Source organism: Chanodichthys erythropterus, chromosome 19 (assembly GCF_024489055.1).
Source record: "Chanodichthys erythropterus isolate Z2021 chromosome 19, ASM2448905v1, whole genome shotgun sequence".
NCBI classification, from domain to species: domain Eukaryota; kingdom Metazoa; phylum Chordata; class Actinopteri; order Cypriniformes; family Xenocyprididae; genus Chanodichthys; species Chanodichthys erythropterus.
In genome coordinates this window covers 19,600,313-19,672,401 of record NC_090239.1, presented here as the reverse complement: position 1 = coordinate 19,672,401, position 72,089 = coordinate 19,600,313, and the positions used below count along the sequence as shown (strand labels likewise).

The following is a 72,089-nucleotide window of genomic DNA, read 5'->3' as shown; positions in this document are numbered from 1 at the left end:
AAAGGCCAGAACAATTAGCAAAATACATATAAATGGCACACAGGAGCTCTTCAGGAACAGGCTGGACTTCATGAAGGCATGTACATTGTGATCAGCTTTTAATAAACATCTTTGCATTTCCTATATGCAAGTACTCAAGATTGCAATGGAACTGAATCTTTAGCATCATTTTGTATACTGAACACCGAGTATCTTTTGCATGTTCCCGAGTGTTTTTGAGACTGGCACAGGGCAGCAGGCTGGTTTTGTTTGGAATGAAGTCAATTCGGCTCATTATGAAGAACAGTGCAGTCCTCATAGTCCTCTTAGAATTGGAAAGTGTGAATCTAAACTTCCAAATCTCTTGGAATGATCTGCTTTTTTTTTTTACAGCTGCTGCTTTTCCACAAAATATGCACGTCAGAACAACAAAACTGCATCTTAGTCAAAGGCTGCTTTGTCAATTTCAGCTTGTTGGCTCAAATAAATCGCAGTTGTTTTGCTGCATCTTTTGATTCCCTGAGTAAGGACAACTGCTGTGGTGTTAGCAGTCAAATGACAGATCTTGGATGGTCTCTAAACTCTTTCGCTAAAGCTGTGGTGGTTCTGTCTTCTTTTATACACAATGTCCTTTCAGTTTGGCTTGTGAAGCTAATATCTGGCATGATTTCAGACCGTGGCTTTCTGTTTCAGTGGCCGGTCTTACCTGGTCAGGGAGAGTGACGTGTAGCTGTCCTATGTGAAAACTGTGATTGGAAAGTACAGGACCCACAGGACTGTCACTCCTGTTCACCTCATGATATTTGATACCACTACTATCATTAGACTGGCCCAATGCATGTAATTGTCTTTCCTCCTTACCCATCCTTCTATCCCCTGTCCTCTAATTATGCATCTGTGCAACAAACCTGTAAAACCCACAGAGACATCTCAGCATCATAAGCCCCTTCAGCCAATGATAGAATATATTTATAGTGAAAACACTCTCACGTCAAGCAATAAACTTTTTTTTTCTTTTTTTTTTTTTTTCTTTTTTTGCCATGTACTTAAAATTCATTGAACTGATTAAATTCACATTCACTATTGGTACCTCCAATCTTAAAAATGAAAATTTACCCAAGCAAAATTATGTAAGTTAAAACTTAAAAAATAAGAGTATAGATATAATGAAAAATGTTGGCAACTAAACTTTTTGTTGCCCATTGACTTCCACTGTATGAACCAAAAGGTTAGGACAACATAAGGGTGAGTAAATGATGATAACCTTATTTTTGGATGAACCCCTTTAAAAGAAAATGTCTTACGAAAACTTAAAGGGTTAGTTCAAACAAAAATGAAAATTATGTCGGTCTTCACCCGTAAAACCTTCGTTCATCTTTGGAACACAAAATAAGATATTTTTGATGAAATCCGATGGCTCAGTGAGACCTCTATTGACAGCAATGTCACTCAACCTCTCAAGATCCAGAAAGGTACTAAAGACATATTTAAAACAGGTCACGTGAGTACAGTGGTTCAACCTTAATATTATAAAGCGACGAGAATACTTTTTGTGCACCAAAAATAACAAAATAACGACTTTATTCAACAATATCTAGTGATGGTCGCTTTTAAAACACTGCTTCATGAAGCTTTAGAAATCTTTTGTTTTGAATCAGCGGTTCGGATCGCGTAAACAAAGCCTCGTTTACTGAATTCACGAGCCACTGATTCAAAACAAAAGATTCATAAAGCTTTGAAGCAGTGTTTTGAAATCACACATCACTAGATATTGTTGAATAAAGTCGTTATTTTGGGGTTTTTAGTGCACAAAAAGTATTCTCGTCGCTTTATAATATTAACATAGAACCACTGTACTCGCGTGACCTGTTTTAAATATTTCTTTAGTAGCTTTCTGGGCATTGAAAGTGTTAATTATCTTGCTGGCCATGCAGGCCTCACTGAGCCATCGAATTTTATCAAAAAAATGTGACCAAAAATTTGTGTCCCGAAGATGAACGAAGGTCTTATGGGTGTAGAACGACATGAGGGTGAGTAATAAAAGACATTATTTTAATTTTTGGGTGAACTAACCCTTTAATTTGTCACTTATGTTAGATGTATGTATATAGTAATAACCATAAATCATCATAATTACAAGCATCTGACCTTAAACCCAACACTAACCTTAACCTTGTAGTATGAAGTTAATTAATATTACTCAATATTTATTTGTGTAATTACATTGTAACAACTTCACCTTAAAATAAAGTGTGATCTATTCTACAAAACAAGTCTTATATTTTACAATTTTACTATTATCTAAAGCTGCTTATATATCCTTACTGTATAACAAGAACATTTCTGTAATGTAAATATTTGTACATTGTTCATATGTTTATATGAGACTGTCCTCCTCCAAAAAATGACCCTATAGGTCAGTTGCGCCCCTATCGACAACAGGACTATCGACAACAGGCTCTTTCATTTTAATGAATGAAATACGACCCATAGGAGCGTTTACTAAAGTTGTGCCCCTATCATCAACAGGACACTTTCATTTTAATGACCCTATAGGTAATTTTTTCCAAGCACCTTATTACGACCTATATTTACGTTTTAAAGTCATGCGCCCTCTAGCTGGCGTAAAAATAATGAACTAAGAAATAATGAGCACATGCCTGGAATCGAACCTACGATTGCATGATCACATGATTGCATATTGTTGTATATTGCAATGCTCTACCAATTGAGTTACGCAAAACCCGAAATTTGACGCAGATAAGAGTACAACGCATTACATTGAAAGTGTCCTGTTGTCAATAGGGGCGCAACTTTAGTAAACGCTCCTATGGGTTGTATTTCAGAGAAGTGACAAACAACCTATATGGGCATAGCCTATTGGTTGGAGGACATGTTGGAGAATATTTGTTTCAAATCATTCTCTCTTGCGCTGCAAAAAATCATATTCTTAATTTCTTTGTCTCCATAAAAAAACACCCTTAAAACAAGATATCTAATAATATTTAGTTATGTTTTAAGAGAATGTACACTAATTTTTTCACCTTTTCTTTAACGCTTATATTAGTATATACATTTAGGCTAGTATGTTTCAAGTATGTTTCAATATTGCATTAGCCTATCTATCAGGTGAGTGTATAATGTTTTAAGGATACTTAGATACAAACAAAGAAACTAGTTTAAAGTATTATTTATTTGGCCTTTAATATATCGCATAGTATAGAACAAACATGAAAGTGTAGAGGGAATGGGACAAGACCCAGAGCAGGCTTTCCTTGAAATATGGGCATCCATGAGCCAATAATTCCTTGTACATACTGTATGTGCTACCATGTGTGCCAAATGCAATATAATTCCTTTTTATTTAGCAGACATTGTTAAGCCAAGCAACCTTCAGGGCATACATTTTATCAGTGTGTGTGTTCCCTGGGAATCGAACCCTTCATGCTCTACCAGCCAAGCTACTAGAAAACACATACATCACAATAAACAAAATACAAGCTGGCATTGTGGTAAGTTAACATTTTAACCTGGTGTTTGTTTCCTCTCAAATGACTATGCAGTAACTTTTTGTTTCTTGTCAGTGTGATGTGTTGTCAAACAACATGTATTTAATTATAAACAGTGCAGTACTTAACACACGGGTAAACACAAATCACATATATTTCCTTGCTTCAGGTTCCCCATCTTTCTCCCCCTTTACTTCTCGTCTCCGTCCCACAGGAGAACTATTATCCACCTCAGTCCTCCTGGGCCCAATTACAAGGCTCTGAGTCGTCAGAGGTGTTCACTTCTACCCTACTGTACGTTTGACTGTTTATGACTGTATATGTACATTTGTATGTGAATTCATGCGTATCTGTATGTGTGTTTAGAGCTTGTAATGTTAAAGGGAAAATTCTGTCATTTATTCACCTTCAAGTTGTTCCGAACCTATGACTTTCTTACTTCTGTGGAACACAAAAGAAGACATTTTGAATGTCAGTGAGGCCCATTGGACATCACGGATTTTCATTAAATGGACACTGATCTTCTTTTGTTTTCCACATAGGAATGAAAGTCTACAGGTTTGGAACAAGATGAGGGTAGTAAATGATGACACAATTTTCATTTTTGAGTGAGCTGTCTCTTTAAGGCTTGTTCACACTGACGCAACTAACCAACAATGTTAACGCACAGATCCAAATAAACTGCATTTGTTGGTTCTTGTTGTGAACTAGCATTTAGTAAAAAAAAAAAAAACTGTCACTGTAAAACCTTAAGTTATGTTAGCTCAAACCATTTGAGGAAACCTTATTGGTTTTAAGTTTTAAAGCCAATAAGTATGAGTACTGTAAACTCATATACATTAAGTTATAATCACTTATATATTAGTGTTGGGTTACACTTTATTTTAAGGTTATGTAGTTACATTGTACTACTCAAATAAGGGGTAATATTAAATAACTACATGTACTTACTGTAGAGTTATGGTTAGGGTTTGGGTTAGGGTTAGTTACTTGTAATTATGCATAATTTACTGTTATTACTATAGTAAGTACATGTAGTAACGTGTAACTACATCACCTTAAGTTACCTAGTGTTGTTTTAGTCAATCATTAGAGTAAACGCAACTGAAAGATTTTAAGTTTATTCCACTCATTCAGTTTGAATTCAGGTAACAAATCTAAGTCTTAACAACTATATACAGTGCTCAGCGTAAATGACTACACCCTCTTTGAAAAGTAACATTTTAAACAATATCTCAATGAATATAAAAGCAATTTCCAAAATGTTGACAAGACTGAGTTTAATATAACATCTGTTTAACTTATAACATGAAAGTAAGGTTAATAATATAACTTAGATTACACATTTTTCAGTTTTACTCCAATTAGTGTGATGCAAAAAATGAGTACACCCTACAACAAAAACTACTACATCTAGTACTTTGTATGGCCTCCATGATTTTTAATGACAGCACCAAGTCTTCTAGGCATGGAATGAATGAGTTGGCAAAATTTTGGAAAATCTAACTTTCTCCATTCTTCAAGAATGACCTTTTTTAGAGACTGGATGCTGGATGGAGAGTGATGCTCAACTTGTCTCTTCAGAATTCCCCATAGGTGTTCGATTAGGGTTCAGATCAGGAGCCACTGAATCACTTTCACCCTGTTCTTCTTCAGAAATCCAACAGTTGCCTTAGATGTGTGTTTAGGATCATTGTCATGTTGGAAAAGTGCATGATGACCAAGAGCACGTAGTGATGGTAGCATCTTCTCTTTCAGTATAGAGCAGTACATCTGTGAATTCATCATGCCATCAATGAAATGCAGCTCCCCGACACCAGCAGCACTCATGCAGCCCCACATAAGGACACTGCCACCACCATGTTTCACTGTAGGCACCATGCATTTTTCTTTGTATTCCTCACCTTTCTGACGCCATACCGTTTTGAAGCCATCAGTTCCAAAAAACATTTATCTCCAGAGTACTGACCCAGTAGTCTTCATCTTTGTCAGCATGGGCCCTGGAAAACTCTAGGTGGGCTTTTTTGTGCCTGGGCTTTAGGAGAGACTTCTTTCGTGGACGGCACCCATGCATGCCATTCTCTGCAGTGTGCACCATATTGTGTCATGGGAAATAGTCACCCCAGTTTGGCTTTCTACTTCTTTAGATAACTGCAGTGAACTTGCATGCCGATTTTCTTCAACCCTTCTCAGAAGATGCTTTGGTCGAGGTGTTAACTTCTGTGGACGACCTGGATGTCTCTGTGAGATGGTTGCAGTTCCATCTTTTTTCAATTTTTGTACCACTTTTGCTACAGTATTCTGACTGATAAGTAAAGCTTTTCTGATCTTCTTGTAGCCTTCACCTTTCTGGTGTAAAGAAATTATTTTCTTTCTCAGGTCTTGTGACATTTCTCTTCTATATTGTGTCATTGCTGACAGCATGAAATGAGAAGGGGTTTTAACACCCTTTTATAGTCAAACGTCACCTGACACCTGAAGCCTCAGGGCCCTATGGCGGGTCGGGAGCACCATGTAACCCCCCACATACATACACACTTTGGTGAGTGTAGCAGGGTGAAGTATCTGGAGGATGCTGGAGACACTGGAGGACAGGTGATGCTGGAGACACAAAGGAGCACTGGAGCATACAGGTAAGAGGAGCAGGTAAGTGAGTCCTTCTCATGATTGAGACCAGACAAAGTGCAGTAGTGAAGTGTGTGCCTTTATACTGCTGTGGTGATGAGTAGATGGCTTGCAGGTGCTGGTGATTACTGAGTGTGAGCAGGTGAGTGACAGGAGGGATGATGGGAAATGGAGTCCAGGGAAGGTGAGACTGTGACATCAACAAATTCACCATCAATACAGATGCTGAATCTATTCCATCCATCATATTTTCTCACTGACATGCCCTCAACTCAGAAACTCTGGGCTTAAAGAAAGCTCAGAGTTTCCCACTTGTAATTACACAATTGTGGTGGTGTTCATGTGCGTTCACCTCGTAAGTACGATCTTTCCAACATGACTTGAATGCACCAATACTATGGAAGGATGTCATGTGACCTGTGCCCCCTATATCCACCTGCTGTCAGCTTGATTACAGGAAACTGGGGGAGAATGAAAGTGCACACATGGAAGTGCAGGGAATATCCATGCAGTGCACTTTCCAGAGATTCCCACTGCTTCTGAGAATCCAGAGTACTCGTGTTCTCATGATTGTGTATTAGCAGTGTATTAACCCAGTTCCCCTGAAAGCTGAAGCCACAGAGCATGTGTGTGTATGTGTGTGTGTGTGTGTGTGGATCCCAACCTGCCCGGAACAGGTGTGGTCCCTGTGGGTCCAATCAGTTTTAATGAAGCCCTGGTGGTAGTGTTTGCTCTACAGGAATAGGCTGATGTTTGCTCTACCCCTCTCTTAGGTATCAGCAAGTATATCTGCACTGCACCACCTCTCTGATTCAGAGCGCTGGCAGTTTTATAATCTAACTTACAGAGCATTTACACATCAGCTGTGCACTGCTCACACAATAGGAGGCTCAGTTCAGCGAGCAAACTGACGGGAACCTCATGAATAGAGTGATTAATATTCTACGTTTAATAATTTACACACACATTGTCATTATAAGCTCTCGATTGACATGGAAAGAGAACAAATGTTCTGAACTGATGTTTTTACACTAATTTTAGATGACATAACACGATTCTTTTCCCAAAAGCACAGTCCCATAGCATTCTTACAGCCACAGGGGTGTAGTATGTACATACAAATGATGCATCTCCAGAGAGCTTCTATGTGCACCGCCTTGAAAGAAGAAATCTTTCTTTTTGACAAACAGAAAACAACTAAAGCTCAGACCATCACCTGTGAATATAAGATACACTTGCAGGAGACCAAAAAGAACGTATGTTGATTATTTGTACAGATTTATCAAAAATTTGAATACTACAAATACACAAGATGTCTTGAAAGGTATGGAGGAGACACTTTAAAGCACTTTAAAGTGTTCCACCCATTCCCGGTTGAAAACCTACACAATGACTTCACTCAATTAGCTGGATTTGGAGGAGACACAATACATTGTGCATGGGCTTCTGTTCTGAGCCGAGTGTCAAGTTCAAGCTCATTTAAGCTTCTGGACACCTCATCTCGGCAAAGAGCCCGTACACGCAACGTGCGGGTCGGTCATCAATTATGAAGGAGAGGAGCGACACGTTCTACGGAGGTGTCGAAGACCGAGGCTCACATTTCCCCATGTGGAGTCATGCTTATGCAATCAGGTGCTATTTCTCTCACTGATTTAGTGTGAGTGCTAAAGCAAATGAGATTTGCTCCCGGCCCACTCACCCAGACAGTGTAGGAGGAGAGAGTTTGAACAGGGCCAAACCAGCAGGCAGGTGATAGCAGCTGAGATCATTGCACTATGTGATTAAGGAGAAGCAATGACATGCAGCTGGCTTTAATGAGAAAGGGATAAGCGTAGTTTAAAAAGTGCTAAATGTGATCACGCACAAGGCAAAGCACAGCTAATCATATAAGATACGGATAAAAGAAAAGCAGCAGTGTGGAAATGAGAGAAAGGTGAATTAAATATTGCGGACCATGCTAACACACATTGTGGAACACTTTAATCACTTGATATATCTGAAGAAACGACAATTATTAAAGGGTTAGTTCATCCAGACAGCGACATAGTGTGGCCCAGATCAGGCCCACATCTGGTAAATGTGGATTACATTCGGACCAGATGTGGGACGGATCTGTGCCGACACTATGTTGCTGTCGGGGCACCCAAAAATGAAAATTTCTATCATTAATAACTCACCCTCATGTCATTCCACACCTTCGTTTATGTTCAGAACACAAATTAAGATGTTTTTGATGAAATCCTAGAGGACTCCATAGACAGCAATTTAACCACCACATTCAAGGTCCAGAAAGGTACTAAAGACATCGTTAAAACAGTTGACGTGACTGCAGTGGTTCAACCTTAATTTTATGAAGCAACAAGAATGTTTTTTGTGAACGACTTTATTCAACAATGTCTTCTCTTCTCTGTCATTCTCATGCATTGTTTACGTCCAGCGCTTCCAGGTTCTATGTTAGAACGACGACTCATTATCGGACTCATTACACATGCGTCATGCTGCTCACGTGATCAGCTTTGACCAATACAGAGCCAGCATTCGGACATAAACATGGAAACCTTCACTGTGCTTACTATGTAAACTGCGTTAGGATAATGACAGGAAAGAGAAGAGATTGTTGAATAAAGTTGTTATTTTTGTTTTGTTTTTGTGCACAAAAAGTATTCTCGCTGCTTCATAAAATTAAAGTTAAACCACTGCAGTCACGTCGACTGTTTTAACGATGTCTTTAGTACCTTTCTGGAACTTGCAAGTGGTGGTTAAATTGCTGTCTATGGAGGAGACATATACCTTTTGGATTTCATAAAAATATCTTAATTTGTGTTCCGAAGGTGAACGAATGTCTTACGGGTTTAAAACGATGTGAGGGTGAGTAATTAATGACACAATTTTCATTTTTTGGGTGAACTAACCCTTTAAATGGATAATTCTCCTAAAATTTTTTTTTTTTAAAAATCACTGTTTACTCACGTTTATGTCATTTCAAACCCTCATGGCTGTGAAACAAGAAAGGCATTCTTTGGGTCAATCACATTATACTCATTTTTCTATTCCTTTATCCACAGTTATCCACAGTTTTGAAGTGCACATCCATACTTTCCCATGAGGGAAGAGGATTTTTGAATGGCAGGGAAGCGACACAACTGATGCTGGAAGGTCAAATGACATTGATGACATGACGAATGTAGTACGTCCAGATAACATTCATGCTACACACATTCAGACTATATACAGCGAACATGCTTTTTTAACAGTTGCAATTACTTATTCAAAAGGAGACTATGCAATTTCGGATGCAGCCATGTAGAACAAGAAATGTCATAAACGTCATAAAATATCAGATTTAATCTTTTTATGACATGGCAAGATTGTAAAATGTCATGCTGCGACTCCCTGATTCTTTTGTTTTCAGTTTTCAACCAATATTTTTAGTGTCATACATCACACAACTGTATGGTATCATTGTATGGACTAGGGCTGGGTGATATATCGCATGCTATTGTGACGCGCATTTCGTCAGTAAAGCCGGTTCCCTGATTGCGATTTCGCGGTAATCAGGGAACCGGCTTTACTGACGAAATGCGCATGAAAATCGCATGCGATATATATTGCCCAGCCCTAGTATGGACTAATGTTTTTTGTCCCCGTCTACTTTTTTTGTATGGAAAAGAGTGGAAACATTCTTCAAAATGTCTCCTTTTGTGTTTCATGGAAAAAAAGCAAGTCGTATGGGTTTGGAACAACATGAGGGTGAGTAATTTAATTTTTGAATGAACTATCCCTTTAATAGGACACAGAAATGTCAGATTCTTGCGGTCTTTGAGTGATACCCAAATAATTCAGAGATCTATATCCTCAAACTAGAGACACAAAATATCTCCCCAATATAAATGGAGTCTAAGCGAGCTGGTTAGGCGGTAAAAGATTCAGAGAATGGCACTGCATTTGTTTTCTCTCTTTGCTTGCTGGCATGAGGCAGAGTGTGTGGCCGGGCTCCAGGGCACTGCCTCTGGTTCTGGGCGTCCCGACACTCTGCCCTCTGGCTGCTCTCTCTCGCTCAGCCACAGAGATCTAAGAAACCCCTGAGGAATGCTTTTCACCAGCCACCCTGCCAACCCGTCCTAGGCCTGCACCATGCTTTATAGCAACCCACAAAGGATATGGAGAAGAAATGAAAGGAGCAGGCAGGAGTGACATTTAGGAGGACTGTGTTGACTAATTCTGCATTCCAATCACGGCTGTGGCTCGTACCCAGAGAGCCATATTTTCGGTACGCTGCATTTGTGAAATGCTCTTTCTGCCCGCTGCTTGAATTTAAGCACAGTTAAGATATATCAATAAGATAAATCATTTCATATGACAATAACCTGAAATATCGCCGTATGACATAATGTCTTCATAATGCAATCAAATCATTATGCATCAGAAATTGCTCCAGTATTATTACTCTGAGGTAAGGTAAATCTACAGTGACATATTTAGGAGACAAAAAGAGGCTGTTCAATGTCTGCCTCTGAATGGGCTCTTCACCCATCTGAAGTGTCCCCTAATAGCATCTCCATTCGTTCAGACATCAGTGAAAAGACCTCATCCCAAACACACGTAAACAGTGCAGCGTAGCACAGTTTATTGCAACATGTGCCTATTTGTGGGTTTCCACACAATCACTAAAATTAGCACATCAAGGAGCATAAAATAAAGCTGGTAATTGTAGCAGAGATGTAGGTAACAAAACTAGCCTGTATAGAATAAAATTACAAGTGAAAGTACAACTGATTCTAAAATGGTAAGTGAGGTTTAAACATTGGCTAGATCAGTGATTCTTAATGTTGGCATAAAATGTAAATTCACACAATCTTTTTCTAAATGAATTCATTGTGAACAAGTTATCCACACAAACATTTTATTTTTTATTTTTTGACCTAAAAATGTCTTATATTTTCCTAAATATGTCCTACATTTCCTAAATATAAGATCCGTCATCCAACATTTCCAGTGAAAATGGCAGACCTCTCTCTGGTGATGTATGCAGGACTAATAATCCACTTAATTTTGTGCCTGCAAGCTCACATTCATCCGTCTCCACTTTTGAATGCAACGCCCACATCTTACAATCCAATCTGATGCATAAACCAAGTCCCCGCCCTACATTTTTCTTTAAAAATGATAATCCATTAACAAAAGATCTGTTGCTTTGTCTGTTTCATTGCTGCTTTAAAGGGGTCATGACATGGATTTTTTTTTAATTATTTTAGTATGTTCCATGAGGTTCATTTATAATTTTTTCATTTATAAGTTTTTTGTGTACAAATATATATGTGGGAAAATTATTATTTTCAACCTTCATTGTGACCATCAGTCTGAAATGATCCGTTTTAAGGGGCAATTCCTTTAAAGGGTTCATATAATGCCACTTTTACAAGATGTAAAATAAGTCTCTGATGTCCCCAGAGTGTGTATGTACGGAAGAGGATTAGGGCCAAGCAATAATAAAAAAATAAAACCATCTCGTGATTAAAGTTGTTAAATTTCGAGAAAAAACTCGTTAAATTTAGAGAAAAAAGTTGTTAAATTTCTAGAAAAAAGTCTAGATAAAATGCTGAGAATAAACTTGTTAAATTACGAGAAAAAAACTCGTTAAATTTTGAGAAAAAAGTTAAATTTCAAGAAAAAAGTCAAGATAAAATGCTGAGAATAAAGTCATTAAATTACAAATTATGAGAAAAAACTCGTTAAATTTCGAGAAAAAGTTGAGATAAAATGTTGAGAATAAAGTCATTAAATTACAAATTATGAGAAAAAACTCGTTAAATTTCGAGAAAAAAGTTGAGATAAAATGTTGAGAATAAAGTCATTAAATTACGAGAACAAATTCGTTAAATTATGCGAAAAAACTCGTTAATTTAATGACTTTATTCTCAACATTTTATCTCGACTTTTTGTCGAAATTTAACAACATTTTTCTCATAATTTAACGAATTTGTTCTCGTAATTTAACAACTTTTTTCTCGTAATTTAATGACTTTATTCTCCACACTTTTTTTCTTGACTTTTTTCTCGAAATTTAATGCCATTTTTCTCATAATTTAACAGATTTGTTCTCGTAATTTAACAACTTTTTTCTCATAATTTAATTACTTTATTCTCAACATTTTATCTCGACTATTTTCTCAAAATATAACTAGTTTTTTTTCTCGTAATTTAACGAGTTTATTCTCAACATTTTATCTCGACTTTTTTCTCGAAATTTTACACGTTTTTTCTCGTAATTTAACGAGTTTATTCTCAACATTTTATCTCGACTTTTTTCTTGAAATTGTACTAGTTTTTTCTTGTAATGTAACGAGTTTATTCTCAACATTTTATCTCGACTTTTTTCTCGAAATTTAACTAGTTTTTTTCTCGTAATTTAACAAGTTTATTCTCAATTTTATCTCAACTTTTTTCTAGAAATTTAATGACATTTTTCTCATAATTTAACAAATTTGTTCTCGTTATTTAACAACTTTTTTCTCGTAATTTAATTACTTTATTCTCAACATTTTATCTCGACTTTTTTCTCGAAACTTAACTAGTTTTTTTCTCGTAATTTAACAACTTTAATCTCAAGATGGTTTTATTATTTTATAATTGCTTGGCACTAATCCTCTTCCGTATATGTGAAGTTTTAACTCAATATACCCCACAGATAATTTTTTATAGCGTATTAAATTTGTCACTTTTTGAGGGAGAGCAAAAATGCTCAGTTTTTGTGTGGCCCTTAAATGCAAATGAGCTGCTGCTCCTTCGAAGAGGGCAGAGATTCAAGAGCTTGTGTTAGTAGCTCCAATTACCTCAGACTCACTAAAAATGTCAGAAACTGTTCAGCCTTTTATGTTCAAACCGGAGTCAGACAATGATGGAGAGACTTAAGAAGAAGTGACACCATGTAGAATGCAACAGGATGTTTCTGAATGGTTAGTCGATGAATTTATGTAACTGATGTTGAGTATCTTAAAGTCATTGATTAGCATATTCTGTCATGATAATATATAAATCGCTCATGTGGGAACTGTTGTAAGATGCCTACAGAGCTGGAGAGAAAGAAAGAACAGGTATAGTTTAATCACTGTTATAATTTGTCATATTGTCATCTTGCTTTTATGACATGCTATTGCATTTGTGTTACATACTGTATTGCAATAACATGGCCTCACCCCCTTTGTTGTGTGTTCTCGGGGGCAGGGTGTATGTAAATGTTAGGCTTAGTGATGTCACCAACCCGGGAAGAAGTTCATTGTAGTCCCTACCAGCTGTTTGTTGTAGTCCTTAAAAAACGATTTCTGTAATAGAAAATGTCTCCTTTTGCATTGAACTTTGAGCATCATAACTTTGCAGACATTGTTTATGCTCAAACAGCAACATTACACACTAACTAAAGTTAAAAATGTGAAATCGCAATGAACCACCCCTTTAAAGCTTGTCAGTAAGCACTAAGCAGCCACTATTATGATTGGTTAATTTCATTATAGGAAACAGTATCAATTTCCCACTTGCTATTGCATGTTTATATCCATATAAATCCGTCATTTACAGAAAAAGCATCATGAAATCATTTACTTACGGTTTGTGATGCAGCCGCTGTCAGATGTTTCTTTGCGAACTCTCCATTACACTGTGCCACATTTACAAAACAAAATGCTCTGCACAAACCTCCCAATAATACTCTGACATGATCCGGAGTGCCATTAAAATAAAACATCCACTTGTTTCCGATGCTGGGATCCTTTTGACATCTGTATAGAGACACAAGTAAGCTGTAGACAGACTCAAGTGTGTGAAGTATGTCAGAAACTGAAAGCGCATTTGTATACTGTATCCAGTGTAGACAGCATCAGTGATTATAATGATTATAAAATATGTCAAAAGATCAAGGCAAATTTGATTTCTCATGTCATGACTCCTTTAACTGATTTTGCTTCAGGAAGTGAAGCCCAACACAGTATAAAAATATTCTTTATATTAAAATGTATTCATATTTACATAAGGGATGCAAAACTCAGTTCCTGGAGAGCCACAGTCCTCCAACCCTAATTAAATGCATCTGATTCAGCTAATCAAAGTCTTTATTAGATTATTTGAAAACTACAGGTATGTGTGTTGGAGCACGGGACTAAACTCTGCAGGACTGTGGCCCTCCAGCAGCTGAGTTTGGCATGAACTGATTTACATGAACTACATAGGCCCAACAATAATCAAAATAATTTGCATACAATTTTTTTTATTTATTAAGGCTTTTAGCAGCAAAAAATAAGTATTTGTTACAAGCCATATTCCGCTTCTAATACTAATCTTAACTCCGATCAATATTTTCTAATTCTGATTCTATAGTGTATAAAATGCTCTGTGAAGATGTTTTACACAATTATAGCAATATGTTTGTTTTTGTAATGTGGTGTTCTCAAGCAAACCACATTACAATCAGAGAACATCATCCCACTGAGTGCTCTGTAGTTGTGTGAGATTAGAGTCATTTTATTACCTTTGCCCTTTAACCTTGTTCTGTTGGTGACCACTGGCCAATCCAGGCCTGGAATGAAAAGGTTTGTTTGGCTGAGTAAAGCTTTAAATAAGATTAGGCACAATCGCTATGGGGCTCTGTGTATTCCAATTGTTCACTGGCTGCATCTGTGACAGCCAACGATATTAACAGAAAAAATGTCCTCAAGCTTTGAATGTATGAAAGGAATTTATAAAGAACCCCATGATGAAATGATACCTTCAAGTCAAGTTAAATTCTTTTGTATAGCACTTTTCACAATATATAAAGTTTTAAAGCAGCATAACAGAAAATCATGATGTTAATAATGTCTATAATATGTTAATATCGTCATGCTTTATAGCTTCATGTAGCAGATTAGTGCTGGGTGATAATATAGTCCACATTTTGTGGTGATTCAAGCAGTTAAACAGTTGTGATAAGCTATATAGCAAATATCTCCCTACATGATGCATGTATGCGGATAAAGTTGAACATACTTGTATATTATATAAAGAGTCTTCTGTGAGAAAGTTGGTGGACGAAATAAAATAAATGACTCTTTCCCATTATATTTAATCAAATCAAGAAGTACTACTACATTATGATTTTATTTATATTTGATTACATTATATCTTGCTAAATGGGCCAAATTATCAGATATTTTACATTTATTAATTTTATCTAAAGCAACTTGAATGAGGAATGCAAAAAGCAATTCATCATAAGATACTTATTTTTTATTTTAAAATACTAAGGAGTGAAGCAGTTTTGTTATATTTTTTTCTAAGATTATGCCAAACTACTTATACTTGCAAATGCTTGAAAAGCTTCCTTTTCAAGAATTGAATTCTTTTAAATGGGCTATGTAATAACTGTCGTGTAGGCCTAATAATCTCTTTTTATTGCCACTGTGTTAACTGACTGCCACTGTAACTTGTAACGAAAATTAAAAAAACGAGACCTTCCTCGTCTTCCTAGGTTGTTTATTAAAACATATAGTTGACTGATTTTTATGTGAAGGATTCGGGATGTTTTGGCAGGGAAAATCAAAAGGATGTGACATTTAACCCAGACAGTAACATAGTGTGGCCTAGATCAGGCCCACATCTGGTACATGTGGATTACATGCGGACCAGATGTGGGCCGGATCTGTGCCGACACTATGTTGCTGTCAGGGAAGCGCGCTCCCGAAAGCCTCTCTTCCGTTCCGTGACACATGCTGAAAGAACTATTCTGTGTCATACAAAGAAAAGGGATTTATTCAAATATAGCCAGATCTATATCCTATTCTATAGTCTCAAATATAGACTACTTTATAATCAAACTATCATAACAGTGTAATTTTAATTTCCTCATCTGTCGACATGACTCAGTTGAATTGCACAACTTGTGCAAATTATCTATATCGCTATGATCAGATGCTTTCTTAACTGTGAGGAAAGCATATTTACATACTTACATCTAAAGGTCGCTCTCAGCAACGTGGACGGCGTCTGGATGATCATTAACAGTATATGGCTACAAAGGTATTTTGATCTTCTTTTTACTTCTAAGCAAAGAACGAAAAAAAACTTATCAGGTTATTGAATGAAGTTCAATCTCTTGTACATTATAGCCTATGTACAGTGGCATGAAAAAGTATGTGAACCACTTGCAGAATCTGAAAATGTGAATAATTTTAATAAAATAAGTGAGATCATACAAAATGCATGTTATTTTTTATTTAGTACTGTCCTGAGTAAGATATTTTACATAAAAGATGTTTGCGTTTAGTTCATGAGACAAAACAATAGCTGAATTTATTAAAATGGCCCCATTCAAAAGTTTGTGAAGCTTTGAATCTCAATCCTGTGTGTGGTTACCTGATGATCCACGACAGTTTTTTTGTTTTGTGATGGATGTTCATGAGTCCCTTGTTTGTCCTGAGCAGTTAAACTGAGCTCTGTTCTTCAGAAAAACCCTCCAGGTCCTGCAGATTCTTCAGTTTTCAAGCATTTTTTTTGCATATTTGAACCCTATTGAATGCTTGACTGTAGGATTTTGAGATCTTTTCACACTGAGGACAATTGAATCACTCAAACTCAACTATTAAAAAAGGTTCAAACATTCACTGATGCTCCAGAAGGAAACAAGATGCATTAAGAGCCGGGGAGTGAAAACGTCTGAATTTAAATATCAAGGTAAATTGTACTTAATGTTTCTTCTGGGAAACATGCAAGTATCTTCTGTTGCTTCCGAAGGGCAGTACTAAATGAAAAACAACGATATTTAAATATAATAAGAAAAATTGTGACATCTTCATCCTGTTCAAAAGTTTTCACCCCCCAGCTCTTAAAGGCAGGGTAGGTAAAAAATGTATAAAAAAACTTTTTTTCAAAATTTGTTTAAACTTTATTTATATATCAATACATAATTAAAATGTAAGTACTCTGAAAAAGAAAGTATAAAAATCGAGTGTCTGTAGACCTCTCACGACTGTTTTAAAGACAGCTCATTATTTCCATTCACTCCACCCCCTCCCTTCTGGGCTCCTTCCAAAGCCACGCCCCCAAAACGCATGAACGCGCGACTCCGACCACTGAGCTGGAAGACGCATTATTTACCTGAGACGAGCGGAGAGGAAGGAGCACAGTGCATGTAGTGACATCTTGTCAGAATCACATGTAATAAAAATAACTTTATAATTATGAAGATAAACAAACAAGATGTATTTTAGTACTCACTATCAAGCTAGCATATTGATATTGGTAAAGTTTAAAATATGTATTTTTTGATTCGCTAACGAGCTAGTTATCTATAAGGCAAAGCTAAAAACAGGTTGCATGATACACGTTTTTCCATTACCATCATTTACACTGTGATGAAGATGAATTTCGTCTAAGATTCATAACATATACGTTGTTCTACAGATAAACAGAGTAACATACACTCAAATATCAACTCACAACTGCATTGCAGACAAAATAATAACACACACATACAACAAAGTGTGTACGACACACACAGATACAAGATAAAGACATCAGTAAACATAGGTAGAGAATATAAAAACAAAACAAAGGCGAAAAAAACGTGCAGGTAAACTTACAGGTGAACATGGTAAAAGAGTTAGACAGAGGGTAAATATAGTTCTAAGAAAAGTTCCTAGATGCGGAGTAACGTTAGGCCTACTATCTGTTAAACATGTATTTAGTTATCTAAAGCAAAATTATGCACAATTCAACACTATAGCTATCATCTTGAGCTAGGCCTATAGATTATTTATCGTCTCTACTACGGCTCGCTAAGTAATGTTATGTTAGCTATATTACGCAGCTACGTGTGCTAATGACACATGCTTCATGAACAAATAAACAAAAAAATATGTATGATCAAAATACAAAAAGAAAGATTTACCTGTCCAGCAGAAATAAAGCCATCAAGGAGTCACTTTTCAGCCCCTTGAGTTCCCTCAGTTGAGAGGGAGTAAAATCTTTGCGTGGCAGGGGGAGCTGCCACTGGAGCTGCCGCGGTTATGCGCGCCTGCCTCGGGACCTGCCACTGTTATATGATGCATATATGATAAATGCCGATTGATGCATGCGTGCAAACTGTGCACAATCCTGCTCTCAGTTCTCGCCATCGCTGGAAAGCCACGCCGATATTAACTCGTGTTTTATTTCTTTGTTTATCCAAAGGCTTTTTGTTCATTGCCTTTTCTTGTACTGTTACTGTCTTCCTTTTTTTGCCTGGTTTGCCTTCACTAACTGCATAGGCCGGTACTGTGAATTTTGCTTGCTGTTTCTCTGCCATTGTTTTGGTATTCCTAGGATCGCGTGCCTCTTGAATTCCCCAAATCAAACGTGCGCGCGCAAGTGGGCAGGTCATGTGTGTCAAAAGGGTGGTTGCCATGGTTGCGAGAGAGTGACAGTCGCCTAAGCCAATCCTACGTTTCGTCCCGGATGGAAATAATGAGCTGTGTTAAATACAGATTAAACGGTCTAGAGTCACTCGATTTTTATACTCTTTTTATCAGAGTTCTTACATTTTAATTATGCATGGATATATATAGAAAGTTTAAACAAATTTGGAACAAAATTTTTTGCCTACCCTGCCTTTAATGCATCGTGTTTTCTTCTGGAGCATCATATTTAAATGTTTGAACCTTTTTTAATAGTTGTGTTTGAGTCCCTCAATTGTCCTCAGTATGAAAACACAGATCTCAAAATCATTCAGTCACTGCTGGAAAGGGTTCAAATATGCAAAAATGCTTGAAAACTGATGAATCCACAGGACCTGTAGGATTTTTCTGAAGAACGTTAGTCAGTTTAACTGCTCAGAACAAACAAGGGACTCATGAACAACCATCACAAAACAAAAAAACAGTCTTATTTTATTTATTAAAATAACACCATTCATAAGTATGTGAACCATTGATTCTCAATACTGTGTGTGGATACCTGATGATCCACACACAGTATTGAGAATCAATGGTTCACATACTTATGAATGGTGTTATTTTAATAAATTCAGCTATTGTTTTGTCTTGTGAACTAAATGTTAACATCTTTTATGTAAAATATCTTACTCAGGACAGTACTAAATAAAAAATAACATGCATTTTGTATGATCTCACTTATTTTATTAAAATGATTCTGCAAGGGGTTCTCATACTTTTTCATGCCACTGTATGAACGAGCAATAAGTTGCTGCCTGCAGTTCATTTAACATCCACCAGTGTCGTTAATAACAAGGTGGATAGTTCACCCAATAATGAAAATTCTATCATATTTACTCATCCTCAAGTTGTTCCAAACCTGTATGAATTTCTTTCTTCTGCTGAACACAAAAGAAGATATTTTGAAGAATATCGGTAACCAAACAGTTAAAGGGCCCCATTGACTTCCATAGTATTTTTTTCCTTAATGTGTCAGCTGTTTGGTTACCCACAATCTTTCCCAGACAGCAACATAGTGTGGCCCAGATCTGGTACATGTGGATTACATGCGTACCAGATGTGGGCTAGATCTGGGCCACACTATGTTGCTGTTAGGGTTAGAATACATTCTTTTATGTTCAGCAGAAGAAAGAAATTCATACAGGTTTGAAACAACTTGAGTAAATGATGACATAATTTCATTTTTGGGTGAACTATCCCTTTAATAAGGCACTTTTTCCTTCCTAACCCTGACTCTTGTGCCCGCTATAATAACATCTACTTGAACTTTAATACAAAAATTAAAACCAGAAGTCATTTAAGTCATTTTAATGCTTTTTGAATAAATTAATATATAATAAAACAAACAAACATAAAAAGAGTGTTATGTCATTGACCCAAATATAAATTTGACATAATCCAACCAAATGATTTTCAAGTAGGTTTCAGTGTGAAAAATACACACATTGAGCCAATGTTTTGCTGACTTTTCCAGCAGAATGGCTGACACATCTCTCTGTGTGATCTGGCTGACATGCCCACATAATACCTGTAATCAGGGGCTGCCAGCAGTGCCCGGGGGGACATAAAGCAGCGTGGCGATGCCCTGCCGTGACAGCCGTCCTTGTTCCCGCTGACATGTCCGTATGCGGGGCCAGAGCAGCGACAGCACCCGTGTAAATACAGGCAGGAGTCTCTGCCTCTGGGGAGATAGTGTTATCTCCAGCGTCAAGGAGTTCTCCCATCCCTCCTCCACAAAAACCCATCCCCTGAGAAGCACACAGCTCCCCCACACCTCCCCTCTCACCCTGCCTACACCGCAATCACGACACTAACTCACCTCTGTCTACACAGGGACACAGAACGTGTGAACTGCAGAGGTTGTGTACATATATCCAGTAAGTACTGGTCGCTGGATGTATGTGACTCTGTATTAATATGTGTCCTTGCCATGACCATGGCATTGTGGGGCACAGCGATTTGGGATTACCAACCCTGCTTCTCCCTGATGTTCAAGGAATGTGATTTACTCCACAGATTCAGAAGGATCTCTGAATATGACCTCCAACAGAAGGAGGCAGAGCCGATGAAATTGACTAATCCTCCCTTTCCTTTTTTCTTTTTCATTAAAAAGAGATTTTAAGTGTGAAAGTATTATTTTTTTCCCTCAAATGCAGTGGATTTTCACAGATATTCAAGTCAGCTGGATTTTTCAAGGTGGGAGGCACTTCAAGGAAATTAACTCGAAAGAAAGTAAACTAAAACTTGACTAACAAAATATATCCAAAGAACATTTTGTTAATGTTCATTCATATTAAATTAACGTTATTTCTGAATTTCCTCTGAACATTCAAAATGTCCAATGTTTTAAAAAAAAATTTTTTACTGTGTGAATGTTAAGGAAACATTCAGTTTTATAATTTCGCAACGTTATATGAACGTTACTTTTATGTTCTTTTTTCACAATCTGAAATGTAGTATCATTTAAAAAAATGTCAGATGAATGTCCAACTAAAAAAAACCTTCCATGAACAATGTATAAAGAATGTTTTTGTGCTAACGTTTTGAGAATATAATTAAAGACCAGATAACTTTGAACGAACATATAACTATTAACATTACTGGAAGAATGTTTGTTCATAACTTTGAAAGATCCTTGGCAGAATGTTCTGAAAACATTCCCTGTTAGCTGGGAAAAGGCATTCCTGTCCTCCTTTGACTGCTCCATCTGAGCGCCGCAGAAACTCCTTTAAAATAAAGATGGACAGCCAAAAACAAGGGACAGTGCAAATGCAAACTACAATCAATACTACAAACTGTACTAAACCATTGTCAACATTTGCCAATATTTGTATAGATAGACATATCTATGGTAATATAGCGATTGTCAATTCAGACGTGTTTTATGTTCTTTCACACCTCATGCTGACATATAGAAGCTCAACAGTATGACAGTTATTTGTGAAACTGACTGCAATTTGAGAAATGCGGGCCAGTCTGGGCATGCTTGTACTGTATTGTCCATGTCAATAATCAAACCACTCTGACAATAAATCACAAATAGCCACGTGAAAATGGTCATGGAAAAGATGGATACCTGTTTGAGTATATGTGCTGTAAAAGCAGTTTTTAATTAGACATATTTAGAAAAATATGAGTAACAACCAGAATCAAAATACAGTCTGACTACAATAATAGCTAGTGAAGTCAATGAGACATCACTAGGAAATTTTCATCTTGAAATAGATTGGCTAAATCATAGAGAACACATGTAGTCCGTGAAGTGCTAATTGAGGCAAGTGCTTTTGCATGTAAACTAAAAACTTTTATATTTATCAAATAATTCTGAGAAATTGATTTATAGATAAATTCTTAGGTAGAATTTTAAATATAAGTATCATACTGAGAGTACACACAGGTTTGATAATGCTTATTATTCTCATACATGCCTTTAAACATACACTATTGATCACTAACTTATTTGTATATGGAATTTTAAAGAAAAAGAAACGCAAAAATAATGCTAAAAAACAATGTACATGTATTATTAATTGTATAAAGAACTTATCACATGTAATTCAATATTTGAAAATCAATAGCAATAGACTGAAAAAAGTTGTACAGATTGATCTTTTTATTCAAGTACAGAATATATTTTGTTTTATGTTGCATGTTTTAGTCCATTTCTCAAAGAACCGATACAAGTACACTTCTAGAACAGTCATTGCCTCGTGAGATTGCCACCCACAATTCATGGTAAATCTGAGACTAATGCATTACATTCTGAAACATTGAAGAGCTCTTGTGGGACAATTTGCACTTTCATAGAATATCAGCTTAAAAGAGAAAATAAATTATGAGGCTAAATCGCTGGGCAACAAACTGAGCTAATGTTTCAAAGTGCTTGTGCCATTTTTTTTAAACTTATTTTATTTTTTATTTTTTATTTTTGCGAAGCACTTTGGCTTGTTGCATCCCTTTTCCCACAAATATGTGATTTATATTTATGTTTTATTTTTTGTTAGACTTATATAAAGCATGACATTGCCTAAAATATCAAGTAAACTAAAATGAATATATTAGATGGATTAATCAATACAGGAACAAAATGTCACTATCCTAAATAACTACATTTGTCCCACAGCAATATTTAATCATCTTTTGAAAATTTCCCAAAAAAAAAAAAAAAAATCAAGAATTCAAAGATCAGGGGTGATTATAAATGAATCAGTATAAGTCTTAAAAAATGCAAAAGAAGTACAAAGAATAATTACATATAACCTTTCACATCCTCAGTAATTCATTATGCTAATGTAGCAAAACAAAAGTCATTAGGTCTTCAGACCAGCAAAGTCAGTGCATATGCATTTAGACGTGTTCACAGATATGACTCCGCTCTTTCCCAGAGCTGCATCTCAGAGAAGAATCCCTCACAAAGCCCATAGCCATGATCCAGGGAAACTGGAATGGCTTGGACTTCCTCTTTAATCTCCCAGGGGTGCTGCTGATGCTGGTGAACCTGATCCGAGAACATTCCCTCATAATATTGCGGATGGACCTGAACTTGCTGGTGGTGCTGTTGGTGAAAGTCCTCCATGTTGCATCCCATCATGCCGTTGGCCTCAAGGTAAGCACAAGCCTGCTCATCCTCATTGCTGTAGCCAGACCCGTGCTGGTTCTGTGAAGATAGCTCCATCTCGCATCCTAGAGAGCTCAGCGCTGTGTTGATATCCAAATCTTCGAAGGTGCTGTCATTCCCACTAAGCACATCATCAAAAACAGACGCCAGGTCAAAATCTCCTCTCAGTACGTCTGAAGTTTTGATGTCGGTGGTTAACAGAGGGCTTTTGGAGACTCTGGCCAACTTGCTGCCTCGTTTGGAGAACACTTGCTTGCGTTTGTTTCCCGGGACAGGTCCTTGGAAGTGGCCCATTCCCATTTGTTGGCCAGTCTGGTTGCACTGAGAGGCGTACGAAGAGCTGGGAGAGGATAACATTTTGCTCTGTCTCTGGGTATTGAAGTTTGTGGCAGGCATTCGCCGCCGCTTGAAAACGCCATTGACGAACATGTCAGCGTACTGTGGGTCGATCTGCCAAAAGCCTCCTTTTCCTGGCTCATCTTTCTGCCTGGGCACTTTCATGAAGCACTTGTTCAGGGACAAGTTGTGGCGGATTGAATTCTGAAAGAATAGGAGAAAAATCAGCAGGTTTATAATATTGATTCATAGGGGTATAACAATATATCATGTCACAATATTTCACAATACAAAAATGCAACAATATTTATTGTGTACACCCAAAAATTAATTTTAGACATTTAGTTTAGCATCAGATATGGTAATGGAACATTAATAAGGAACAACTCCAAACCTATTCATGTCTGATAATACCATAATATTGTGAGAGTGCAATACTGTGAGATCAGAACCAAATCATGAGATCAGTGACGATATGTATAAATGAGTATCCTTAGTTCGCGCTTTTAATTTGCACACACTAGTAGAAACATTTGGTGATTATTTCATTTGTTCTTAAAATATTTTTATGATAATCAAATTAAGCTGTTTGAATGTAGAGCCAACATTATAGTAATATTTAGAATGTAGGATATAAATGCAATAACTTCTAGGCATAAGAAGACCATAAAGGCGCCTATAAAATCCCATTGTGCAACAGGTAGAGGTGTCGTGTTTCATTGCCTCACTGTGTGTGTGTGTGTGTGTGTGTGTGTGTGTGTGTGTGTGTGTGTGTGTGTGTGTGTGTGTGTGTGTGTGTGTGTGACAGAGACAAAAGGGGGAGGGGAATATTGTGTGTACAGGAGAAGAAATGCGGTGAATAATGCTCTCTAGTAATGCAGCACGACTAGTTTCACATGACCAGTGACTCCCTTAAGGATCCCTCATTATAGAAGGAGGTCTCAGGAAACCCAGTGCTTTTGGGTATAGTGGTCTCAGCTTCCATCATTAGTCACCCTACCTTAACACATCTCAGATGAGTGCACAAGACTGGCTGTTAGCTGTTTGGCTCAATGTTTTGATAGTGCTGTATTGACAGAACAAGATTAACAGACACCAGCTAATACTGTTAATTTGATTCTCGAACGAATGACTCTTATGAATTGGTCCTTTTGGGTGAATCAGATAGATACAGCGTAACAAGTGTGGTAGGATAACCTAAAGAATAGTGACTTTTGTGAGCCACTTCTTTTTAGTGAGAATCAGAAATATACAGAGCAAAGTGTATTCTGATTCCATAACAAATGACTCTTAGGAGTCGATTCTTTGTAGTGAATCTTTTTGAGTTAGTCAGACTATCAATGAACTAATTCCTTTTTAGTCAATCACGATTGCCCTACTAATGATTGTTATGAGCCAGCTCTTTTTAGTGAATCAAAAAGCTTGAAATTGAATGAATTGGTCAGAGCGGTTACTGGATTCGACTCCCTTTGAACCGCAAGTTATTAGGCTAACGTACTTTCGTTATGTTTGATTCTAAAGGTTTAAAAAGTAAACACTTCTTTAATGTAGCTATTAAATTAATTTCTGATAAAAAAAAAAAAAAAACGGTTAATGGAACCGTTAAGGAACCTGAATGTAAGAGGAATCGTATGGTCGGTGCACCTGTTGCACAAAAAAAGACACACATCTCCTATAACTGAATTTCAATTGAGAAAAAAAAAACCCCATTGATTCTCAAAGATAAATAAATGATTGGTGAAATTACCTGCCAACTTGGCTCCGCGTATCTGTAGTAGCAGAAATTCTCAGTGATCCAGCTGTAAATGGCTGACAAAGTGATTTTGGTTTTGTTACTAGCTTGCATTGCCATGCAAATCAGAGTGGCATATGAATACGGTGGCTTCACGTGGCGGTTTGTTTTATAGTCGATCTCCTCCGAAGGATTTGTTTGCGCTGTTATGTAGTGTCCCGCTTGCTGGTGCGTGTATGAATTCGCCAAATTGCTGCAGGACGTTGTGGGATTCCCAGGTGTTTGTGGCATCCCTGAAGCGGCGGTATCTCCGGCAGGCGGGCTGGAGGGCGAGTCGGTGCCCCCCAGCTGGTTTTTGTGGTAGAAGAGGTGTTGCGGGTGGCAGCCGGAGCTGGGAGTCCTCTCGGGATTGGCACTGAGGATGGAGAAGTTCTGGAGCCAATGCAGACTGGTGAGACTGTCGTCAAAGTGAACAGAGCCGCTGACATTGTCCTGGTCCTCCGGATGAAGCATCATCCATTTCTCTTTGACTTTATTCGCTATCTCAGGACTCATTAACACTGGCATAGTGGACGCGACGTTAGTGTTTTGTTCTGTGAAACACAGACACGTTGCTTGAAAATTCGAAAATAACGGCTAAATAAAAATGTAACTGAAAAACTTGTATTATTATAAGCGTATAATCCACCACAAGGTTAGGCAATGAAATCCGTCAAATTAAATGCCTAAGTTACCTGCGAAATGAAAACCTCGTCGGTTTGAACTGTAGCGGTGAGTATCTCTCAGTCCGTTAGATTCAGCCTGTTTGCCTCAGTGCAACAAGTGCAGCAGATAAACGAGCGCATCCACAAAATCGGACATGTCCTGATATCTACTGCGAAAAGTAGCATTCCAATCCTGTCTTGGAGAAAGCCATGTAGAAGCACATTTACTGTTTCGTAAGCGAATGAAAAGGAGAGAAATGAGATGTTGGCTTTGCACTGCGCCGTTTTGCCTGTTTCTTAATAGCCCTTTAAATGTTGACGCCCTCTGATTGGCTGAGACCTTCCAGAGTCGAACATGTCATTGTCCCTGCGCGAGGAGTGTATTCAACCACAGATCCGCGAGAAATGTGACAGGTGTTTATTTATTGAAATTAGTAATTTATTAAATTATTATGATTTTAAAACTTGTGAACTGACAAATCTTTCTTGATTGAAATGCCGCCTTTGAACTGGTATATTAAATATTTTTGCATTCTATGTACTATTATCATCTTCATCTTTTTTATCTGTGTTTTATCGCGAACTCAGTTTTCCTCTTAACATTGTTAACGTTACATGCCTGGGACAAGTCGTTAAAAAGTCGTTGGTTATATTCTATACGCGCGCGCCACGAGTAGTAGAAAGGCGCACAGATGAAAACAGTGACGCGCAATGAAAGGAGCGCGCCACTCATCCCGCCTGACGAGACCTCTGCCCTCGCTTTACACAGTCCAAGCATTAGCTTACACACCACATTGTCAAACATATAACCGTTTTCTCAGCAAGCCTACACAAAGTTGGGCGCTGTATTTGGTAAATTACTTGAGGTGACTGGAGAAACTACAGCTTAAAATACCATTTCTTCTGACTAAATGAGTGAGCGAATTACTAAAACAGTGAATACACTGCCATCATCTGGCTAAACATGGTCTCTACAATGCAATAAGCGAAGCCCTCCATCCATCCATCATTAAAGGTATAGTTCACCCAAAAATGAAAATTCTGTTATCATTTACTCACCCTCAAGTTGTTCCAAACCTGTATGAATTTCTTTTGAATTTCTGCTGAACACAAAATAATATACTATGAAGAATGTCAGTAACCAAACAGTTGATTTGTAAAAAAAATAAATAAATAAATAATAATAATAATATGGAAGTCAATGGGGACCATCAACTGTTTGGTTACTGACGTTCTTCACAATAACTTCTTTTGTGTTCAGCAGAAGAAAAATTCATACAGGTTTGGAACAACTTGAGGGTGAGCAAATGATGACAGAATTTTCATTTTTGGGTGAACTATCCCTTTAAGCTTTGCTTCATTTTTAATATTTCTTTAAAATATCTATTAGAATTAGGGTTTATACCAACAGGATCATGAAAAAAATCCATATAATTTATACCTTAAAATAACCACAGTGACTCATATTTAGTGCACAACACTTTATGATAAAACAATCTGACTACATACAAATATACATAATTTTGAAAGGTGCCTGACATAGATAAGCAGCAGTGATATCACTAAAAAGCATCAGATATGTCACTGTAAATGATGGCAGATCCCTCTATAAACTACTCATTAAAGCTTCAAAAAGTGCTACAGCTTCCCAGTTTGTATGTTTCAACGGGAGGACAAAGGGACAGCCACACAGTACTGTAAGGCACAGAACAAATATATAAGATATAGACATAGAGGACTACTTCAACTGGGTAACTGATTATACTATCCATCAGTATCAGACTGCAATCTGACGCACTTAGTGTTCATTTGCCGACTACAGAAAACAATAAAAACGTATCAAGTACACAGTCAAAAAAATCACAATGAAGCTGCATACTTCAAAGAGGCTGGGCATTCATTAAAAGCATTTAAACCATTCAAAAGTTCTGTAGTCTCAAAGCAAAAGCTAGTACAGTCTTATAAATGTCATTTCTTTATAAAGTTTTCTTGAAGCTAGTGCGTTAAAACTCCTGTATAATGTTTCTACTTCACAGAGAAATGTCTTGGACTCTTCAACATAAGACTTTGATTGTGATACTAAAGAAGTAATCGTCTGAATTGAGACAAGGTAATGTGTGCGTAGTGATGATTGAGACAGCGGGTTGATGAAACTGGCACAGCAGGGGACGTTTATGAAGCGAGACGCTCATCTTCCATGCGGAGGGTGCTGGGGACGCAGAGCAGAGGCTGACTGGAGCTGCTGGTGCTCTGACTCTTCAGGCTTTCTATGGACTCTGATGACCCTGAGGAAGGGTGAAGACAGGTGAAATGAGAAATGAAATGAGTTTGAAAACACTTAATTAAATGTATTTTCTCATGAAAACCTTTTGATTTTAAAAGAGCTTATGGTTGAAATTAGTTGTGTAGGCCAAATGGGCTGACAAATGAGTCCTTTACAACTGATTTGAAAAGGATGAGTTGGGCCAAATAGTACAGAAGTGTGTATAACAGATGAACACTTAGGTTGTGTTCACACTTGTAGTTTGGCTCTCTTGGTCCGGACCAAAAAAAAAATTATACATTTAGTCCTGTACTAAATGTAAAAAGGTCCTTCCTGTACTGAACTATAATGGGCAACATAGTGACTATAATGAGAAAAACGGGTATGCTTGAGCATTCTGTCCTTTTTAGGGTCGCATCTTGTGACATCACGTCCTGTTTTAGTTTAGTTTATATGTCTTTGGTCCATGTTGTGATTATATTACAGTTGAATAACACCAGAGTTTGTTTCTTTTCAGGGGTCTCTGCTTGTTTGGTATGAACCGCACTAAAAGAGCAATTGCACCAAGTGTGAACACATACCATTACAAACCATAGATCCATTTGTGCCTTTTCAGTTTTACTGAGTTTACTATTATTCTAAAATGTGAAAAAGTCATTATAAAAGTATGAAAGGTGTTTCTAAACTTTTCTAAATGTGACTCATGAATAACTATTATGAACTGAATTTGAACAAAGTGACTGGTAGGAAAAAAAAAAAAAAGTAAAAGTGAATTATTCATGACATTGATGACCTACCAGAGTCAACATTCCTCTACAGCAGTGGACCATGACTCAGACGCTACGTGTGTTAAGAGCAAAGCCGAGTTAGAGTAAGAAAGAGAGAGGGTTAGGAGACAGCACAGCATTAGACAGACATGCATCAGACACACAGCAACAATACTTTAAGGCCATTTCTGCCACATAAAGGGGGGGGGAATGATGCTTTGGTAAATCATAATTATGACATAAAAGTCAAAATTATGAAATACTAAGTAATTGTGAGATTTATGAGATAGAAAGTCAATTATGTAATAATTTACACTTTTTACGGTTTGTTAAAATTATGATTTACTAAAACTTTTTTCTTGTGTGGTGAAAATGGACTTCCAAAGATATTCTTCAATACATGTAAAATGACAAGGGGTATGAAAAGTGATGCCTTAAATGGAAGAAGGAAATTCAACTTAATCTAGTTGAATTACTACAATTAAATTCAAATACTAAAATAAAAAACAATATATTATTCATTTCTTATTAAAAACTCAAATACTGTGTTTTATGTTTAAAATAATATTCAATTATGTGGTAAATTACCTCTCTAGTTACATTTGTGTATGAAACATTTTCACACAATTTATTTTAAATTAAAAATGACCTAATAGAACTGATAACATTTCTGATGTCATGATTTTACATGAAGAATCACAACCAGATTGTCAGAGGAAATATTTACACCCCTCCTGAGTATATCTTAGTAATTCACTTGAGAATTTTCTAGTATGTAGAAGGAATGTAAATTATACTTTAAAGGAACACTCCACTTTTTTTGAAAATAGGCTCATTTTCCAACTCCCCTAGAGTTAAACAGTTGAGTTTTACCGTTTTCGAATCCATTCAGCCGATCTCCGGTTCTGGCGGTACCACTTTTAGCATAGCTTAGCATAGTTCATTGAATCTGATTAGACCGTTAGCATCGCGCTTAAAAATGACCAAAGAGTTTTGATATTTTTCCTATTTAAAACTTGACTCTTCTGTAGTTAAATCGTGTACTAAGACCGACAGAAAATAAAAAGTTGTGATTTTCTAGGCTGATATGGCTAGGAACTATACTCTCATTCAGGCGTAATAATCAAGGAACTTTGCTGCCGTTCCATGGCTGCAGCAGTGCAATGATATTACACAGCGCCCATGAGCCCCTGCTTGCACAGGGAACGTGCCTTGCAACCATGGAGACGTTTGTGAGAGACGCTGCGTAATATCATTGCACTGCTGCAGCCATGATACGGCAGCAAAGTTCCTTGATTATTACGCCTGAATGAGAGTATAGTTCCTAGCCATATCAGCCTAGAAAATCACAACTTTTTATTTTCTGTCGGTCTTAGTACACGATTTAACTACAGAAGAGTCAAGTTTTAAATAGGAAAAATATCAAAACTCTTTGGTCATTTTTAAGCGCGATGCTAACGGTCTAATCAGATTCAATGAACTATGCTAAGCTATGCTAAAAGTGGTACCGCCAGAACCGGAGATCGGCTGAATGGATTCGAAAACGGTAAAACTCAACTGTTTAACTCTAGGGGAGTTGGAAAATGAGCCTATTTTCAAAAAAAGTAGAGTGTTCCTTTAAGACAACAGTAAAAATGCATTTAAAGGGTTAGTTCACCCAAAAATAAAATTGTCATTAATAAAAAAAATGTTCCAAACCCATCAGACCTTAGTTCATTTTCAGAACACAAATTAAGATATTTTTGATGAAATCCCAGAGGTTTCTGACCTCCCTATAGACAGGAATGTCATCGTTAAAATTGGTATCTTAATGTTTGAAGTGACAATACTTTTTGTGCACAAAAACAGGTCAGAAATCTCTTGGATTAAATCAAAAATATCTTAATTTGTGTTCTGAAGATGAATGAAGGTCTTAATGGAACGACATGAGGGTGAGTAATTAATGACAGAAATTTCATTTTTTGGTAAACTAACCCTTTAAAGAGAAGCATAACTGGGTGAAAATTGCTGAGCAAAGCAGCAGCAATCACAGAAAGTTCTGCCACACATGCTAAGAAAACGTGCTTCTCCAACTTTACTCTTTTGCATTATCTCAAAGTCAACAGAACAAGGGTTTATCAGAGGATGAAAGACACCCCACCCTCAAAAATGGGACTCAAGGAACTATTCCTATAATATGAGTTTTGGCAGACTAAATGAGAGTGTCAGGATTGTGGCTCACCAGGCAGGGCCAGATCTGCTGAGGGGTCACTTTCTGTCCGGCTCAGGCTGCTGCGCTCACTGTGGCAGTCCTGTAGAATTTCACTCACAGACACACCCAGTGATCTGCTCTCGGAACCTGCCAACATCACATGATTAACATGGTTTCTTCAACAGGCCTCAGTCAGAATGTTCATATTATATACTTTATATCATACAGAATATATTAACATTATATCCCGTCCTTCGGATGAGACGTTAAACCGAGGTCCTGACTCTCTGTGGTCATTAAAAATCCCATGGCACTTCTCGTAAAGAGTAGGGGTGTAACCCCTGGTGTCCTGGCCAAATTCCCTCCATAGGCCCTTACCAATCACAGCCTCCTAATAATCCCCATCCATTGAATTGGCTCTTTCACTCTCTCTCCTCTTCACCTACAGCTCGTGTGTGGTGAGCGCACTAGCGCCATTGTACTGTGGCTGCCGTCGCATCATCCAAGTGGATGCTGCACACTGGTGGTGGATGAGGAGAGACCCCTGATATGATTGTAAAGTGCTTTGGGTGTACAGTTGTGCATAGGAAAGCGCTATATAAATGCCTCATTCATTCATTTTATCTTATATCTGATTTGTATTACTGTAATACCGCTGCCCATGTTATTTGAGGACTTCCAGTACTGACATGAAATGTTTCATTTAAATGCAAATTTGCTAACCTGAATTTGGGAAACCAGGATTGGTGGACACACCCTCTGCTGTGGCCTTTTGGGAAATAAAATAGAATGAGCCGTTTTTACAAGTTGTAGGAAATGATGAACTGACACATCAGTGTAGGAGGTTTACTAGTTTGCATATCTTTATCAGTCATATGCAACCAGTTAAAACACACAGATCTATGCAAACTAATCCATGGTATTACACAATCAGCTCATCCATGTCATGAGTCACGCACAAACAACAAACGTTTAGAGGAAACGCATTTCTAAAGAAACTACTGTACAATATTTATGCCACAGATTCTCGGACACTTGTAATTATACATTATTTACAGTTATTATTACAGTAACGTGTAACTACGTCATCTTAAAATAAAGAGTGGACATCATGTACCAAGCGCAGGTAAGGAAGTGATAAAGTCTGACCTCAGTGGGACTGAGACTGCAGGGCAGAACAGACTGAGGCTGGGCATCAGAAAGCTCTGACATCCTCTCCTCATCTTCCTCCTCCTGTATGGGGGATGATGGAGAACGTGTAGACCTGGAAACACCACACATATCAATGAAAAAAAAAAAAAAAAAAAAAACATTACTTGAGCATTTTCAGAGAGTATTTTTACAATAGTGACTTACCCGTCTGGTGACTTGCTACCTTTTCCCTTCACTGATGCGGGATCTGCATTTTGCTGCCGCCCAGTCAGGTTGAGGGGATCTCCCATCTCCCCAGAAAACTGGATCTCCTCATAGAGAGGTGCTGATGGGATTGTAGGGGACACAGGTTGAACCCCGTTCAGGGCTTCAAGCAGGGAGATAGGCTCATAGCCAGGAGGGATGTTATCAGCATTCTGAGATTCAATAAGAAAAAAGAAAAAGTGTGTTGTTGGTAACAACATACATCTCTCCTACCAATTTGGTGTCAGTAATTTATGTATTAAAGAAGTTAATTCTTTTATTATATAAATTGTACATTAAAAAAGTTGATCAACAGTGACAGTTAATTAATTTATTTATTTTTTTAAATAAATGCTTTTGTACTTTCTATACATCATGGATTTCACAAAAACATTAAGCAGCACTAATGTTTTCAACATTGATAAGTGCTCGTTTTTTGTTGTTTTTTTTGAGCACCAAATCAGCATAATAAAATGATTTCTGAATGATCATGTGACACTGAAGACTGGAGTAAATTCAGCTTTGCAATCAGGAATAAATTACATTTAGTAAACAGTTATTTTAAATTATAATAACATTTCACAATATTACCGTTTTTACTGTATTTCTGATCAAATAAATGCAGATCCGGCAAGCTTTCAAAGGTCTTACCGACCCCAAACTTTTTGAATGGTAGTTTAAGTGTCGCCATACACCAAAAAAAAACAAAAAAAACAAATTTGTCCAACATCCTGGATGTTTGGAATGAGGCATTTATGCACCACTGAAACCTAAAACACCAGTCATAACTGTACTGGAGTCAAATGCGAAGCATGATTTCACTGGACAAAATCAATACTACTGTAGCAACACAGTTGAAATGGATCCATGATGTATTAATAATTTGAGCACAGGATGAAATGTGAGTGTGAATTTTACCGAATGCTCAGTATGGTCAGAGCTCTGGGACAACACCGGGCTAAAGGAAACTGGGGAGAGAGTGGCGGCAGTTTTCTTTCTCACTGCTCGGATCTGGAGCAGGGCTCTGAATGCTGGGGCAGTGAGAGCAGAAAGGAAGGTCATATGGGGGAAAAAAGGACACAAATAAATGCAGTGTGCATAAACAAACACAGGTGCTGCATTTTCACATGGACACTCTTAAGTGTTACCAGATTCATTTGGCTACAAAAAGGGGGTAAATATTTGCACAGCTGGTCTTTTTAAGCAAAATCAGTGCACATTCTCTCAGTGCAGAAGTTCTATAGAGCAAAAACACACTTTACACATATACACAAAAACTTGGCCAACTCACGGCAGTCCTGTTGTATATAGTTTCTTATTAGCATGTTTCTGCTTAAATTATATAATTTTTTTTAAATTATATTTTTAATATTTCTTAAAAAAAAATTTCTTCATAAATTCACTGAAAATGAGCTCCTCTAACTTCTTCACAAAAGTAATACTAAACCTAATTATCATTATTACATGACATCCTCAGCAGATGGCACTGTTCTTCAACAGTCACATGACCTGCACTGCATGCAGGATCAATGATGCACTATTCATCACTAATAAGAACAATGAAAAGGGGAATAAAAGCACAATGGTAAATCAGTCTATATCAGATTTAAAAAAAAATAATCACTCAGCCTTTTATCTTTATGGCCAATACCCACTTTAAAGGTTCGACTCATTCAGCGGAACACATCTGAATAATAATGGAGGAACAATACAGGAAGCTCAGGCGTTGATTAATGAGCACTTACGCAGTCTGCAGATAGGGCAGTTGTTGGCCTGGTAACGCAGTGTGTCAGCACAGGCATTGCACAGACACAGGTGCCTGCAAGGGAGAATCAGTGTGTCACGAAGGTCTGATAAACAAACCACACATTCGCTGCTGTTGTCACTGTTCTCGTCCTCTGTGGACTGAAGAGAGGAGACAAAAGAAAACATTGTAAAATAGTACATGAAATCAGAGACAGGAAATAACAAGATGGATATTGTATTACCAGAAACCAGTCAGGCACAACATCTCATTTGCCCTTAATTTTTCTTGCATAGTGACGATTTACCTTTGTCTCCTGATTGTTCCGGTTTTCAATGCCATAAATCTCCTGCAGCAGATAGCTCACACGGTCCACCTAAAAGATGAGCATGCGATACGTAAGTGAAATGCAGATTACTAGCTGGGGAAACAACACTGATCAAAATGACAATTGATTATCTTTTTCATGAAGTGACATGGCCTGATTACTGCTTCCACACATGTGGAGTGGATAAGCGTGAACGACTGCAGGTGAATCAAAGCTTTCAATCTGTCTGCTTAATGAGGGATACAATGAGAAATACATGAGATGCAAAAATACTTACGATTTGCTTCTGTTTCAAAGGCTTCACTGAGAAACTGCCATCAACATGCTGTAAATGAGGGAATATATATAGTATTACTATAATAAAAACAACAGAACAAGCTGGCAAGGTAAAAAAAAGAAAAAGAAAAAAGAATGCGAGTATCAAGATTAGCCTTCTGTCTTATTAGGAGATGGCTAATGAAGACACCTGCCACATCTTTGGATCACAAACGAAGATTCTTTTTTCTGTCCCTCCATAGAGACAGCTATGCAACTACCACTTTGACGCTTCAAAAAGTTCATAAAGAGATCGTAAAACTTACCTATATGAATTGAGTGCTTTAGTCTAAATTTTCTGGAAGAGACTTGATCGCTTTATATGATGGACAGATTAAATGTATGCTTTTATTCACATTTAAACGTTGATCACTGAACATAAACAAAAGCTCAACCAAACCTGAAAAATTTGGACTAAACCGCTCAATTCATATGGATTAGTTTTACGATCTCTTTATGAACTTTTTGAAGCGTCAAAGTGGCAGTCATGTAGCTGTCTATGGAGGGAGAGAAGATCTTCATTTGTGTAACAACATGAAGGGAGTAATGACAGAATTTTCATTTTTCGGTGAACTAAAACTTTAAGCCAAGATTAATCAAATCTTTTCAAATTAGTTAAAAGCAGTAGTTTATAGTTCTTAAGATCGATAAAAACACATTAATGCACTACTTTTAAACATCTCTTCATATATTAGTCAAACTAGTCGGTGTTAATAAAAATGTATGAAACTTTGTATAAAGCACTCTGTGGGCTCTTTGGTTCTATGCAATAAATCAATAAAATTGATTTGATTCTATCTTCTTTCATTTTTCTACAAAGCATTTTCTCCTTTTGATCAATAAACTTTTTTTTAAAGATTTTAATTTACATGACTTCTTCCAGGCCTTTTTTTTATTAAACAATTTTAAAATTCCAATAAGATTCCAGGGTTTCCAAGACCATGGGATTCATAAATCTCAAACTGACTCCATAAAAACCTGCTTGGTTAATGACTTACTCTATGTTATAAAACATGACCAAATGCTTGCAAGCTTTCAGTCCAGCTGACATTCTTGAGCAGAAAACAAATCTCAAGAAATACACACCCTTTCAAAAGCTGCCAAGAGAACATGTGCGTGCCCTGTGACATCTGTAACAGAAAATAAAATGTTTTGTGAGACAGCAGTATGTAACGATATTACATAATTATAATTATAATTTTTCACCAACCATCTCCATCATCCACTATTGCTTGGACCACCAAAGGGAAAACGCCCTTGTCCAGATCAAAGTTCAGCTACAGATAAATATGAATTTTTAATAAAAAAAGACATGACACACCTAGCTTTCTTTAAAAAAACAGTTCTTTTACAGCAGAAAGGCCTTGATGAGATGGCACTGATGCAAATGAGTCTCTACAAAAACATAATCTTAGAAAATCACACCTCTTCAGGCTTCCATTTAGTGAAATCAATCTTGAAAGATGGCAGACAAAATTGCTGATTAATCCCTCTCTTGTAATGGACTGTCTCAGACACCATTGAAGGGCTCTTGGGGCTGTATCTTTAAAAAGAAAATTGTAGTGATTATCACCAACAAGTCTGAGAATAACTGATGGTATCAGTTACTAATAATGCACATTACAAACAATGCAAAAGTGTTTAACCCTTATTGTTGTGTTCGGGTCATTTTGACCCAGAGAGGATTTTTTTTTCCTGAAAATGTTAATGTTATCGCATTGGACTAAAACTTACTGATTTCACTCACAAAGAATATAACAACAATTTTTAGGATAATTTTTGTAACTTTTTTCCACCTTGTTACACTTGTGATGTTCCCGGTCAAAAATGAGCACCCTACAAAAAATAGCTTATAGATCTCTTGTAACCATCCATTGAAAATGAATAGGGGAGATCAAAAATAAGAGAAACAATTAGTGTTCAGGAACATGTTCATGCTCACATTTGTACATGTGTGCTTGCAAAGAGTGAGTGTGCATGTAGTGTGCATGAGTGGATATATGCACAAGCACATGTTCATTTCAAAGAGATGAACTTTATCCTCAGATCAATTAGGCTCAGATCAATGAAGCCTAAGATCAATCAGTTTCAAAAAGAAATTCAAATCCTGTCCTAACTGAAAGAAAACAATTTGACAAAAAGAGTGAATACAATATTTGGTAATAATATAGAATAATGAGCAATTTACAAGCAATTTTTAAAAAAAATTTGACCTGAAACACCAAAGCTTTTACAGGGTTTTCAACACGGCGTATGCATTAATCTTTTGTGTTTAGATGAAGTAGAAAAGACTGGTCAAAAGATTTTGTATTTAGATCGAGTGCCACTGTTTCCAATGAAGTTGTTGTCTAGATGCCAATGGGTTAAGTTTCTTTGGGATCAAATGGCTCATATGGGACTTTAAAGCAACTGAGGCTATCAATCACATGACACTGAAGTTTATACATATCATCTAATCTTTTTTCCTGTAAGAAATTCACTTAGCTACAAATGTGAACAGAACAAACTAGCTGATTAAGCATCATTCAACTGCAGAAACTTTACCAAATGCACTACTCAGTGGAAACTTACATTGCCATCCCATTGGCAAACTCCTCAAAGGCTTGACAGTATAATGTAATAGCCACTCTGGCATCAGTATCAAAGCAGAACTCAACACTGTAAAGCACCCTGGGCTCTCCTGTGTCCTCAGGTGTGCTGTCAGAATCATCCTTATACCTGCAAAAAAACAAAAGTTGGTTGTTACAGCTCTCTTATTTCAGCATCTAGTCTATATCGTGGCATCATCAGCAGCCCCTTCAAACCATGACTATATTCACAATGTACCTGACAAGTCGTAAAGAATCCTTCCTGATGTTCACCAAACTCCTCAGAGTCTTGACAGGCTCATGTGGAGCTGGTGTCACATAGGGAAACTGTGGAAAACAGGACAAAAACATAAGTGTGAGGATGACGGGGTCAGACTCTTGAAAGTTTTGAGGTGGCGGTTTCGTTTGGTCACCTGCACAGGTCTGTTGCCAAGGAAATTCAAATCCATATTTTCCCCAAAAAGATATCCCTCTGGATGGGGTGTGTCAAACTTTTCTCCACCCATGAAAAAATGACTGGTGAAGTAATTTCCTGCAATAAAGACATTAGGGAGATTATCTAGGATGGATGTGGTCACTAGACAGACTTGACACTGGATGATGTTTCAATGCATCCCAGTGGACTTTACATTAGTATAATTTTTTTTTTACATATTATAACAGCTGAACACTGCCAAAGTAGATTTCAAACGCAGAAAACATGAAACATACAGTAAATAACAGATTTGTGATATGTAAAAGAACAAATTGAATAGGTTAACGGCCTATGAATGGTCAAATACAAACAATATTAGATTTTGTAATGCAGCTAATGGTTGTCAACATTTTCCTTAAGTGACGTTTTACCTGATTTGGGGGGATATCTGTACGCTGAATTGGCTTGAATATCGATGTCTTCAACACCAGCAATCCTTCGGCTCAGTATTGAACCCATGTTTAAGTGTTAATGGCTGCTGAAGAGTGCTGTATGTAGATAAAAGAAGGATTATTTGGACAGTTCGCTGGAAACCGTTTGCTTCCTCCGCTATGGAAACATTCCCATCTCTGGCGACAAAAAGAACTGCGAACAAAAGAAATCAACTTCTGTATCTTCGTTATAGCTCTTTCGACAAACCAAACCGACTTATATAAAACCCTTTAACTCACAGGTAGACGTCAAATACACGACGTTTTATCGGTGAACAAAATAAAAACAAAAACAAGACTATTGGAAAAGACTGTCTTATGAAGAACCCATATTCTCGCGAGATGGGATTTTCTGAAAGCAAAGGATATTGGGATATGTTGTATCTGTGTCTACCGTCTATCGTGGTCTCAGCTGACTTGAACAGAAGATATGCACACCACAAAAGAAACATTAATTCGCCTTTTGACATGAGTTATGTTTATGATTCACATGATATTTTTTATTTTATTTAAATGCCAGTGCTGAAAATCGTAATTTCGCCTATTGTCTAAAATATTTTAATTTATAACACCCAAACTAATATCATAGATGGATCGAGCAGGATTGAATATGTATTGTTTATTCCGTATTTGTCTTAAAGATGTGATACGTTTTTTTTTCTTTTTTTCAAAATATCATTTTGACAAGCGCACTCTGTTATTAAAAGTAAACGCGTCGTCATGTAAAAGTTTTCGTCATATGCTCACTATTAACAGTACAAAGGATTGCGCTAAAGTACATCAGTTGGTCTGCTGCTAAGATGCAAGTGATTTAATTGGTGTTGGAAGATTTGTTTACCATATTTGGAGAAGTAGTGGCATAGCTCGAATGGGAATTGGACGGGAGCGACCGTCATTCATAAATTCTGCCTTCTAGAACCTAACAAACAAAGCGTTGCATGATGGGATATGGAGTTTTGGTGTTCAAAGAGCAACTTAAACATGCACTATTATCGTTGTCGTGTTGTTTATATACGCATTTTCTCTGTTTGACAAAGGATAATTTCACTTTGTATAATCAAAACCGTAAACATCCACCTCAAGCGCTTCAACATACGCCAAACTAATGCAGTGTCATCAGAAACACAACAAACGTGGAATCCCTACGCATACAATTCCCATGACCTCCACCCCTCTCTGATTGGCTGCCTCGCGCTGTCAATCATCTGGCGCTCGTTACACCAGCGCTCCTACAGTAAATATTTGTGTTTGCTCAACCGGCTGTAATGGTGGACGACTGAAGGAGAAAAGCGGAGAGACTAAATCTCAAAAATCCTGTCCCGGGTAAAACACTATTGTTCGTGGCTCGGAAATAAACACCAGCGAATATGGATGAACTCAAACATCAAGTTATGATAAACCAGTTCGTCCTGACAGCTGGATGTGCCGCAGACCAGGCGAAACAGCTTTTGCAAGCGGCACATTGGCAGTTTGAGGTAAGCGCAGCGGATAGCACACTATGCATGCCCTACACCAGTGCATTGTTTATGTGATGCACTGTATAGCTACTCTATCGCGTGTCTAGTTGCCATTCCCAGTGATGACTAATAACAATGACCCAAACAAGTTTTATTTTCATCACTGGGCATTTAAAGTCTATTAATACCGCCTGCATGTTTTATTTTTGTGATAAAACGGCACTTAAATACACCTATAGTATGCTATAATGGCGAAAAGCTCAACAGAGATAGACTACTATCCAATTAGAGTTTACTCCAGATTAAATACTATAATCCTTCCCCATGACACACTGTACCAGCTTCCCATGCTATTATGCAATGAAGATGACCGCTGACAGATTACACTCCAGCAGAGCTCAACACTGATACAATGTTGTGCTTTCGTTTCTCATTTGAATCAAATCCTAGAGCCATTATCAGCTCGCTAAAATAAGTGAAACCCCAACAGTTCCGCGGTCTAGCGTGATATCAGTGTGTTTAAATATTACTATAACACAGCATGTGAAGTAATGTTGTGTTATGATCTCTCATTCACAGACAGCCCTTAGTGCCTTCTTTCAAGAGACAAATATACCTTACGGTCACCATCATCAAATGGTGAGTATAAAAGCCGCCATCTATGTTTTGAGTGTTTACTTTATTAAATGATTTTTTTTTCTGTTACATGTGTTTGTTATGCGACTATACGTGCTCAGTTTATATCGTGGCTGTAACAATAACAATGTAAAGCTGTAGCCATAGTGTCGGCCATGTTGCGGAGAGACGGGGCTTCCAGAAATAAACACACACACACACACACACACACACACACACAGGCGCTGTGTTCACTGTTATTACTGTAGTGTGCCGAGGTAGGCAGTATTTCAGTGTTGCATGCAGCATAACTGAAATGAAATAATGGCCGCAAGGTTAACGTATCACGGATGTGGGATTTCATCGGTCAAGCAACAATCAGTGTCTTCTTGACTAGGGTTAGTGTTTAACTCCTTTATTCAAACATATACATCATGATGATGGAGTTCTGGAATATCCCACTGTCACAGCTGGTTTCTACAATACTGAAAAACCGTTAAATATTAGGTATATCGGTGACACTTTACAATCAGGTCCTATTAGGTAATGTTAACATTCACAGCTTTTGATCTTGATAATGTTTTAGTAAGTTATGATATGAACATAAACTTAGGGGCCGCTTACACGACACCATTTTCAACTTAAAAAAAAAAAAAAAAAAAAAAAAAAACAACTTTTTATGCATTTCGGCCTTTTATTTGCGCAAACGTTTGAAAACGGGACTCAAAGTGCAAATTTTTGAAAACGATATTTATCGTCTCCATGTCAACTACAAAAACGTGAATAGAGTACCTCAGAGATTTGTAGGCAATGTTTTTGTAGGCAAAACCCGGAAGCGAGTTAACATTTTAGGACTTCCGGTTCCATCGCTCTAAATTCTATGGGGTTTTTAATCGGTTTTTGTTAAATCGCCTGAAATAAGGTCTGTGGTTAACAAAGCCTCTAAATATTTTCACGTGTTTGATTTATGACATAAAACACACCAGTTATAACTCACTTGTGATTTTTTTTTTTTTAAAAAACCTTTATTGTGTCTTAACGGCGGTTGCTAACAAGTTGCTAAAAGGGACTACTTCCTTTGGCGGGGACTTTAGACATCATCATGACAAACAGGACATTTGGACAGCATTTCTCATGAAAAAGTGGATAAGTATTCATACACCGCGCAGATCATAATCAGCGAGCATGTTTTTAAATAAAGTTGTTTTCTAAATAAAGTTTGAGGAAGCTTGATAGTGGTGATGTTGATCCGCGACCATGGTGTGCTGTAGTCCGTTTATAGCCTAAGGTTAGCTTTTTATATCTGACGACTTTATTTAGGCTTCAAAATGTATAAATGTTGTGTTAACTTGTAAAGATTATCTTGATAGACAAAGCGTGTAAGTGTCATAACCCTTTATTAAACACAGAGCTTATTTTTTACGATTTTCCAAAAGTCTGGGAAAAATGCATAGGCTTTCGATCGTGGGAACCCGTGCGCTGCTAACTTCCGGGTTGGCCTACAAAAACACGTCATTCCTGAGGTACTCTATTTGTGAAAATGGTGACATAATAGTGTTTCTTTACGAAGTGACATCACCAACTACTGGTCTGGCTGCATAAAACAGCGTTTTTAATCATATTCTTAGATTTGTGTGAACAGGGATCACTTTGATGTTGTCGTTCCGTTTTTGGTACATCGTGTAAACGTACTCTTAGATTGATAAGTGCTTTAAAATTATTTTTCATTGTTAGTTCATGTTAACTAATGTAGAACTAATATTAACAAATGGAACTTTATTATAAAGTGTTCGTGGTACATTTTTAATTAAATGGTGTTGTTCAGACCTGGAAATGTCTTGGAAATTAATAAAATAATTAAAGTGATGGAAGTTTTTATAGTGAAGATAATATTTTATAGTTATCCTTTGCTGTTAAACATTTTATCTAGTAGATAATGTTCTTGTATAGAATAAAACATGCTTGCAAATCAGCGATGTTTGAATTGTGAGTGAATCGTTCTTTCGAAAATCTTTATTTTCAATGACAGCCAGACTGGTTCATAATAATAATAATAATATAATTAATCGATAATAGAAGTTGACAATCTTTGAGATCTATTTCAGTTACATATTACACATCAGTACACAATGTTGTGCAATATTTCGGATATCAGATCACCCCATGTTTGTGTCTGTTTGAGGTTTATTGATGTGAGTATGGGTCATAAAGGCATTGGGGGGAAGAAAAAGAGTACCTATAGGATTAGTGTTTAACACTAAACACAGAATAGTTTGTCTGCTGCATCACAATTTATATAGTCTCAAGTGAAAGCACAAGAAGCAGAGGTGTGTGTGTGTGTGTGTTTTTTTTTTTTTTTTTTTTTTATAAATGTTGCATCGCAGCCAACACTTTCTAATGTTATTAGTTATGCAGTCCTAATCGAGTTAGCGCCACAATTTCCCCCGCGCTGGCACATTAATTCTGATTGACAGTGAAGTCATAAGTGTATGAAAAAATCAACAGACTTGTGTGCTTACGTCACAAAATGTTCTTTTATGTTGGTTTGGCCCTGTAGTCTCGTTTGGAGAGTTCCTAAGTAAACAGGATTTCTGAATTGGCTGTTGTAAATGAATCACTGATGGTGACTAGTCTTTGAACATAAAATAATTTACTCAACATGAGAGTGAGTGAGTTTTTTTTTGCGTGAAGGACACCTTCAAGTGTTTATTTTTAAAGCACAACATCACAGCCCCAATTAATGTTTACCACATGTTCATGCCTCCCTGAAGCTTAACATCTGTATGCATTGCTTTTCAGTAATTTTACTAATATTCATTAATTATTGGGAAATGATGGTTGCGAATGGGCAAGTTGTCAAGGGCTGAGATCATGATGTAATATTAGATGTTTGTCTCCTAGAGTGACCCTGCTGCTGTAGTTCTAATTTCTGACAACGTTAGCTCATAACTCACACGCTGAGCCTAATGCATAAAACAGACATTTCGATATCTCACCAGACAGGGTCTTTCAAACTTAATTTTTGTAATATATTATATTACAAAAGACATTTTTATTACAGCAGAGCAGTAACCAGTCACATTGCAGGGGATACAAGGCAGGGTTAGTTCACCCAAAAATGAAAATTATCCCATAATTTACTCACCCTCAAGCCATCCTAGGTGTATATGACTTTTTTTTCATTCAGTCAAACACAATCAGAGTTATATGAGTATATAAATATAAAAATATTCTGGCTTTTCCAAGCTTTAAAATGGAAGTGAATAGGAATCAATATTTTGAAGCCCAAAAACTATTCATAAAAATAATTAATACGGCTCCAGGTGGTTAATAAAGTCCTTCTGAAGCGAAGTGATGCGTTTTTGTAAGAAAAATATATATATTTATAACTTTATAGACTATAATCACTAGCATCCGTCTGCACATTCACGTCGAGTTCTGGCGTATGACGTAGGATGTAGGGGTAGCGTAAGCTTAGGTGTGAGTATACGCCTCTAGCGGTTCAAACAAATAGAGCTGAGCAAAAAAACTCTAGTTCCTCCAACATTTCTCTTTAAAAATTCTTGTTTTAGACTTCTAATTCATGACTGGTGTTTTGTTTTGCTCTATCCTCTGCTCTATCGTCAATACATCATGCATAAGGTCAAAGTTCACTCTTCTGGGCGGAATCGATCCACAGAAGCCAGTGATTCTAGTTTATAGAGTTTTTTCTTATAAAAGTATTTTTCTTATAAAAACACCTGGAGCCATTTGGAGTACTTTTATGGATTTTTGGGCTTCAAAATATTGGTTACTATTCACTCCAATTACAAAGCTTCGAAGATCCAGAATATTTTTTTAATATAACTCCGATTGTGTTTGACTGAAAGAAGAAAGTCATATACACCTAGGATGGCTTGAGGATATGTAAATTATGGGATCATTTTCATTTTTGGGTGAACTAACTCTTTAAACAAATATTTAGTGTTTTTTCAATTGCAGATTCTAATTTAATTTATGTAATTGATTATTAACAAAAAATATAAATGTGTTTTATTGATTTCTATAATCCAGTAAAATATATTTGAAATCAAACATAAGCAGAATGTGTGGTTCGATAAAAAAAAAAATTCCACATTTTGAGAAATAAAATTTTCCCAAGGATTTTTTTTGTGTGTCCACTGAAGCTCTGACCATGCAGTCACCTCCAAAGAAAAGGAAAAAAAGAAGAAATGCCTTGGTGCCCAGTTATCCTCTGGTTAAAGTACAGTAATTAAAACAGGATTTAACAAACAAAGAGTAGAAAAGGCTCTTTTCCTGGCATTGGGGCTGATAGGGAGGGGTACAAGTTCTGGTAACTTTAACTGTGGTTTGTTACTGGGTGTGACCTAAGAAAGAATAGGCAATATTTTAATTCCTGGATACAGTCTTTACAGACAGAGGTGGGGAAAGGTTAAAGTAATGATGAGTTTATAGCAGTTAACTGACAGTTTGATTAAAATGATTATGGAGCGAAGCTCCTTATCTTGATGACCTTACAGTCATGTTGCCTATAAAAGAAAGCAGATGTTCTCTCTTGTGGAGGCTGTGAATTGGGGAAGTGGGACAATCAGACTGTGTGAAACATTATAAAGGAAAAAAATATAGGTTGAGATGTTAAAAAAAAAAACACTGAAATGTCAAAAGTCAATGTATGCAAAGTCCGAGACAATGATTATGTTTGAACTGAAGCATCTGGCCCTGAGTTGATTTCATGCTTTATGTTATTAGGGTGCCAGAGAGGGTGAACCACATTTACAAGCATTGTTTCCTAGCATGCATCACACATGCATGAAGAAGCAATGTGTAATGCATGTGTGAAGACAAGACAGCGAGGTTTGGTAGATTAACATGGCCCATAAACTGTAAAATAAAATGGACGACGCACCTTGACTCTCTTCCATTGTAGAAAAGTGAAGCTGCTAGTTTCCCAATAGGGCGCTGACATCTTGCGCTGATTCGGGACCCGAGTCAAAGTGGAGCTGCGGTACGAAGGTCTCACCCATACTCCTGTAGAGTCAATCGCAAGCGCATGCCCCTGAACCTTTTTTAAGTAGCCTGACTGCTCCAATTTTGATGTCTGCTGATTGCAGAATGACAAGAGGCTTGTTAAAATAAGGTAAATACAACTACTAACCACATATTTAAAAGATCCCAAAAAAAGTTGCCACCTCAGTTCGCTCAGAGAAGCTGTCAATCATAGATGTCACTCTCCCATTTTTATAGCATCAAATAACTAACTAAAACCAAACTTATTAAAAAAAAAACAACACTTGAACTTACATCAAACATAAAATGACAGAATCCATCATTGAAAAATATTTGTGTAAATAGAAGTGTAAATTAATTGTTTAGATTGTCTCACATCCCATTAGATTACATGGAGAGGGTGGGGTTTATGACCTATACTGGGTCCAGACAACTGAGGGCAGTTTAAAGCAGTGGTTCCCAACCACATTCCCCCCAACACTGCATGTTTTCCATGTCTCCTTTATCAAAAACACCTGATTCAGATCATCAGATCATTAGTAGAGACTCCAAGACCTGAAATGTGTGTGTCAGACAAAGGAGAGATACAAAATATGCAGTGTTGGGGGGCCTCCAGGAACGTGGTTGGGAACCACAGGTTTAAAAAGCATGAAATGAAAATTTACCCTATTTTGTAAATGCCAGCACACATCTTGCAATCCAATCAACATAGAACCAAGTCCCAGCCCTACATTTTTCTTTCAATAAGCTGTTTCAGTACACTCGGGTGTACATCAAAATATAGAAGAAAAGATTTGTCACTACTTCTGTTTCATTGTGATTTTAAGGCCTCTAAAAATGCTCTTAGACAGAGAATGTCATATCTCTCCATGATGTCTTTCAGTTGGACGCCATTTAAACTGCTCTGATTGAACAACTTTTGCTGTTTTATGATGCACATAACTTGGCAGAGGACACTGCAGCCAGAATTGGCCAGTCGTGTCCTTGATTTGAACATACAGTAAGTGTTCATCAAGTCTTGTTTTTTCACCATTAAAAACCATCCATTTTCAGACAATACTTGTCTATTGTTTTGCTCTAAAATCCCTCTTTACTGTGTCAACACTCAGGTTAATAATCAAGCCTCAAACTGAGAGATAATTTGCTCACATATGTGCAAACAATTGAACAGGCGCACACACATGCAGTATAATAGAGTGCAGACATCAGAAAAACCTCTTCATCTCTGCAGCATGTGATTACAAATTACTGTTTTAAAAATCAAAGCGCCTCCTGAAGGCATTGTGTGCCTGCTTGACGATACCTTCCAGTGTCTCTTTTTCTCTCAGAGACTCAAAGATACAAGCAAAGCAAATCAGGCAGCTGCCGTTCTGTGTTACAATGGAACGCTGCAGTGAACCTTCAATTATCTTATTACCATCGTTATCATTATATTTTATATGCCATCTGCCACAATGTGTTCACTTTCCATAATTCCAGCCCTGAGTCATGTATACATACATGCATGTAAGGATGCAAAACAGTGGTTGTAGTAGAACCTCTGAGCTACAGTATAAGCATGGAGTGGTAAATTGCGTCACTGTTTCAGTTCAAAGGAATTTGAAAGCTCTCCTTTGTTTTACGTTATTCATTTTCAGCTATTTCCAGTGGAACGGGGGAGTGTTTTTCTCAAGCTCACGTGAAATCCGTAAATCCCTCCACTGCTTGTTTCTGGATTGGAACAGTCTGGCTACTTGAACAATAGAAAGGGAAACACAATTGATGCTCTTTATCTTCTTTTTTGTTCCTGATGGACATGCAATGCTTACGGATGCACTTGGAATACTAAACACGCTGATTTCACTTTAATGTGTTTAAAACGGCATGTTTTTGCATTGGTTCAGGTTGGAAATGGGCAGACAATGTCGTCTATTTTGGAGTCGCACAACATTGTTAATGCAAAAAGATGTATGTTTCCATTCCAAGTCCCACATTTGACCTGGATCATTGCCAGTGTCTTATAGAGTCCAATTCATTTTCTCCATAGGGGAATTGATTTGCAACAGTAAGTTATAAAACTAAAACTACGTGGTTGTTCATCAATGGTATGTGCTTTTGTTGAAGCATTTAGCCTGCATTATTTAAACTTATTTTTAAAAATAATATTTAATATTTAATAATATTTAAAAATTAATATTATCTAATTTCATTGCAGACTCATGGGTAATGTAGTTTTTACTACATTACCCATGAGTCTGCAATGAAATTAGATAATCGAAACAAGCAATTGTGCCAAATGAACACTTTAGTGGCCACCCACTCCCATGAAACACTGTGAATGGTGTAAAAGAGTGTCCTGTGTGTGTGTGTGTGTGTATATATATATATATATATATATATATATATATATATATATATATATATATATATATATATATATATATATATATATATATATATAATATAAAATGTGTGCATAATGCATATTTTGCAATAAACGTAATGTTACTATATACATAATCAACCATTTTTAAACTTGTATTTTTCCATTGTTACTAGCAATGCTTTAATGGGATTGTAGTTCTTTCCCACACTGAAGTAGTCTTGTACCTTTTGCCATTTTCACGGATTTTCAAATAGCATTTTCCTATAAATCAAAGTTTGTCATGTTTGTCATGCTGGTTGGTTTGGTTCATAGTTATAATTCTTTACTGTAGCCTTTTTTTAAAAAAATACCATATGGGAAAAAAATTTTTTGGAACCAAGGTCGCTAAAAAAATTGGGCTGGCACTGTTGCACTCTGTTTTAAAACTTAGAAATCACTCAAAAGTGCAATGTGCTTTAAAGTTGAAGAGTTTCGAAGAGATTTTTTTCTGACTGAACTTGGAGACAAAAACAAACAAGCCATTTGTTAGTTGATTTCCCTAAAAAGTATTAACATGTTGGTCTGTACACACAAAAAAAAAAAAATCTGTTGAAAAACAAAAGAGGTAGTGGTAATTTTCCACCATGACATTATCCTTTAAGTTTATACATTTCCTTTAACCCTAAAACATATCACAATGCAATGCATAATTCAAAATACCTGTAAAAAACAAAACAAAAAAAAAACAATATCGAAAATTCCTTTACAGTACATTGTTCAGAGATTTATTTGAGCATACCATCTAAACATTATTTGTTTTAGAATTCCAACCAGAAAAACTTTGACATTGGCTCATCCAATGGTGTGAGTTTGGGGCGGGGCTATCTTTTTGATCAACCAGTGGAAGACAGGGGGTGTGTTTAGGAACAAACACACATTTCTGCTGGTAGTGCAGAAATGTACACTTCAGCTTTAACAGTGTCCCAAAACAGACAAATACAGTTAAACATTCACTAGGTTTCCAAGTAAATGAAGTGTACGAATCAAAAATGCAGTGTAACAAAGTGGACTGGGCTGAGCACCACAGGTTCTGTTTTTCTACGCCAACTCTGACCTCATTTCTCATCAACAGATCTGTCCTCACAACCAAAATATTTCCATAGCAACCCAGCTGTTGGCTAGAGCATGTTTGTTATGTACACTGCATCTCTTGAAACATGCTTTGTCGATGTTTCTGAATTATGGAGAATCTGCAGATGCGTCTGCTCTCAGTTTGACGGCCGTGTTAAGCCACTGACCTTCTCCACATCTGCAGCAGCTGTCCAGACAGCTGATGTATTACTAGATGCCATTTTATGTGACCCTCAAAAACACCTCCCGGTGCCATTTGAAGCCTGTGTAACAGCTTCGTAGCTTTTTTTTTTTAAAAATCCCTCAGACTTTCTGTTGTAAACCCTTTAGTGAATTAAAGCCATCTAGGGACACTGAGGTCCATTTGAGACTTTTGACCGGCCACAATGGGGTGATTGTGGTTTTTGGCGAGATATCCTTACTGATGGGTCAATAAAAACTGTAGACGGCAGGATTCAAGGTTGCTGACAGGATGGGACACAGATGCCGATTTGATCGCTGCAGTAAGACAATATGGATATACCTGTGCAAGGGCACATCAGGATGTATCCCAAAGTAACGCTGTCCATTCATTTAGCTTTCATTCACAAAATCTCTAGATTTCTCTCCACGTATTAGTCCTAATTCAACCCACAGACTGCTCATGTGTGCATTTGTGGCAGCCTTTGAAATGGTGTCTATTCTGGTGGTGTTGTGCTTCCACTGAAAACATTGCAGGATGGCGGGGGTGCTTTAATGAGGCCTATTGTGTACCTCTGTAAATGTGAGTTTTGCCATGGACAGAGGACAGCGAGTTCAGAGAGGACAATGGGGAGGTCACCAATGTAATGGAGTAGCAGAACATCGCAACATTCTCATGATGCCAGGGCATAGATGAGAAACAGGAAGTAAAACTGTTAGAAGAGCACCAATCAGCACAGGCAGAAAGAATGCGAAGGAAGGGAGGGAATGTCGGAGTGATCTGCAGGGACAACTTGGCAAAATTTAATATTGACACTAAAATATTTTAGCTGCTTGTCAGACAGTTTAAAATGCATTTTGGTAGTCAACATTAAATGTTTTCACAGCTCAATTTACTAATGTAATCTGTAAAAGACGGAACATAAGTTTATCCATTGGGAATTGATTGGATCATGAAAAGTGGTCTTTTAAATGATATCAGTATGCGTGAGGGGTATATGACATCAGCCAAAAAGGAATGTTATTTTATAGGTGGAGCAAAATCTGGTTAACTTTGGTTTAATTTGATTAAATGTATGAAGTCAAAAATTAATACACACTCCAGTTCAAAAAATTTGAGGTCAGTAAGATTTTTTTTTTTTTAAATGAATGAATACTTTTATTCATGATGCATCAAAAGTGATATTAAAGATTCATATTTCAAGTTTTTACAAAAACATTAAAGGGTTAGTTCACCCAAAAATGAAAATTGTCATTAATTACTCACCCTCATGTCGTTCCACACCTGTAAGACCTTCGTTTATCTTCAGAACACTAATTATGATATTTTTGATAAAATCCGATGGCTCAATGAGGCCTCCACTGACAGCAAGACAATTATCACTTTCATTGCCCAGAAAGCTACTAAAGTCATATTTAAAACAGTTCATGTGACTACAGTGGTTCAACCTTAATGCTATTAAGTGATGAGAATACTTTGTGTGCCAAAAAATGACACATTATTCAACAATATCTAGTGATGGACGATTTCAAAACACTGCTTCATGAAGCTTCGAAGCTTTACGAATCTTTTGTTTCGAACCAGTGGTTCGGTGCATGTATCAAACTGTCAAAGTCACGTGAACCATTGAAATTTCGAAACACTTATGACATAACGAAGCCTCCTTTACTGAAATCACGTGACTTTGGCAGTTTACACGCCCCGAACCACTGATTCGAAACAAAAGATTCATAAAGCGAATAAATGATGAAAGGATTGCCATTTTTTTGGATGAACTACCCCTTTAATTAGAACTAGAGTTGTCAAAAAAAACAGACTTCGGTACCACGTCAGTACTGAAATTTTAGAAATGTGCCGCTTTGAGTGCTGTTGAGCAGATTCGTATACACCTCTGATTGGTCATTATGTTGACACGCTCATTGGATATGTCTGTGATTGGCTTGAATGATCAACACTTCAAAAACATTGTAAATAGTCCTCAATGATGCTCTTCACAGAGCTCTTACACGGATACACACGGACCAGTCCGCTGATAGACACCGGCTTTCAAATTCAAACACTTCCATGTGCTTTCAAACCCTCCCATTCTTGATCATTGTAGCCAATCACAGACATATCTGATGAGCGCATCAACACAATGGCCAATCAGAGGTGTTTACGAATCCGCTCAAAGCGGCACATTTCTAAAATTTCAGTACCGCTTGGTAACAAAGTCTGTACTTTTGACAACTCTAATTAGAACAATTACGTGCATTATCCAATAACACATTAGTGATTTGTTTTCAGATGTGTACTCCCGCCAACACACCCGCAACACCACCAAACTTCCCAGACGCCCTCACCATGTTCTCGCGACTCAAAGCCTCGGAAAGCTTCAACAGCAGCAGCAGTCCCAGCATGGCCACCTCGCCCCCTCCACCTCCGGTCAGCTGGGGCATGACCCCACCCGTGCCCAACCAGCAGGGCTTATGGACTCAGGGGCCTTCCCCGCAACAGGCCCACCCGCCCCCAGGCTGGCCCTCAGCTGTCAACCAGCAAGCTGCAACCGAACAGAAGGCCAGCGTCGCCATGGAGGCCGAGAGATGAGGGCCTGGACTAAGCGGCTTCCTCCCCACCCTCACACGGGCGATGGGAGGGGAGCGAGGGTTAGGGGAGGGTCAGGGGCACTCGTTTTACTCTCACTCACTAAACATGGAGGGGGAGAGAGCTACACCAAGAATAACCAAGCAACATGGACATTTACAGAAGAGGAGCGAAAGCCAACACGAAAGTAATAAGAGAAATAAAGAAACAAGCGCACATTGTATTACTAAGAAAGAGCAACTGAAATTTTACTGAGGTTTTTTTTCTATAATAAAAGAGTAGTTTAACGTATATGGGACTATGATGATCATTGCACCCGTGGATTATTTCTGGTATTTTCTCAAAGATGGACGTCTAGCATCTAAGGCAGCAACTTTTCTCACATTTTACTTTTTATTCTTTTATCTGGTGTTCTTTATGCAAGACGTTGCATGTGGATTAGCGATCTGTTTTTGCGGTTTCTAACTAACTAGTAATGCAAGCGTTCATGTGTACAGTGTGTGAGACTTACACACTCAAAACATTGTGTATCGGACTTACATTTTCTCTTCCCCGTTGGATAATGGGACTTTTTTCGTACCTCACTGGTCACCTGACTCTACTCAACCAATCAGGGAATCTCACTAGTTGAACACACTTTTTTCAAACTCGAAACGGATTTTCCATGATGCTTTGCTTTGTCCATTATGCAGTAACTCATTGATGTCCTCAAAGATTGTAAAGATTGGTCTGAAAAATTGATTCTGAAAGATCTGGATATTTTATACTCCTGGTTCTTAGTTTTATTTAAATCTGTTTTGGGGGAGCTGGTTAGCTGGTTTAGGTGTGTTTATCAGACTGTTGTTTCTTAGTTGGGAAGAGTAAATCCATGCCGCTAAAGCTACATTAAAACAGACTACTATACAACATGTTTGTAAGCAGACTTGCCACTTTGCATGATGTATTCATACAGTATGTATATCATATTTTGTAGTTTCTTGCTTTTTGGGGGAATTCTACATGAACGCTTTTCGGGAATTCTGTCTCAATGGCAGTTTGAGAAAAAGGATCTCCAAACTCTCAAAGTTGTATTTCTGGCCCCATCTTCTTTTGTATCATCCTTTATGTAAAAATGATAAATCTGAAGAAAAAAATCTTAATAAATATTTTCTTACAGGATGAAAACAATTTTCAAGAAGCAATGCTGTCAGTAACCTATTTAAAAAAAATGAATTTTTGTTTTATTTTCTATTTGCACCAATTTCTGATCAAACTTTTTTCTTTTGGGGTCACTTGTTCCCAAATGGTTTTCCATGTATGTTTTCCCCTGTTTGACTGTATTGATACCATTCCCACAATATTTGTGGACTACCTGATAATTAACTTATCATTGTTTGTGTTCCTAAATAAATATTGTATGTCCTATGGTGTGACTTCTGTTTCTGAACTGATTGTCCATTGTTTGTTGTTGTGATACTGTGATTGTACAGGTCAGCTTATAAGAAGGTTTTATAGAAATATTACTACTTGTTATTATTATTATTGAATTCTCATACTTTCCACTTACAAGATGATACAAATTACTTAAAGTGAGGAAGTGAGAATTTTGAGGCTAACAAGAGAAAAATATATTACTTTCAATTTCCCCTTTATTCTGGAGGCACATGCTGTATGTAGAAAACACAATATCAAATCATCATACATATCAACATTATGAACTGGCTATAAATCCTTACAAGCAGGGATCATTAGGATCTGAGCAATTTTCTTAGCCAGTATTTTGTATTTGGTATTCTGGTTTAAGTAAAAATCTTCAAAAGGGTCGAAGAAATTAATACTTAATTTCTAACTAACGCCAGCAAGATGCATTAATTGATCAAAAGTGACAGTAATAACATTTATAATTTATTAAAATATTTCTGTTTTAAATAAATGCTGTTCTTTTGAACTTTCCATTTATCAAAGAATCCTGTAAAAATAAATCATGATTTCCACAAAAATATTTTCAACATTGATGAGAAATGTTTCTTAAACAGTAAATCAGCATATTAGAAAGTTTTCTGAAGGGTCATGTGACACTAAAGACTGGAGTAATGATGCTGAAAATTCAGCTTTGTTATTTCAAATTGTAATAATATTTCAAAATAAAATGGGTTTTACTTTATTTTTACATCAAATAAATGCAGTCTTTGTGAGCATAAGAGACTTCTTTAAAAATGTTTGAAAAAAATTACTGACCCCAAACTTTTGAAAGGTAATGTATTACATTTTTCTCAAGCAAACATGTCACATTTTTAGAATATTTAAATATACAAATTTACATTTTACAGTTTACAAAAGAAAAAAAAAACTGTTTAAAGCTGCAGTCTGTAAGTTTGTATGTTACAGTATGTTTGCTGTCAGTCACCGTACCGCTGTGGATACTGTACTTCAGAATCACAGATTCTAAGTCTTGGAAGTATGACCAAAATAGGAATTTTCACTGGAAAATGTCATCTGAAAAAGTGAGTAACATGTCTGCCACTTTTGTTCTGACTGAGAAAAAAGCTAAATGGTGCTGTCAATGTTGATTAAATCTAACGATCACTTAGCTCGGATCACGTCAAACCATGCAAATTATTGTTGTTATACTTTGTTCTCAAATTGTTAATGTTAACAACATCAGCATTGTGTGACTATATGTATTTAGTGTGTATTAGTGTTACCTGTAGGTTTCAATTTCTGTAGCCACTCTGACTGCAGTCTGAAGTCTTTTGCTTTTGACTATGGGTGAATCTCCAGGTGTCACTGATGATTGTCATTTGGACCTTTCAGGATTATAATCCGCCATCAAAATTATGTTTAATTATTGCAGCTGCTGTGAGAAAAGGCTATAAATGATACGCCACCTGCAGCATCCTCACATGCCATATAACCTGCTAGCTGGGACTCCTCTATTACAGTGGGTACGGAAAGTATTCAGACCCCCTTAAATTTGTCACTCTTTGTTATATTGCAGCCATTTGCTAAAATCATTTAAGTTCATTTTTTTCCGCATTAATGTACACACAGCACCCCATATTGACAGAAAAACACAGAATTGTTGACATTTTTGCAGATTTATTAAAAAAGAAAAACTGAAATATCACATGGTCCTAAGTATTCAGTCCCTTTGCTCAGTATTTAGTAGAAGCGCCCTTTTGATCTAATACAGCCATGAGTCTTTTTGGGAAAGATGCAACAAGTTTTTCACACCTGGATTTGGGGATCCTCTGCCATTCCTCCTTGCAGATCCTCTTCAGTTCTGTCAGGTTGGATGGTAAACATTGGTGGACAGCCATTTTTTGGTCTCTCCAGAGATGCTCAATTGGGTTTAAGTCAGGGCTCTGGCTGGGCCATTCAAGAACAGTCACAGAGTTGTTGTGAAGCCACTCCTTCATTATTTTAGCTGTGTGCTTAGGGTCATTGTCTTGTTGGAAGGTAAACCTTCGGGCCAGTCTGAGGTCCTGAGTACTCTGGAGAAGGTTTTCATCCAGGATATCCCTGTACTTAGACGCATTCATCTTTCCCTCGATTGCAACCAGTCGTCCTGTCCCTGCAGCTGAAAAACACCCCCACAGCATGATGCTGCCACCACCATGCTTCACTGCTGGTTTCATCAGACCAGATAATCTTATTTCTCACCATCTTGGCAAACTCCATGCGGGCTTTCATGTGTCTTGCACTGACGAGAGGCTTCCGTTGGGCCACTCTGCCATAAAGCCCCAACTGATGGAGGGCTGCAGTGATGACTGACTTTCTACAACTTTCTCCCATCTCCCGACTGCATCTCTGGAGCTCAGCCACAGTGATCTTTGGGTTCTTCTTTACCTCTCTCACCAAGGCTCTTCTCCCCCGATAGCTCAGTTTGGCTGGACGGCCAGCTCTAGGAAGGGTTCTGGTCGTCCCAAATGTCTTCCATTTAAGGATTATGGAGGCCACTGTGCTTTTAGGAACCTTAAGTGCAGCAGATTTTTTTTTTGTAACCTTGGCCAGATCTGTGCCTTGCCACAATTCTGTCTCTGAGCTCTTCAGGCAGTTCCTTTGACCTCATGATTCTTATTTGCTCTGACATGCACTGTAAACTGTAAGGTCTTATATAGACAGGTGTGTGGCTTTCCTAATCAAGTCCAATCAGTATAATCAAACACAGCTGGACTCAAATGAAGGTGTAGAACCATCTCAAGGATGATCAGAAGAAATGGACAGCACCTGAGTTAAATATATGAGTGTCACAGCAAAGGGTCTGAATACTTAGGACCATGTGATATTTCAGTTTTTCTTTTTTACTAAATCTGCAAAAATGTCAACAATTCTGTGTTTTTCTGTCAATATGGGGTGCTGTGTGTACATTAATGAGGGAAAAAAATGAACTTAAATGATTTTAGCAAATGGCTGCAATATAACAAAGAGTGAAAAATTTAAGGGGGTCTGAATACTTTCCGTACCCACTGTATATACAGACGTGACGAAATGACGCAAAGACAAATGGCTACATGCTCGAATTTCCCACGGAAAACAACCAGTACCACCCGTATTATAAAACATTATTACAAGCTTACCATTGTGAATTGGGCTAAGGATTGAACACTGGCTGGTTAAAAATTGATTCTGAATCATTTTTAACCAAAAAAAGTTACGGACTGTAGCTTTAAGATAAATAATATGGTCATTTGGATTACATTGAAATATATGATATACTATAAGCATAGGCTTACAGCGGGTTTTTTCTAGAGAAGTTATCGCCTACTTAACCCATGGCCACTCTACTGAGGAGTACTTGTGGAGAGGTCAGCAGGTTGAATGTCCTTGTTTCACCTCTGAATCAAACATAGAGAGAGAGTACTTGAATTGAGCCCAATCTCAGTCTGCTTCCTCCCTCTTCGTCACGGCGTGCTACTGTTCCCTGTGTTTGTGTTTTTCAGGGCGTGACTTGGAAACCGAAACGTTGCCAAGTAAACCGGTGTTGGCATGCATGGTGCTGTGGTTTGCCAGGTGAACCTTGGCCTAGGCCCTCAAATTCACAGCCATCAGCCATCTCACAGAACTTGAATTTGATCTGAAGTAAAATGTAAATTTCAACCACTCTGACTAGAAGCACTAAGCACTCTCAATCTTAGTTTCTGAAATGGTCACCCGTTCTCCACTCTGTTCCCATGTTATAACTGGCACAGCTCGAAGTTCAAGGCACAATGTTCTGCATAGCAGGGGAGAAGGACAGCGCAGATGTCTTCCTGCTAAGTGTGAACATCGTGCTGCATTTTGAAAAGGAGTTTGCGGTAAGGTTTTAATGAGGTAGGGGAGGAGCCGCATCTTAATGAACCAGAAAAGGTTCAGCATTCTAGTTTTCAAAAAAAAGGAAATGAAAGTCCCCCTGTAGTCAATAAAACTTATATTTGATCACCAAAATTACATATTTATAAATAAAACATTGTTTTTCCTTTGAAAATCTTAATGCCTTAAAATAGCTTGAATGTAGCCTAACTACATTCTTGCCTCATTTAATATACACGGATTATGAATATGATAATTAGCCCCGCCTCCACTCACTCGCACGAGCTCAGACGAGATCCACTTCGTGGATTACTGAGGTAAACGCTGCACAATGGTATCACTTTTTTACAACGTCGGACACATAACTTAGCGGTAATTAATATGATTAACATTTTCGTTGACTACATTATCAAAAAGCCAATAATGTGTTGCTAATGTTACACAAACCATGTTCACATTCACGAGTCAGACAGCTGCCTTCTTACAGTCAGAAACGCTTTGAACAACTCAGAACTTCAGTGGAGAAAGGCTTAGTTCATCATAACATCGTAATATGCATCATACGGCCACCATATTGCTAAATCTACCCGATTATTCATATCAACAGAAAAATATACCCGGATAACCTCAGTGGTCAGTGGAATCAGTGGTTCGGATCGTGTATCAAACTGCCAGAGTCACGTGAACTATTGAAGTTTCAAAACACTGACGTAACGAAGCCTCGTTTACTGAAATCATGTGATTTTGGCGCTCTGAACCTCTGATTTGAAACAAATGATTTGTAAAGCTTCGAAGCTTCATGAAGCAGTGTTTTGAAATCGCCTATCACTAGATATTGTGGAATAAAGTCGCTATTTTGTTATTTTTGGTGCACAAAAAGTATTCTTGTCGCTTTATAATATTAAAGTTGAACCACTGTAGTCACATTAACTGTTTTAAATATGTTTTTAGTAGCTTTATGAGCTGGAAAAGGGGAGTGTTATTGCTGGTGATGCAGGCCTCACTAAGCCATCAGATTTTATCAAAAATATCTTAATTTGTGTTCCGAAGATGAACGACGGTCTTACAGATGTGGAACAACATAGTAATTAATGATGTAATTTTCATTTTTGGGTGAACTAAACCTTTAAAGCATGTTAAAAAACAGCAGATTGACACATAAACAACATTAAAGGAGGATTTAAAACTTAAATTCTTTGCCTAATGCTAGCAAGGATGCATTAAATTGATTACAAGTGACAGTAATAACATTTGTTACAAAATATTTCTTTAAAAATGTTCTTTTGAACTTCATATACATCAAAGAATCCTGCTAAAATGTTGCACAAAAATATTAGCAACTGTTTTCAACACTGATATTAAGAAATGTTTCTTGAACACCAAATCAGAATGATTTCTGAAGGATCATGTGACACTAACGAGTGTAATGGCAGCTAAAAATAAATTCAGCTTTGCCATCACAAGAATACATTACATTTTAAAATATATTAAAATAGAAAACACTTGTTTTAAATAATAATAATAGTTCAAAATAATACTGTTTATAGTACTTTGGTCAAATAAATGCAGTTTTGGTGAGCATAAGAGACTTCTCATGAATCAGAAAAGGTTTGATATCAGATGACTCACACTGCCACTCCAGGAGCTTGAGTTTGGGCTAGAATGAATGAGTGGGCATGAGTCAGCAGGATATGATAAGTGAGAGATTTGATTGCTGCATTAACACATACAACACCTGTTCAGCTCAGTGGCCCACCTCGAAGCTGGAAGCATGTCTCCTTCCTGTGACCTTCCTGTTGGTATCTCTGCTCATGGCTGTCAGTTCTGGGCACTTTTTTTAAAAGTCAAACTCCTGAGCCAGAATTCCATGTGACTAATCACTCTGAAGCAGCAGGAATATGACATCATGATGCTCACTGGTGGTACAAGAACACACACAAACCACCAAAGCCCTTCAATAACGGTCATCCAAAAGCTGAATTTTCAGCACTCTGTCTAGAAAACGATGGCATATGCTCTGTATGTCGTTTTAAAAAATGCAGAATTTGCAACACCATTGTTGAATACACCCAAACATTTATGTTTGAAAGATGGATACAAACGGTGTACAAGATCAATGAATGTGGCCCGAAAGGTCAAGTAAACTATTCTGACAAGTTAAACTTTCTCACAAAGACCGGGCCAGTGGGCCATCCTTATTACTGAGCCTGATCTACCAGCAATGGCTAACTAGATCATACTAACCAGACAAAGTCTGACAGAGCTGAAAAAGACAGAAAACTGAAAGACAACAAACATCTGCAGTGCTACACTCTCATTAAACAGATTAATAATTAGTATTACATTACATTTATGCACAAATGCTTTAATGCTCAGTATTGTTTTTAATCAATTTATACATTACTTGCCACCACGAAAGAATGATCCAATTTTATATATTTTTTCATTTGATATTTGCAAGAATATTTATTTTATAAAAGTATTTTTAAAGAAAATTTGAAACAAGCTGGAAATAATATAGCCCCAAAAGTTAGGGGTCAGTGAGATGTTTTTGAAAGTAGTCTCTCATGCACGCCAAGGCTGTATTTATTTAATCAAAATGCAATATAAACAGTAAAATTTTTAAATATTCTTACAATATTCTTACAATTGAAAGTAACAGTTTTCTATTTTCATATATTTCAAAACAATCTAATCCTGTGATACCTTAATTTTCAGTAAATTAAATCAATGACCTTGGCCTTGCTAGTGCCATCCTCTGTTTGAGCCACAGGAATTTGTTATATTACATCTCAAATGAGTGTCTGACTGCTAAAGACACAGTCCATGTGGTATAAATCTGAGTACATGTACAGTCGATACATTTGTGTTTGGTCAGACGGGGGTAATGACTGCAGATCTAAGCAGATCTCTTGTCTCTCTGCCCATTGAAGATCTGATTTGTCCGCTCTCTTCCTCCCCCATGTTTGCATACGCGCACGTTCCCTCCTGCCCTGGCTTCTGAGGGTCTGCACCGACTCGCTCGCAGCAGATTAGAACAACGTCACAGACAAATCAGCACAGCTGCCTCACCAGCAGTCGCTCACAGCACTATCTGCAGTCCGTCATTAAGCTGCAAAGACTATTCAACTCCAATCAATTGCATTCCAATGAGTAATCATAGCCTATGCGAATTTGAATGACTGAGTTCGCAAATAAATGGACCATTCTGTTTTTTTAAAGGAGGACAGAAATTAAAATATTGAGAGACATTTAAACCCGTAAGACCTTCTTTCATCTTCAGAACACAAATTTGAACTGGTGTTATACACAGTTGACGTAGTGAATGCAGAGCAGCGCTTTCGTGTTTACATCTAAACGCCGGCTCAGTATTGGCTGACACTGTACACGTGAGCAGCACGACACATGCGTGTGATGCTGACACGGGAGCCGGCCAGTAATGAGTCGCCGTTGCACTGCACTGCTTTCACTACGTCAACTGTAGGGCTGGGTATCGTTCAAAAATTTTCGATACCGAGACGATACCGATACCTTGACTTCGATACCGATACCTAAACGATACCTTTTTCGGTACCAGTTTTATAAAATCTGTTTAAACAAGATTACATAACCTCAAAAAAATCTTTGGTTTTATATTTTAACTTTGTTGACTTTTTATCAGACTCAAAGACTCATCTCCTGAGCCACTGCGGGGAATAAAAAAAGCACAAATTAACAAAATTTACCCAACACAATAAATCAGTGCAAATAGTTTTAATAAAGTTTAGTTGTCAATGCAAACAATTAAGTATGTGAGGCTCTTTTTAAATCACTTATTGTTCTTCAAAAAAATTATTATTATTAACAAGATCAAAGCGGAAGTAAGAGTGACGCAAGTTCGTTGCGTCTTACATTGAAATAAGAGTTCTGTGTCTTCATTAAAATCAACACATTAATGATTCATCTCTCATCCACCCGCAATTAATTTGAATGTTATTTTTTTATTACTTGGCCCGACCCGCAAATTATCCGCAGTATCAGGAGGACGCTGATACCCCTTTTTCAGCAGAATTGTTGCGTTCTGGAGCCAGAGGCAGAGCCTGTGCTCGTGCAGGCGAACGAGCCTGTCACGAACCGGTCGCGTGTTTCCATAGACTTGAGGGACGAACGCTGATGTAAAGCTGCTGTGTTGTACCTTAGACTACAAAAAACATTGCGCGTTCCGCTGTTTCTGCAGGCAGTGCTACACTTTTGTTTTCTGTTAACAGTATCTGTAGTGAACCGGCTGCTCACATAAACAGCCGTTTCTCACCCGTCCATTCGGAGATAAACTGAAAACGAAACCGTTGATTCAATCGCCCTCTCGCACATAGGGTCTCTCTCGCGCGTATAGTTTTATATATTTAGATATAAATAACAATGTAGCGCAACGTTACTTGCTCCTCAACGAGACAGCGAAAGCATTTCTCCGCCCCTCTCCTCGATCGGTTCCATTCTGAGGTACCGAAATTTGGTACCGAATGACAAGACACTTTTCGATACTCGGTAGTATCGAGGCAGTTCGATCGGTACCTAAAAAGTATCGAGTTCGGTACCCAGCCCTAGTCAACTGCGCATGACAACAGTTCAAATTTTTAAACAAATTTGTTATTTTTGTTTCGTTTTTGTGCACAAAAAGTATTCTCATCGCTTCATAACATTAAGGTTGAACTGCTGTAGTCACGTTGACTATTTTAACGATGTCTTTAAAACCTTTCTGGACCTCAAAAGGTGCAATGACGTTGCTGCCTATGTGTAGTTCAGAAACCCTCAGATTTCATTAAAAATATCTTCATTTGTGTTCCGAAGATGAATGAAGGTCTTACGGGTTTGGAACGACATGAGAGTGAGTATGACAGAAATTTCATTTTTGGGTGAACTAACCCTTTAAAGTCAGCATGAAACAGAAGTTGCGATAGCCTTTTCTTCCCTATGGAGTGATGCAGGTTTGAAGACCTCGGAAGTCTAATTCGCCGCTGGTTCCTTGTGGTGAAATTTTCCTGGGGTTTTACAATAACGTTTTTCAAGTTATGAGTAAAATAAAGACTGTGGTAAACATAACTTGACAATTCTTTGACATTTTGTTCTACAACGTACACAGCTCACACCCCAAGCTGTCTTATCTAGTTACGTTAGTTAAAAACGTACAATTTAAAAAATGAACATGACTGCTTCAAAATTTGCGTTTTTGTTATGGGTGTGTGTAATTTACATTGTAGAATAAAACATCATATGTACAGTTTATGCATGGATAAATCATTTATTGCAACAGTTAATAGGCCTAAAGCTACATTCCATGAAAACAAACAAACAAAAAATAGTCAATAACTTGTATTGATGTAAAAGCCAATGTGTTCAAATGAGAGGATTTTTAGTATGGAGGGCCATTGTCCTGCAAAGTTTAGCTCCAACCCCAATTAAACACACCAAACCAGCTAATCAAGGTCTTAGGCAAACTAGAAACTTCCAGACAGGTGTGTTGAGGAAAGTTGAAACTAAACTCTGCAGGACTGTGGCCCTCCAGGACTGAGTTTGGACACCCCTGCCATAATGCAATGAACTAATCAACACCAACAGTTGCTGTTAGCAACACAATGATTTCATTGCCACAGACAAGATTTAAGCCTAATCCCAGACTAAAATGCATGTTTGATCTGCTGAAAGCAACTTCCACTGACATACCTTAAAACATGTCAGTGCCATTGTTTTGTCTCAAGATTCATTTTAACTAAGGCCTACTCCTGCCTTAATAAATCTGTGTTTGTGAAACCAGACAGATTAAAGACTGCAGCAACTAACTTCTTTCTTTTCCTTTGCTTACTGTTTTAGTCCCCCTTGTCCCTCCCACCCCACTTCATCCGATTGCCTGTTCAAGCACCGCCTCCCGGTGATGTCATCATCCTAGATCACGTTTGGCACATGTGCCTGCAGCAGAGACTGGACGTCCCGGTCTGTCTGTGACATATCATGCAATTCTATAGATAGAACAGCGGAAAAAGAGCTGAAATAATGATATATCAGAGGATAATAGAGCAAAAGGAAGAGAAACAGTGGGGAGGAGGTTTGGATTGTTAATAATGGAGGGACAAGGGATATATATAGGGGTTTGCAGCAGTGCCGTCCAGCAGCCGGCTCTCATGTGTCAGGCTTTTCATTCCCCACTCACCGCTCAACTCCAGCTGCTTCCTCTTAAACAGGAAGTGGCTCTCAATGTTTCACAGACATGCTCAATGAGCACCAATGGACACATGTTTGGACAAACATCCCTCCACAAAACACATCGACCACCTGAACATAGACAAGCTCACAATGACTCCAGAATTGGGTGATACAGAATTACTACCTTTCAATTCAGATTGTTTCGGCTACTAGAAATATCCTCAATATTTTACAGGGTTATTATCATTAATTAAAACTAATACTAAAAATACTATATATATGGCCAAAAGACGAGCTACTGTAGCTCAAATTGCTCAAGTTTCTGGTTCTGATAGAAAGGTGTCAGAATACACAGAGCATCACAGTTTGATGCATATGGGGCTGCATAGCCGTAGACCAGTCAGGGTGCCCATACTGACCCCTGTTCACTGCCGAAAGCGGCAACAGTGGACATGTGAGCATCAGAACTGGACCACAGAGCAATGGAACAAGGTGGCCTGGTCTGATGAATCATGGATGGCCAGGTGTGTGTGCATCACTTACCTGGGGAACACATGGCACCAGGATGCACTATGGGAAGAAGGCAGCCGGCAGAGGCAGTGTGATGTTTTGGGCAATGTTCTACTGGGAAACCTTGGGTCCTGCCATCCATGTGGATGTTACTTTGACACTGCATTGTTGCAGACCATGTACACCCTTTCATGGAAACGGTATTCCCTGGTTGCTGTGGCCTCTTTCAGCAGGATAATGCGCTCTGCCACAAAGCAAAAATGGTTCAGGAATGGTTTGATGAGCACGAGATTGAGGTGTTGAATTTTCCTCCAAATTCCCCATATCTCAATCCAATCGAGCATCTGTGGGATGTGCAGAACAAACACCTCGCAACTTACAGGATTTAAGGATCTGCTGCTAACATCTTGGTGCCAGACACCACAGCACACCTTCAGTGGTCTAGTGGAGTCCATGCCTCAATGGGTCAGGGCTGTTTTGGTAGCAAAAGGGGGACCAACACAATATTAGGAAGGTGGTCATAATGTTATGCCTGATCGGTGTGTATGTGTGTTTGTGTGTTTTCAAACTATAGGATACAATTTTGACTAAAATTAAAATGTAAAACAGAAAAAATAAAAATAAAATCCAAAATATTAACAAAAACTGTAATAGTATGCTATATCATCAGTACTAAAATACTGCTTTAGATACATTTCTCTAAACCAAGGGTGTCCAATCCTGCTCCTGGAGGGCCACTGTCCTGCAGAGTTTAGCTTCAACCCCAGTTAAACACACCAGCTAATCAAGGTTTTTAGGCATACAGGAAACTTCCAGGCAGGTGTGTTGTGGTAAGTTGGAGCTAAACTCTGCAGGACAGTTTAGTCTAGCAAATCTGTCAAACAATCAATAGCCCCTAAAGCAGATTTCATTTGTATATGGATTTCATTTATTTTAATTCTGTTTCTTTAAGTTCACATTCAAAATCATATTTGCAAATTCAAATTAGCTAAACCAATGACATCAGCAGTACAGAACACCTTTTCTGCCACAGGGTTTACTCTGTCACTGTGAAAGTCTGACCTCTAGAGGTGACCGACAGGAAAGAAAGAATGAATGATGTGTTGATTTTAGTCAACTTATTTTGGAACACTTTTGAATGAAGCGTCCTAATGAAAGTTAACATGAAAGTTAACACTTAAAAATACCTGAAATAAAATATAAAAATGTAAAAAACATTATGTTATGAGGGAAAAATAAATAATGCTACAGTGCTCATGATTTTTCATGGTGTTCCTCATCAATTAAAATGCTTTTACGCCAGGGATGGACAACTCCGGTCCTGGAGGGCCAGTGTCCTGCAGAGTTTATCTCCATCCCTGATAAAAACTCACTTGCCTATAACTTTCTACTAATCCTAAAGACCTTGATTAGCTGGTTCAGGTGTGTTTGATTAGGGTTGGAGCTAAACTCTGCTGGATACTGGCCCTCCAGGACCGGAGTTGTCCATCCCTGTTTTACGCCAAACACAGTCAAACATATACAGTGTACTAATCTAAAAGGAAGTACATCGTCATACATTCTGAAACAAGCATACCATTTAACAAGTAACCATTTACCATACACATACAAACCATTTTACCGTCAGAATGTCACCCCTTACTGCAAATTTGATTATGAAAATACATTCAAACCAATATGGAAATCGCATTGTGGCTTGCTCAGTTCTCACAACAGAAAAGGTGAAGGATAGGTGAATATTATCTGAACGATTGGATGTCATTTACTGTGAAGCTTTCTGCGATAATTTATGATTATTCATTTTATTTTTGTTCTTTATATCATTATGATTGACATTCACACCAGTATGAGGATGAAGGCGTAAGGGATTATGGGGAAGTATTCAAAGACTGCAAAACACTCCAGCATAAGGAGAACTGCTGAACAAGGACTGTGAGAGGAATAAAAAATTGAGTAATCTGATCATTCTCCATCATTCTTCAATATTGTCAACATTTCCAGGACTGGAACTGGACTGGAACTCACCAAATCAACACAGCATTCTAGTGCCAACAGGTAATGTGATGTCCCCATCATGTAAATATTAAACCGTTTTTATTTATGGACAGTTTTTTTTATTGGTCATTTAAATGTGCTTATGTTCATCATATATGTTTCCTGATACACTGAAAACTGAACAAGTAATACGCACATACTGTTTGTACAATGTAATGATGCACAAATGACTAAATACCTTGTTGCTTTACAAAAAAAAAAGAAAAGAAAAGAAAATCAACATCTAATTCTTACTTGTTTATGTTTTTGCATTGTTTCAAATTTAGTGCAACTCTTCTGCGTATAAACTTTACAGTAGATATTCACTTTTACATTCCTGGCAAATTTAATAATATAAATATAATACTTAATATAAATTCATGTTAAATAACAGAATTCGTAAAAATGTATTTGATCATTTGTTTACAAAACTTTAAATTTCTTCAAAGATTAAAAAAGTCTGCTGCAGGTTAAAGGAACATATTATTTTTTACATTTCTGGTACACTCTAAAAAATGCTGGGTTAAAAACAACCCAAGTTGGGTTGAAAATGGACAAACCCAGCGATTGGGTTGTTTTAACCCAGCAGTTGGGTTAAATGTTTGCCCAACCTGCTGGGTAGTTTTACTTAACTCAACTATTGTTTAAAAATTACAGTATTGCTTACTTAAAATGAACCAAAAATTAACATGTATTAATATGTTTAATAAATGAACATTTTAATTTCATTTTAGATTCATTTTAAGTCAGCCATATAGTCATTTTCAAACAATAGTTGGGTTAAATAAAACTACCTAGCAGGTTGGGCAAACATTTAACCCAACAGTTGGGTTAAAACAACCCAATCGCTGGGTTTGTCCATTTTCAACCCAACTTGGGTTGTTTTTAACCCAGCATTTTTTAGAGTGTAAGCATAAATGAGATCAGCAGAAAGACTAAAAATGGCAACACAATGTATTACTTACATAATCAAATGTTGATTGTGTATGTTTGACCTTTACTGTACATTTTGTAAAAAATCAAAAGTTGAGAAAACTTAAAAGTTTAAGACAACAAACTTCAGCAGGTTTTTGAGTTTTCTCAACTTGTTGTATTCAGTTTATACAACAAAAAGTTGAAAAAAAAAAATCTCCTAGAAAAACAAAAACACAAAAATCTGCTGAAGTTTGTTGCCTTAAACTTTGAAGTTTTCTCAACTTTTGATTTTTTTTACAGTGAGAGCAGTGGTGAAGTTTGCATTTGGGTAAGTGCAATAATGAGAAAGTCCGAAATTATCTGTATCTAACAGCCACAAAGAGGAATTCAATGGAATTTGGCTGGGAAATGTTTGTGGTATATTTGTTTGCCAAAGCAAATTTTCCCTGAAAAAAAAAAATGTTTCCAAAAAAAGATAAAAAATCTTGTAGGCTGTACATGTGTAGTCAAAACCATCACTATCACACACTGTAAAAACTGTTGCTTAAATTCAACTCAAAAAAATTAAGGCAATATTTTCCAACTACTTTTTGTAAGTTTAGTGAACTTCTTGGTATTTTGAGTTGGTAAAAATCAATATTATGTATTTTACTGTAAGCTAAAAAAAGAAGTAGAGTCTACAAGATAAAGCAAATTATTTGAGTTTAGCCATTGTGACAAAGAGCAGCATATTGACCAAATCGTACTTAGTTAAAATAAGTAACATTTAAAATAAAAAATTAAACTTTTTGATTTTAATGAATTCATTTACTCTCATTAATTTAGACAAATTATTTCTTTAATCCACTTGAAATAATTAGTTAGCATTGCCATAACTTTAATAAATAAGGAACGAGAGGTATTCGTTTCCAACGTTTATTACTATATAACAGCTGCCATATACAAACAATTGGGTGCACTAATTTTCTGTAATCAATTTTAATGTTAATGTAACACAATAATGGTAATGTAAACATTTTAACATTAAAAATTACAGAAACTTCTTTTATATAACAGAACAATCTTCTGAAAAGCTCTGAAAAACACAAGATTGACATTGAGTGTGAGGCTGGCATTTGACCAACCTACTCAGAAGTTTGTTGTTTAGTGTCATGAATTGGGATGAAGGCTTTGGGTGCAGTGTGTCAAGTCCTGCAAAAAGTCTTTGGAACACCTCAAATGTTTTGCAGAGTTGTGGTGGATACTACAGGTTCAGAGCATATGTCAACCCCAGAAGCAGGCAACATGCCCTGGCCAGATTTCCAAGATCAGTAAGCACTGGGATTCCCTCAATGATGATGCCCACTGCATCTGGTTCACGGCAGACATATATCTGCATATTGCGAATTTTCAAGTCCTCGTGGACACTGCTCTCCGTTTTTCCCTGTATGAGACATAAACAGAACAATAAGTGGCAGCAGAGAACAATCTTCAAAAGCCTTCAGTAAAATCACACATTAAAAGTTCACAAAACGTTGGCCTGTTGAACATGGCCTGTTGAACTGGCTTCATAGTACAACTTTCAGTAGGGACTCACTTGCCACAACAAACCTGCTAGACTACATCACATACACAAGTAACCTCCAAGGCCTAAATCCTTAAAGGGGAGAGGGGTTTAGCTGGTAACACATAGGTGTGGTTAAGTAAAAGTATCTGAAAATACCACGCTTAGTTATATCATCAGATGATTATGACTCCTGCATTATTATAAAACAAAGATTTTACTTCTGTGAAGCTGCAGTTGAAAAATATGACAGTATCTTTTAAATTAAGTCTACTAGCCACTGAAAGACCAAAAAGGTTAATGTTGGACACTGGTTCCTGCACATACATTTTGGTGTTTGTAGGTCTGTTTTTGAATTTGTGACAGAGCCAGACTAGCCATTTCCACCCAATTATAGTATGTGTTCTAAGACAAGCTAACCAATCCCCAACTCCAGCTCTGTACTAAACTCAGACAGACATAAGATTGATATCTGAGGAATATGTGCTTTTCCCCCAAAAAAGTCAAACTATGCTTTTTAAAAATACTTACAGTAGTCAGAGAGGAGCTCTTGCTCATTCTCTCCCATGTATTCAATGAGGCATCTCAGAGTCATGTCTCTCTTCTTCACCACAGAGGTACTTGGATCCTATAGTTGGTAAGTGAATAATGAAAAACTGAATCTTGCAGGCCATATACAGTAACTACAAACATACAATGCATTTATCAGTGTGGGTCTGATAAAGCTTATATATATATATATATATATATATATATATATATATATATTATATATAAATTTTTTTTTTTACTTTTTTTTTTAATATTTAACCTTAAAATGAATTAGGAGCTGTAATCAAAAATGTTTTTTTTTGCAAAAATGTTTTTTTCTTCATTTATCTGTAATACATCAATTGTTTGACTGTTATTTGGAACACTCAAGATGTGTAAAGAATTAGCAAACTTTCATTTTTATGCAATCCAATACTCCATAAAATATGTGGGATGGGTCTTCAGTATGCGGTCAGCAAAAAGTGTGTCTAGCATTACATAAACAAGCTTGTTCACTATTATTTGCCTTTTTAAAAAAACTGAATGAGCAGCATGTCAGTGCTAAAACATTTACCTGGAATGGTTCAAAGAGGGCAGGCCATCTTTCTTTAAATTTTGCCACATCTGGGGACTAGACAACTACTTCCATTCTTCTCCAGCTATATGTCCTGGCCATCGGCATTTATGCTTTTAACGTCCCTTTTCTTGCTGGCTTCTATATAGAAAGGGATGAGATTTTTTTTTTTTTTTTTTTCGACTCTCAATAACTTTTGGTTACCTTAATTAATTTAAATGACAGATAACAACAAACCTCTGAAACATTTACCTCAATTCCACCTACTAAAGAGCTTACCTACTCCATGAACTCTGATGGTCTTCTAAAGAAGCAACACAAATGAAAGAAGAGTTTATTTATTAAAATATCAGGATCATTGATGTTATTACAATGCAAAAGAAATATTTAATCTTTCTACTTGAACAAATTGTTTCAAAATATTTCAGACAAATATATCAACAGATTAAGTTAAAGCGCCAGGAATATATTATGTCCTCTTCTTTTTCAATCGTGTAGGGCAACAACAGTAACTACAAACCTAGCAGTTAACATATGTTTAATATTAATGTTAAGACCTTCGGTAAGGCCTCATGCGGCGCCTGCAAACCTGACAAACTTAACGTTTATAGTGCAATAAATGCATGCTCATTCGGCTAAAACCTAACTTTATGCAATGTAAATAGTTACTTACTTCGATTACACGTTGTATAAAGCCTTCAAAAACTCCACAGAAATCCGAAACTGGTCCGATACAGGTGACAATGAGCAACGGTCTCGTTGTTCTGCTGCAGCATGTGGGCGGGTCGTGACGTTTTACTTTGGATATAAACACTTAAATAGAGTTTTGTAGAAGCAATTTATTGTGAAGGTCAGTAAAATCAATTTTTTGATAGGTAATAATAAGTTACAAATACATTCACACTTTTTACTTATGTAAAACTTAAATGAATTCAAAAAGAAAAGGGAATCAATTTATTGGAAAAAATATACTTTTTAAAATTAATTCCTACAGACAACACACTTGAAGGGCTTTTTACAGTGCACCTGAGAAAGCCTATCTAGAAACATCTATATACAAATCAGTGGTTATGACACACACATTATTCTTTATTATGGGTAAAGTCTATGACAAAAGAAATTATGTATTACTAAAAATGTCAAATAAATAAATACTGAAAAAACCCTTTATAGTCACTTTAATAAGGTGTGTCTTGAGATACTTTTAAAACCATAATGAAGATCTTCACATGTTTAGAACCTGTTGGCAGCTCTCTGTCACAATTTATACTTATCTAAAATATTGTGTTCGAGCCCCTGCCCTTTAATCACTAATAGTAAAGTGCAGTGTTGGGGGTAACGCATTACAAGTAACCTGAGTTATGTAATCAGATTACTTTTTTCAAGTAACTAGTAAAGTATCGCATTACTTTTAAATTTACAACAACATATGTAAATTACTTTTCAAATAAGTTACGCAAGTTACCTTGTTTTCCCATGTATTGACTGATATCCCATGACTCTCCTATCCCCATATTGAGAGAAATCGAGAGTAAGTGCAGAAGCATTGAACTATAAAGCATTTACTTGCACAAAAACAGTCAGTGTTCCTCAAAATGAATAGAAACAGTGAAATGCAATCTCAGAATATAGCACAAACCTGCAATAATTAAATATATTAAAGTAAACAAATATACTTTATGTATTTAATCTCACTTTATTAACCAATGTCTTTGCTGCTGATCTTCAATTATTTAATTCAACCATACTAATAAGCAAAAATGACTAGAAAAACATCACATTTGTGACTGTAACTCTAATAGGTGTAGTTAATTAATAGTACTCAGTACTTATTTGAGTAATTACAATGTAACTACGGCTCTATAAAATAAAGTGTTACCAAATACTGCTAGACTTAACTGAAAAACATAAAGCTGTTTATTTCATTTGTATTCTATTGTATCTAATGCCTGTAATTTGTTTTTTACTTTCTATGCAGATACAAAATCACACCAATCATTCTAGAATGATTAAGTCTTTTCAAATAGAGCTATTCAAGTCATCTGGTGAAACTGTTTTCACATCACAATATCGTAGAAAAACAAAATATTGCAATGTCAGTTTTTCCAATATTGTGCAGCCCTATTGATTGAGTCATACAATGTAATATGATCTTAATTCAACTCACAAATATAGACAAACACAATCTGACTAAACTAACACACACAAACAGACACTGAGTGATTATTCACAGTACAGGGTGGAGGAAGTAAGTGAACCAAAAGTAACCTCCAAAAGGTAAATGGAATAAATTAAGGAGACGAGATTGGAAGTGTTGGTTAAACAGTTGCCCTAAAAGGCACAACAAAATTGTTACTAACAAGTTTGTTCTTCTCAAGAAAGATTGGTTAGTGCTATCACAGGACCCTAAAACACATGACAGAGATGCACAAAGCTGGGAAAGGCTACAAAAGCTTTTCAAGTTCATAAATCACTGTGAGAAAAAGAACCCAAGACAAAAGTAAAAGATCTTCATAAACTGCTAAAGTTGTTGTTCATGTGTCCACCATCAGAAAAACACTGAACAAAAATGTTGTTTATGAAAGGATAACACATAACCACTGCAGTCTAAAGCAATATTGAGGCATGTCTCATGTTTGGCATCTGGATAGTCCACAATGCTTGTGGAAAAATGATGAGATGAAAGCTTTTGGGCAAAAATACACAACCCTTTGTTTAGAGGAAAAAAGCCTTATAAGAAGATTCAGGACAAGTTTGG

At 37.1% G+C, this 72,089-nt stretch overlaps 4 protein-coding genes and 1 long non-coding RNA gene across 10 annotated transcripts in view; 2 read left to right on the top strand and 3 right to left on the bottom strand.

The window, feature by feature from the left end:
* Positions 1 to 22,224: 22,224 nt before the first annotated feature.
* On the bottom strand, positions 22,225 to 26,251 carry foxj1b (forkhead box J1b). The gene is made up of 2 exons (XM_067369952.1): positions 25,273 to 26,251; positions 22,225 to 23,729 (listed from the first exon to the last, which is right to left on the bottom strand). The coding sequence occupies exons 1-2, from the start codon at positions 25,822 to 25,824 to the stop codon at positions 22,929 to 22,931; spliced, it is 1,353 nt and encodes a 450-aa protein (XP_067226053.1). The 5' UTR covers positions 25,825 to 26,251; the 3' UTR covers positions 22,225 to 22,928.
* A 1,186-nt stretch (positions 26,252 to 27,437) lies between these two features.
* mgrn1a (mahogunin, ring finger 1a) lies at positions 27,438 to 38,799 on the bottom strand. Of its 2 annotated transcripts, XM_067369464.1 has the most exons (17): positions 38,399 to 38,799; positions 37,966 to 38,084; positions 37,791 to 37,879; positions 37,536 to 37,682; positions 36,390 to 36,507; positions 36,175 to 36,241; positions 36,051 to 36,094; positions 34,927 to 34,974; positions 34,629 to 34,697; positions 34,323 to 34,482; positions 33,496 to 33,608; positions 32,539 to 32,750; positions 32,332 to 32,446; positions 31,906 to 31,951; positions 31,213 to 31,329; positions 29,022 to 29,064; positions 27,438 to 28,246 (listed from the first exon to the last, which is right to left on the bottom strand). In XM_067369464.1, exons 1-16 carry the CDS (start codon positions 38,484 to 38,486, stop codon positions 29,027 to 29,029), a joined length of 1,590 nt encoding a protein of 529 aa, XP_067225565.1. In that variant the 5' UTR covers positions 38,487 to 38,799; the 3' UTR covers positions 27,438 to 28,246; positions 29,022 to 29,026. The 2 variants fall into 2 exon arrangements, with proteins under 2 accessions (XP_067225565.1, XP_067225564.1); XM_067369463.1 differs by lacking the exon at positions 29,022 to 29,064.
* Positions 38,800 to 39,592: 793 nt separating this feature from the next.
* On the top strand, positions 39,593 to 52,154 carry ubald1a (UBA-like domain containing 1a). Its single transcript, XM_067368892.1, has 3 exons — positions 39,593 to 39,933; positions 40,495 to 40,554; positions 51,480 to 52,154. The coding sequence occupies exons 1-3, from the start codon at positions 39,826 to 39,828 to the stop codon at positions 51,777 to 51,779; spliced, it is 468 nt and encodes a 155-aa protein (XP_067224993.1). The 5' UTR covers positions 39,593 to 39,825; the 3' UTR covers positions 51,780 to 52,154.
* A 13,173-nt stretch (positions 52,155 to 65,327) lies between these two features.
* Positions 65,328 to 72,089, top strand: part of LOC137007438 (lipopolysaccharide-induced tumor necrosis factor-alpha factor-like) — a 16,122-nt gene continuing 9,360 nt past the window's right edge. For 2 of the 4 annotated variants that reach the window (XM_067368888.1, XM_067368891.1), the window contains exons 1-2: positions 65,328 to 65,466; positions 65,580 to 65,789. The gene's annotated coding sequence lies outside the window, so the exon portion shown is untranslated. Of the gene's footprint in view, positions 65,467 to 65,500; positions 65,790 to 66,983; positions 67,012 to 72,089 lie in introns of those variants that run through there. The other 2 variants (XM_067368890.1, XM_067368889.1) reach the window with 2 other exon arrangements.
* On the bottom strand, positions 67,624 to 70,339 carry LOC137008241 (uncharacterized). 2 transcript variants are annotated; one of them, XR_010892781.1, is made up of 5 exons: positions 70,005 to 70,339; positions 69,584 to 69,635; positions 69,332 to 69,472; positions 68,758 to 68,854; positions 67,624 to 68,106 (listed from the first exon to the last, which is right to left on the bottom strand). It is a non-coding gene; the product is annotated as an uncharacterized lncRNA (long non-coding RNA). The 2 variants fall into 2 exon arrangements; XR_010892782.1 differs by having other exon boundaries at positions 69,611 to 69,635.

Excerpts from the sequence above, each read along its gene's own strand:
- foxj1b (XM_067369952.1), bottom strand. The coding sequence starts at position 25,824 with ATGCCAGTGTTAATGAGTCCTGAGATAGCGAATAAAGTCAAAGAGAAA. Across the intron at positions 23,730-25,272 it reads ACGCGGAGCCAAGTTGGCAG|AATTCAATCCGCCACAACTT; the intron begins GTAATTTCACCA and ends CTATTCTTTCAG.
- mgrn1a (XM_067369463.1), bottom strand. The coding sequence starts at position 38,486 with ATGGGTTCAATACTGAGCCGAAGGATTGCTGGTGTTGAAGACATCGAT. Across the intron at positions 37,683-37,790 it reads GATTCTTTACGACTTGTCAG|GTATAAGGATGATTCTGACA; the intron begins GTACATTGTGAA and ends GTTTTTTTGCAG. Across the intron at positions 33,609-34,322 it reads CTGCCCTATCTGCAGACTGC|CATTCAGAGCCCTGCTCCAG; the intron begins GTAAGTGCTCAT and ends TCACTGCCCCAG.
- ubald1a (XM_067368892.1), top strand. The coding sequence starts at position 39,826 with ATGGATGAACTCAAACATCAAGTTATGATAAACCAGTTCGTCCTGACA. Across the intron at positions 39,934-40,494 it reads CGGCACATTGGCAGTTTGAG|ACAGCCCTTAGTGCCTTCTT; the intron begins GTAAGCGCAGCG and ends TCTCATTCACAG. Across the intron at positions 40,555-51,479 it reads ACGGTCACCATCATCAAATG|ATGTGTACTCCCGCCAACAC; the intron begins GTGAGTATAAAA and ends ATTTGTTTTCAG.